Source organism: Scyliorhinus torazame, chromosome 18, assembly GCF_047496885.1.
Source record: "Scyliorhinus torazame isolate Kashiwa2021f chromosome 18, sScyTor2.1, whole genome shotgun sequence".
NCBI classification, from domain to species: domain Eukaryota; kingdom Metazoa; phylum Chordata; class Chondrichthyes; order Carcharhiniformes; family Scyliorhinidae; genus Scyliorhinus; species Scyliorhinus torazame.
This window is the reverse complement of record NC_092724.1, coordinates 151,000,040-151,072,128: the sequence shown is the minus strand read 5'-3', so window position 1 is coordinate 151,072,128 and position 72,089 is coordinate 151,000,040. Positions and strand designations below refer to the sequence as shown.

The 72,089-nt window shown below is 48.6% G+C and overlaps 1 protein-coding gene across 1 annotated transcript; it reads left to right on the top strand.

Moving 5' to 3' along the window:
• Positions 1–19,279: 19,279 nt before the first annotated feature.
• On the top strand, positions 19,280–47,332 carry gpr142 (G protein-coupled receptor 142). The gene is made up of 3 exons (XM_072482019.1): positions 19,280–19,561; positions 31,154–31,314; positions 45,822–47,332. The coding sequence occupies exons 2-3, from the start codon at positions 31,179–31,181 to the stop codon at positions 46,604–46,606; spliced, it is 921 nt and encodes a 306-aa protein (XP_072338120.1). The 5' UTR covers positions 19,280–19,561; positions 31,154–31,178; the 3' UTR covers positions 46,607–47,332.
• The last annotated feature ends 24,757 nt before the right edge of the window (positions 47,333–72,089 follow it).

The following is a 72,089-nucleotide window of genomic DNA, read 5'->3' as shown; positions in this document are numbered from 1 at the left end:
CGGGGGTTCGGAGAATCCCGCCCCGTATCACAACTCACTGGGAATATTCTTTCCACTCACGTTGCCTCTGGCTCTTTTTCCACTGACCTTAAATCGTGTCCTCGGTTCATCAATACATCCACGGAAACTGTTTCTCCTTATTCGTTCTATCAAAATCCTTCCTCATTTGGAGTACCCTGGAAAATCTCCCCTTATCCGCCACCCACCACTAGATCTGGCTGGACTGCTGACAACACTATTGAGTTCCACTCTGCTAGAACAGCTCAGTGTTTTAGGATCAATTTGGAGTGCAAAGGCAACTCCAGCTTTTTTTCTCAACTATAAGCTATCTTTTAAAGCCCAATTCCCTGTCCCCTCCACCCTCACTCCCCCAAATACATCTGATTGGCTGCATTTGCCATGTCCCGCCCTTCCATTCGGCCACTTGCTCAAACTTCTTTAATTCTCCCCCCCCACTCCACTCCACCCCCCCCCCCCCCAACCCCCCACTCCCCCCCACCCCAGTCCTGAATTTACATCTTTCTCTAGTTTCTCTCCCATCTCCTCTCATGACTGTTCCGAGATCATCTTGTCCATGATATCCACCTCCTGTTTCCGTGGTCCTATTCCCTCTAAGCTGATCACTCAACCTCCCCTCGTGGTTCCCACCTTAGTCGATATTGTTAATGGCTCTCTTGCTCTTCAGGTGTTGTCCCTCTCTCCTCTAAATATGCCAATTCACCTCAAAGATAAACCCCGTGACCTCTCCGTCCTTGCAAATTACTGTCCCGAGCTCCAATTCCCCTTTCCTCTCCAAACCTGTTGTCACCTCCCAAATCCCTAAGATGTATCACTTCATATTTTCTGCATTTAATGTATCTTTTTCCTCTTCACCTATCTCTCCATGTTCTCCTGGAGTCTGTTGTTATCCTCCCCACTGCTTAGCACATTTCTAAGTGTTGTGCTATCCACAAACATTGAAGCTATGCCCTTTATACCCAGGTACAGGTCCCGAATAGATGTTGGAAACTTTTATTTAAAAAATGTTTTTAAAAAATTCTTAATTCAGAGTACCCAATTCATTTTTTCCAATTAAGGGGCAATTTAGCGTGGCCAATCCACCTACCCTGCACATCTGTGGGTCGTGGGGGCGAAACCCATGCAAACAGGGGGAGAATGTGCAAACCCCACATAGACAGTGACCCAGGGCCGGGATCGAACCTGGGACCTCGGCGCTGTGAGGCAGCAGGGCTAACCCACTGCGCCACCATGCTGCCCATAGATGTTGAAAAGAGCAGTGGTCCTTAAAGCAACCCCTGGGCTGCTGTTTACCTCGCTGAAAATCAACTGTTTTCTCCTTTCTTGTGCCTTTAGTTACAATTGCAGCCATTTCCCCAATAATCCCACAGAGTTCAATTTTATTAACAAATTTATTGGGGTGGATTTTTCGCCCCCCCCCCCCCCCCCCCCGTCGTCCATTCCTGTTCAACTGCGTGAATCGTGACAGGTCCCCCACAAAGTGCATCTGGCGTACCCGTCGGAGGCACCCAGAAATACTGGGTAGTGCCGAGGGTCTTCCAGGGTGGGTGGGTGGGTGGGGGGGGTTGCTTGGGGCGAACGGGATCGGTGCGTCTATTTTTACTTCTTTAAATCGGGGCGCCCTTTAAAAATGATGCCCCAAACTTTTAAAAACCTGTGTTGCTGGCAGGGTGGGCTCAGTCAGAGCTCACCCCGCAGCCCTGACATTGTGGGACCTGCCCCTTAGTTTCTTCTCACGGAGACTCAGAATACGATGGAGAAAGTCACTTTTGGGACCGACGGCTCCCATTCTGTTTTCCGCCCTCTGCCAAATAATGAGAAAATTCCAGGACAGCACGGTGGCACAGTGGGTTAGCCCTGCTGCCTCACGGCGCCGAGGTCCCAGGTTCGATCCCGGCTCGGGGGACTGTCCGTGTGGAGTTTGCACATTCTTCCCGTGTTTGCGTGGGTTTCGCCCCCACAACCCAAAAATGTGCAGGCTGTAATGATATGCAGGCATGTAACCAATGGGTCATCAGAACAAGACACAACCAATGGGTAATCAGAACACCCAGTGGTGGCATCACCACAAGAGGGCACCACACGACCACCATAAAAAGAACAAGGCACACAGGCCCTGCTCCTTCCACCGGCAGAAACCTAGAGAGCAAGACGTGTGTGGTTAGCAGCACCGTCACACCATAGCACGTGGTCTGGAGCAAGTTCATATCGTTAGTAGAGTAGACTGTGTTACTGGAGTCAGATTAGTAGAGTGTAGAACTCATTTAGGAGCTTTGTTAATCGCTCAATAAATACGTTCAACTTACCGCAAGGACTGGAGTATCCTTCAGCAACGCCTACACCAAGTCGCGGCTTATGTTACTCAAGTAACATAAAATACACAGGCTAGGTGGATTGGCCACGCTAAATTGCCCCTTAATTGGAAAAAAAAGTGAATTGGGTAGATTTATGTAAAAAGAAATCATGAGAAAATTCCAACCATTATGTGGTGGTTTATCAAAAGTCTTTACAAAGTCCATGTACATAAATAACATCATCTATACTGCCATGAGAACTAAAATCACTTTACAAACATCTTTCAGTGCATATCGATGATACGATACCGATATGGGTTAGTTCTGGTTTGTCACACTGAGGTGGGCAGTGTTTGGGGGGGGGTGCTGCTGCTGGAACTCAATGTGGGATGGTATATTTGAGTGAGGTGACGAGGGTGGCCATGCCTTTACAATCCTGTTTTACGTGAATAATCTGGAATTGCGATAATACCTGTTAAAATTGAAAAGAACTCATCGAACTTGACCTACTCTCTTTGGGACCAATAGTCACCGTGCAACAGAAACAGAAGGTTATTGTGTAAACTGGATGATGTCAACCTCAGCCCAGTTCCTGGCACCTATCACAAGGGAAAATCAGACCGATAGGGGTTCCCTTCCAAGCTGGAGCCTGGGCAGCGAGTGGAAATTGATCAGACTGGATCTAGTGTAAGGGTTAGAAGAGGAAACATTTTTTCCCCCAAAACTATAGGCTGGAAACTTCCGACCGATCACACTGGTGGAATCTTCCGGTTTCGCCAATGGTGGGTTTCACGGCGGCAGCAAGGGGTGCATTCCACCACGGGACTGGAAGATCCCACCACCGGCCAATGGCGCCCCGCCTCCTGCCGCCGTGAAGCACACAGCGGGTTGCTCGGTGGATCCGCCCACATACTTTACTCATAACATTTGTCAAAGTACATTGCAAAACATTTCAAACTTGAATGTTACAGAAAGTGCAATAAAATTTAACTTTTCTCCACACAGATGTTCTACTCTGGGGGCGCCTCAGTATTCCATTCCTTCACACCAACACCCCTCACAATGTCGAGCATCATTTAATTACAAGTGCTCTTAAGGCTGAAAGTGAGAGTGTCCAATCAACATATCGCCGGTCACTCCATTGCCAGCGAATGGAGTTTATTTCGCTTCTAGTTATCCCGCTATGATTGAAACGGTGTCGTCCCGTATTGAATCGACCACATCACTGAACAAAGTATCAGTGTGCCGATGAAGACACTGCCTGCTGCAGGGAAGGTCCGAATGTTAAAGCTCTGCTGTTTGGCCCAGGAGGTGATGGAGGATATGATTCAACGTTAATGAGAATGGTGGGGCCAGCGAGTGAGCACTTAACACCGTTTGCTCACTGACTGAGTTCGGAATTGACACCTTTTGAAAGCCTGCGGTCCAAAACAGGAAGTCATGTCACAAATACAGTGGTGACAGCTTGCCTGAGAAAAGCTGATTTCACCCGAAATGGTCTTCACGCTGTAACTGGAGGTTAGATAATGGGAAGAGGTTACATTTTCAGAGGCACTTCACCGCATGCTTCGTAATGCAATTTGAATAGCTTGTGCTCTGCAATGTATCATTCCTGATACACCTAGCATTATTCTTCTTTTATAATCAATTTAGAGTACCCAATTATTTTTTTCCAATTAAGGGGCAATTTAGCATGGCCAATCCACCTACCCTGCACATCTTTGGGTAGTGGGGGTGAAACCCACGCAAACACGGGGAGAATGTCCACACGGGCAGTGACCCAGAGCCAAGATCGAACCTGGGACCTCAGCGCCGTGAGACCGTGGTGCTAACCACTGTGCCACCGTGCTGCCCTCCTGGGATTATACTTAACAGAGAATGTAGGGCAGCATGGTCACTGGAGCGAAGAAGAAAGAGAGGTGGCCTGATACAAGGAGATGAGAGGTATGGATAGAGTGGATAGCCAGAGACTTTTCCCAGGGCGGAAATGGCTGTTACGAGGGGATATAATTTTCAGGTGATTGGAGGAACGTATAGGACACAGAGTGGTGGGTGCGTGGAATGTGCTGCCAGTGGAGGTGGTGAAGTCAAAGTCATTAGGGACATTTAAGCGACTCTTAGACAGGCACATGGACAGCAGTAAATTGAAGGGTGCAGGTTAGGTCGATCTTAGATTAGGATAAGTGGTCGGCACAACATGGTGGGCCGAAGGGCCTGTTCTGTGCAGTATTGTTCTATGTTCATGGTGGCACAGTGGTTACCACTGCTGCCTCACGGGGCCGAGGACCCGGGTTTGATCACGGCCCCGGGTCACTGTCCCTGTCGAGTTTGCACATTCTCCCTGTGTCTGCGTGGGTCTCAGCCCCACAACCCAAAGGTGTGCAGGGTAGGTGGATTGGCCACGCTAAATTGCCCCTTAATTGGAAAAAATTAATTGGGTACTCTAAATTTATTTTTAAGAAAATATAGAATGTCCCATATTAAATGGTCAACCTTTATTATTAAGCACAGTATAGTCTGAGTTCCAATTTCTTATAGTTGGTGCATTTTCTTATAGGTGTGAATGTGTTTGTAGGGTATAAAGTGATGACAACTCAGTTTCCTCTAACAATGGTAAGGAGGAACCACCAGTTAGCTCTCTCTCCAAAGGGGCGAGCAGCCTATGATTATTGCGGACTATGGTGACTCTCATTTTGTTTTAAAAACAAAAAAATTTTGAGTACCCAATACTTTTTTTTTCCCATAAGAAGTCTTACAACACCAGGTTAAAGTCCAACAGGTTTCTTTTGATGTCACTAACTTTCGGAGCGCTGCTCCTTCCTCAGGAATTTTTTTTTCTCCCAATTCAGGGGCAATTTAGTGTGGCCAATTCACCTACCCTGCACATCTTTGGGATTGTGGGGGTGAGACCCACGCGAACACGGGGAGAATGTGCTTACGCTACACGAACGGCAGTACTAACCACTGCGCCAGCGCGCTTTCCGGCTTTCGTTTTCATGATGTATCGTACACTATCTGATGTTGTAACGTGTCAGCTTTTAGCACTCTCATCAAAAGACTAAAAGGTCACTTATGGGCAGGAGTCATCCATGCTTATCCCAATCTTTTTCAAATAAAATCAATTATTTACTCAGAGCTATTCTAATAGGTACACAAAAAACCTTTCAGAAATGCTGTGTTTTAAATAATTACGTGCAGGTGTAACCAGATGTACGAACGTATCCAGGTAGCTTGAGTTTTGTATTGCACCATAACGTTGTGCTGTCACTGTTGTTGCATTTGCACCAGTACCTCTGTGGCACCATTTATCCAGCAGTTCTTAAACCTTCATACTGGGCACAATTCTCCCCAAAAATGACAAGTGTCATTTTGGGTGGGTTTTGCAGGGATGATTCCCGCCAGGAGTTTGAGCGCGATGTCAGATCACTCACACCTGGTCATTTTACTTGGAGCTTGGGGAGCTTCTCACTGAAATATCCCATGGGAGCCGGGAGACTGCGGCCTTGAACGGGCTGCACATACTTAAGTGAGCCCAATGACTCATTCAAATATGCTCATCTGAAACACGCCCAGCGAAGGCATGATCCAGATCGCGTCCGGCGCAGCTGGTCAGGTGCCTCACACGGGGCTCAGCGACGGGCGTGAAACCCATTTTTGGCCCCTCCCGCTATGCACCCAGTGAAACCTTTTACATATATATTGGAGGAGGTTAATGTCTTGAAGCATAATAATTACCTCTTCAAAACCAGTTACCTATGAAATAATATTAGACATGCCAATTACTTCAAGTAAAGAGAGATTGTCTGCATATTGAAATAAATAATGCCGTGAAATGGTCTTCAGTGGAAGGAAAAAGCAGCATTGAACCAACAGCCCCAATGGCAGTCCTGGGGCTGGGCAGTGCCAGAGCAGTTCCTGGGTAGGGTAGTGCCAGGGTAGTGTCACGGGGTAGTGTCTGGGCAGCGCCAGGGTAGTGTTGGGGGTAGTGCCAAGGAACAGTGCTAGGGGATAGTGCCAGGGTAATGCCAGTGGGTAGTGCCAGGGCAGTGCCAGGGCAGTGCTAGGGGATAGTGCCAGGGCAGTGCCAGTCAGTAGTGCCAAAGGGTGGCGCCAGTGGGTAGTATCAAGGGGCAGTGCCTGGGCAGTGCCAGGGGTGGTTCCCAGGAAGTGTCAGGGAGAGGTACCAGGGCAATGCCTAGCGGCTGTACCTGGGGGCAATGCCAGCACTGCGCAGGCACGGTTCTCCATCCCAGCTCAAACAGGGGTCGAACCCTCTGCTGTTGGTACCAATCTTATCTATACCAGCCAACCAAAGTGTCTGAGTTGCCATGGTAACTTAAAACATTTTTTTTAGTGTACCCAATTCATTTTTTCCAATTAAGGGGCAATTTAGCGTGGCCAATCCACCTAACCTGCACATCTTTGGGTTGTGGGGGCTAAACCCACGCAAACGGTTAGGGCAGCACGGTAGCACAAGTGGATAGCACTGTGGCTTCACAGCGCCAGGATCCCAGGTTCGATTCCCGGCTTGGGTCACTGTCTGTGCGGAGTCTGCACGTCCTCCCCGTGTGTGCGTGGGTTTCCTCCGGGTGCTCCGGTTTCCTCCCACAGTCCAAAGACGTGCAGGTTAGGTGGATTGGCCAGGGTAAATTGCCCTTAGTGTCCAAAAAGGTTAGGAGGGGTTATTGGGTTACGGGGATAGGGTGGAAGTGAGGGCTTAAGTGGGTCGGTGCAGACTCGATGGGCTGAATGGCCTCCTTCTGCACTGTATGTTCTATATTCTATAACACGGGGAGAATGTGCAAAGTCCACACGGACAGTGACTCAGAGCCGGGATCGAACCTGGGACCTCGGTGTCGTGAGGCAGCAGGGCTAACCCTCTGCGCCACCGTGCTGCCCATTGCCATGGTAACTTAAACATTTCCATGCCTGTTGTAGTCTGGAGTATGGACAGTGATGGTAGGAGCTCCAACTTTCTTTCCATCACATGACTGACCAGGAATCTCTCCCACTCTTATCACTCACCATTGGCATGTGTTGGAAGAATTTACAAGTTTGTACCTGTCTGCCACAATATAGTCACACCTTCCTTGGCTGTGGAGTTCAGTCTGGAGTGAGACTTGAACCTAAAGCTTCAGGCTCAGAGACAGGGACAGGTTTAGAAATAAGAATGCATAATGAGGCTTGGTTGAGAATCCATTATCCATTCGTCTTTTTAAACAGATGCACCCAGGGGATTGACAACTGTTTCTCTATGATCCACTCTGTCACTTGCATAATGTTTATTACACAAGATAAAGACATTTTACATGTTTGTAGTTTTTACTATTGATACGTTAAAGGGTCTGGATGATTGACACTTCTGTGGGTTTGCAGCAAAAGCAATTTTTAAGAAAGAAGAAAGTAGGGAAATGAATAACTTTTTAAACCATTCCCACACATGCTGTTGCTACTATAGGGTTTATTGGTTCTGTACCGAGGGTAAAGTAGGTGAATGGGCATAGTACTGCCATAGCTAGGCATGGATGGTATCAGGGACTTTGGGGGCAAGGGGGAGAGGCATAGGTTGGCGTGGAGGGTATGAGAGGCCATGTGGGGTGGGTGGAATAGCATGGTTGGCAAGATGTCATGGGTAAGACCTTTTGAGTGTACCTTTCAAAAGGTTTCTCATCAAATTGTTTTTTTATTGTTTTAAAAAAAATTTAGAGTACCCAATTCATTTCTTTTTCCAATTAAGGGGCAATTTAGCCTGGCCAATCCACCTAACCTGCACATCTTTGGGCTGTGGGGGCGAAACCCACGCAAACACGGAGAGAATGTGCAAACTCCACACGGACAGTGACCCAGAGCCAGGATCGAACCTGGGACCTCGGTGCCGTGAGGCAGCAGTGCTAACCCACTGCCCCACCGTGCTGCCCATTTCTCATCAAAATTAAGGAGGGGCCGTGAGCAATGAATATTTGAAGAACTGCCCTGATTTCATAGAAACTATGGGGAGGAGGGTGACAATGAGATGGTCATCCAGCCCGCACCATTATCCCATGCTGGTGAAAATTGTGGGCTCTGGGAACGGGGCCTGGAATCCTGGAATCATTTTTAAAGGTCTGTGGAGTTTCCCAATTCTGTCAAAATCCAGACAGTCTTTTGATGAACTTTGAGACCTATCGCTGTGTTAAAGTTACTATATAAATGCATATTGCTTTTGTTTTGGATCAAAATATCATCGGAAAGTTTTGCAGTTAGTAGACAAAGCAACTCGGCAAAGAACACATGAAATGATAAATGCATATTATTGTGAGGTCTTCATCACAATGTTATAGGATTTGAAATGCATCCTTTCCTTTATGAGGCGTTATTCATCCATTTGCACATGACCGTAGGTCTATTCTACATCCATCATTATGGAGCAAAGATGAAAGCCTTATTGTGTTAAGTAAGGAAAGCTGCTGGGTGAACCATGCTTGGAGCCAAAGTTGACATTTCCGGGTTTAATTTGGGTCATCCATCTTGGCAGTTTAACTAATGGAGGGAAAGGGAGATCATTCTTGGAGCTGAGTTCAAATCAGAACGCTTCACTTGTAAATTACTTTAAATGTTAGTCATTCTTTTTACTTCCCCTGAACTCCCTCCACTGGTCCCTAGGTAAGTTGACCAGAAATCTGCTCCGTATTCAGTATAGTCCTGGACAATCTAATCTCAATATTGAGTGTGTCGTTCACAGCCCAATGACTTCTTCATTTTGAATGAGGTATTTGCATGACGCACATCAGAATACACAGTGTACATGGGACTCATTTTATAATGAAATACAATATCCTTCATCAAATCAGCTCAGACAGTGACAGGGTGGTTCTACTTTAGTGGAATTGTATTAAAACTGCAATTGGTTTGCACAACGCTGGCCTGTCGCTAGCAATGTCTAAGTCCACAAATTGTCCTTTAACTTCCAGCAGTAATTTCTCCAAACTTCATAAGACACTATTAAGGGGGCGCTAATCCCTGAATATTTCAAGGACTAAAGAGCCTCTGAGGTGCCCAAGGTGGTGTCTTAAGCGTCAGTGCCAGTTTAACCCATGTTTACAACCAGCCATCACCATGTAAAGTAGTTGAAGCATAATAATAATCTTTATTGTTGTCACAAGTAGGCTTACATTAACACTGCAATCAGGTTACTGTGAAAATTCCCCAGTCGCCACATTCTGGTTCTAAGAGGGAGAATTCAGAATTTTCAGCTGCTACGGGAATTGAGTCCACGCTGCTGGCCTTGTTCTGCATCACAAACCAGCTGTCTAGCCCACTGAGCTAAACCAGCCCCTCATGCATTAGGAGTAGCCATTTGGAAATAAATTGATTTGGAAACAAAGAAAATAACCTTACAATACCTATGGCTAAAGCAGTGAGATTCAAAAGAAGCTTTTCGCTCTGGTGATTAGGCAGTTCAGGTGGTTTGGTATTGCGATAATAGTAACAGACTCAAACGGAACAATTTCAAATGGGCTAGATTCTCCGTCCGTTTCACCGGCAGCGCACTCACGCCCGGAGAATTCCCGACAGCGTGGGGGTGGCCACAATGGGAAACCCCATTGGTCGGCTGCCGGGATGCGGAATCCCGCTGCTGGCAGGGGCGCACCGCATCAGAAAACGGGTGCGGCGGTATGGAAAGTCCCGCCCCCTGTTATTAACATTTCATGTGGTGCTGTCATCTTCCACAGGTATGCATCTTACAGAGAATTATTTTTGGAAAGAAATGTGTTATTCAGAAACGGTTTTCATCGTAACAAGGTAAAGCGAAACAATAACGTACAACAAACAGCATTGCAAAATAGACCCACCCACATCAACCCCACCCACCAACTCCAACCCTCCATGAACAAATTAAGACCAATCTTCCCCTTCCACCCGCCCCCGCCCCCCCCCCCCCCCCCCCCCCCCCCCCCAACTTCAGATTGGCTGGTCACTCCCAGCGTCTCTGCGTGGAAGGCCCCAGGGTGTGGGCCAGTTGATCTTTCTCCCTCCGGGTGCACTTGGGCCCCCGGGTTACTCCATGGGTCAGAGGGGCAGCTGCAGTGAGCTCCAGAAGCCTCAAAAGTCATCTGGTGCTGCCAGACCTAGCGGCCTACATTGTCTGAACCATGCTGTTGAAACCTTCAGTCATGGTGGTCAGGGACTGAGTCATATTTTGCGAGTTCTCCGGTCATGGGTCTGACGTCTTGCCTCAGGTTTTACGCTGTGGACTCCACGCTTGCTGTGTTGGCCTGGGTGCCACGCAGTGTTGGCACCATCTTTGGGATTCCTCCATTGACCATACAGTCACCGGATTGCTGCTGATTGTCGCTGACTCCAGCTCCTGGTATTCCCAACTCTGCCTTTGCACCTCAAGCAGCTGAGGGACAAACGTGTCCAGAGGCACAGTATCTGGCTATGGTACAACTGAGTCCCCGGATCCAGCAGACCTCCGACTGTCTAATCCCTGGGACATTCCTGCCTCAATCTGATGTGGATCAGAAGCAGTGTGGTGCTCACCAGATAGTGACCCACAAGCTTGCCTGCTAAGATCATCTACCAAGGTGTGTGTCCCTGCGCTGGTGGATGGTGCGGCTGATAGCCATGACGAATCTACAATGTCCTCCTCCGACATGTCCTCTGAGGTTGCGTTGAGGGTTGGCGGTGGGACCCTTCTGGTGGACGGGCCAGGCTGACCAGGTGATGCTTATGCAAGGAAAGGAACATGGTATTAGTACACGGCCAGGGCAATGGCCAGGGATATGCAGAACCCACGAGTTTGGACATAAACATGTAGTGGTTCTTCACGTTTCTCTCGCAGGCCCACCTCGTTCTCAAAACAGGCGCATCCCTGCTCCTCCCCAGCAAGATCAATGGTAGTTAGGATCTTCAGCTCTGGCATTCCACCGCATGTCTTCACTCACTTGCAGCAGTTGTGAGCAAGCTTATCTTGCAGGAACACAAATGGGAATGATAATAGCAGGCCGTCTGGGGGAATCAGATGTTGGTGAAACCTGGCATTTGTGGGTGCAGGTGGCGAGCAGGGAGGGGTCCCAGAGGGTATGAGGAAGCTTGTGGGAGGTTGGGCGCTGGGGCCCTGCTTGGTGGCAGTATGTGGAGTAGAGGTTACAGTCCGAGGGGTGAGGGCAAGGTGGAGGGCAGAGATTACTGGCACACTTACTCTGGCACAACAGAGTAGGTTGTTCATCGTCTTGTGGCATTGCAGCCCCGTCCTCTTGCGCTGGCTGCCGGCACTGACCACTGCTGCCGCCGTCTCCCAGGCGAGGTCGCCGATCTTTCTGGAGAGGCTCTTGCCAGCCTGAGGGTAAATTGTTCCCCTTCTCTCCGCTGTGGCATCAAGCATACGGGTGAAGGCCTGCTCCGTGGAGCAGGGAGCGGAAGCATCTTCGCTGCCATCCCCCTGGCTTGACTGTGAGCAAGTGCCTGACAATTCCACTGGGGCAGGTGGAACTCGCAGCGGGTTACTGGGAACATTCTACCAAAACAGTTTATTTTTTTTTCCTTTTTAAATTTAGAGTATCCAATTATTTTGTTTTCCAATTAAGGGGCAACTTTAGTGTGCCCAATCCACTTAACCTGCACATCTTTGGGTTGTGGGGGTGAAACCCACGCAGACACGGGGAGAATGTGCAAACTCCACACGGACAGTGACCCAGAGCCGGGATTCGAACCCGGGTCGTCAGTGCCGTAGTCCCAGTGGTAACCACTGCGCCACCGTGCCGCCCCCACCCGAACTGTTTAAAGCGTGTTCTGTCAGGGCAGCACGGTGGCGCAGTGGTTAGCACTGCTGTCTCACGGCGCTGAGGTCCCAGGGTTGATCCTGGCTCTGGGTCACTGTCCGTGTGGAGTTTGCACATTCTCCCCGTGTCTGCGTGGGTTTCGCCCCCACAACCCAAAGATGTGCAGGGTAGGTGGATTGGCCGCGCTAAATTGCCCCTTAATTGAAAAAAATGAAATGGATACTCTAAATTTATTTTTTTTAAAGTGTGTTCTGTCTTGGAAATGCTGGGATTGTGAGAGCTCCTGCAGGCTCTCTGGTGTTAACTATATTCAATTTTAATATATTTAAATTTAAAAAAATAAATCACAAAACCAGCACGAACACACACGCACGCAGTCAGCCTGCATCTTAATAAATCATAATAAATGAATAAAAATACAGCTGATAAATTTTGGCAGCATGTTGCTAATGGAAATCGAGGATGTTGAACGAGTTTTTGCAGCTGCCTCTGATTAGAACCAACCCCGGTTTAAGGGCAGCTTTCTGAGTACATCCTTCTTCTTAGTCTTTTTTTCCTTAACCCTCGGTGAACCTGTGAGCATTACCTCTCCGTACAAGTGATGTCCTTTTATAGGTCGATTTGTTTCTTTTTTATTCGTTCTTGCGATGTGGGCATCGCTGGATGGGTCATCCCTAATTGCCCTTGAGGGTATTTAAGAGTGAACCGCATCACTGTGAGGGTCGGGAGTCAGCTGTAGGCCAGGCCAGGTAAGGACGACAGATTTCCTTCCCTGACGGACGTGAATAATAATAATCACTTATTGTCACAAGTAGGCTTCGATGAAGTTACTGTGTAAAGCCCCAATTCGCCACATTCCAGCACCTGTTCGGGGAGGCTGGTACGGGAATTGAACCCGCGCTGCTGGCCTTCTTCTGCATTGCAAGCCAGCTGTTTAGCCCACTGTGCTAAACCAGGCCCTTTATTTGTGAACCAGATGGGTTTTTACGACAATCGATTCATGGTCATCATTAGACTTTTTATTCCAGATATTTATTGAATTCAAATTCCATCACCTGCAGTGCCGGGATTCAAACCTGAAACCCCAGCGTATTACGCTGGGTCTCTGGAATGCTAGTCCAGTGACAATACCACTATGCCACTCCGAGAGTTCTCTTTGCTTGTTTTTTGGCTTTCTTTGTGCTGCTCCCTAATCTCCTCCACCTCTTCCAATAACCCAATGGACACTCACAATCTGACCATCTCAGGACATGAGAAAGTTTATCTGGGAATATGGGGGTAAGATTTTGCGTAACCATAAACACATGATTCATAAACTGAGCAAAACGTCTGACCACCGGACACCAGCTAAACGAATAATTAAGCGAAAGAACATTTATATGTCGGCAAAGATTTATGGAGTTACATTTACCAAAATGCACTAGACTTTGGGGTGGTCCCGGCGGATTGGAAATGAGCAAACGTGACACCACTGTTTAAAAAGGAGGTAGGCAGAAAGCGGGTAATTATAGGCCAGTGAGCATAACTTCAGTAGTAGGGAAGATGCTGGATTCTATCATCAAGGAAGAAATAGCGAGGCACCTGGATGGAAATTGTCCCATTGGGCAGACGCAGCATGGGTTCATAAAGGGCAGGTCGTGCCTAACTAATTTAGTGGAATTTTTTGAGGACATTACCAGTGCGGTAGATAACGGGGAGCCAATGGATGTGGTATATCTGGATTTCCAGAAAGCTTTTAACAAGGTGACACACAGAAGGTTGCTGCATAAGGTAAAGATGCATGGCATTAAGGGGAAAGTAGTAGCATGGATAGAGGTTTGGTTAATTAATAGGAAGCAAAGATTGGGGATTAATGGGTGTTTCTCTAGTTGGCAATAAGTAGCTAGTGGTGTCCCTCAGGAATCAGTGTTGGGCCCACAATTGTTCACAATTTACATAGATGATTTGGAGTTGGGGACCAAGGGCAATGTGTCCAAGTTTGCAGACGACACTAAGATGAGTGGTAAAGCAAAAAGTGCAGAGGATACCAGAAGTCTGCAGAGGGATTTGGATAAGTTAAGTAAATGGGCTAGGGTCTGGCAGGTGGAATACAATGTTGACAAATGTGAGGTTATCCATTTTGGTAGGAATAACAGCAAAAGGGATTATTATTTAAATGATAAAATAGTAAAACATACCGCTGTGCAGAGAGACCTGGGTGTGCCAGTGCATGAGTTGTAAAAAGTTGGTTTACAGGTGCAACAGGTGATTAAGAAGGCAAATGGAATTTTGTCCTTCATTGCTAGAGGGATGGAGTTTAAGACTAGGGAGGTTATGCTGCAATTGTATAAGGCGTTACTGAGGCCACACCTGGAGTATTGTGTTCAGTTTTGGTCTCCTTACCTGAGAAAGGACGTACTGGCGCTGGAGGGTGTGCAGAGGAGATTCACTAGGTTAGTCCCAGAGCTGAAGGGGTTGGATTACGAGGAGAGGTTGAATAGACTGGGACTGTACTCGTTGGAATTTAGAAGGATGAGGGGGGATCTTATAGAAACATATAAAATTCTGAAGGGAATAGATAGATGTGGGCAGGTTGTTTCCACTGGCGGGTGAAAGCAGAACTAGGGGGCATAGCCTCAAAATAACGGGAAGTAGATTTAGGACTGAGTTTAGGAGGAACTTCTTCACCCAAAGGGTTGTGAATCTATGGAATTCCTTGCCCAGTGAAGCAGTAGAGGCTCCTTCATTAAATGTTTTTAAGATAAAGATAGATAGTTTTTTGAAGAATAAAGGGATTAAGAGTTATGGTGTTCGGGCTGGAAAGTGGAGCTGAGTCCACAAAAGATCAGCCATGATCTCATTGAATGGTGGAGCAGGCTCGAGGGGCCAGATGGCCTATTCCTGCTCCTAGTTCTTATGTTCTTAAAACTTCTGACCCCCGGACACCAGCTAAACAAATAAATAAGCGAAAGAACATTTATATGTCGGCAAAGATTTATGGAGCTACATATAATTATAGCAATGTATGGTTTGCAATTTAATCTGAAATTTGCATGTTAGAAATAATGTAATGATTTGATAAAACATGTGGTGCTTACCAGTATCAGTGAAGGCAGAGTGCTTGTGTTAAGTTCCTCTTCCATGTAGCTATTGTAGCTTCAGTGAAACATCTTGATATAGGCCACGGCAGTTAATGTTTATTTCACTTAAATACAGTGGAGGTTTGAGTCTTCGACTTGCGCATCCCCGTGAAGACCTGCTGGTACCTCTTGTAACTCCACCAGTCTGACAAAGATAAATAAAGTCATAAAGGTGATCCCTAATAATTTCAAAGAGTCGGAGAATACCTTTGCTGATACTATTCATGTTATTTCGACTTCATTCCATGTCAGTGGAACACCAATGATGTCAGTTGTACACTTTTGACCGTTTTGCGGACTAGCAACTGATGTGGTTGGAGTGTTGTGTGACTCCGTTCGAGGTCAGTGATCTTGGTCGACCGCCATTTCGGTGTCAAATGATGCCTGAAAGATTGCCTTTGAATGAGATCATCACAAATGAGCGCAAATGAGCACTGCTACATGCATAATGACATCAGAATTTTCGGGAAGGGAACGAGTGCCCACGTTGAGCTGAGGGCAGCACGGTAGCACACGTGGCTAGCACAGCGCCAGGGTCCCATGTTCGATTCCCCGCTGGGTCACTGTCTGTGCGGAGTCTGCACGTTCTCCCCGTGTCTGCGTGGGTTTCCTCCGGGTGCTCTGGTTTCCTCCCACAGTCCAAAGACGTGCAGGTTAGGTGGATTGGCCATGCAAAATTTCCCTTAGTGTCCAAAAAAGGTTAGGAGGGGTTATTGGGTTATGAGGATAGGGTGGAAGTGAGGGCTTAAGTGGGTCGGTGCAGACTTGATGGGTTGAATGGCCTCCTTCTGCATTGTATGTTCTATGTATCTATGTATCAATGCTGGAAACATGACTCGTCACCCGCACCATTAAAGTGTCCCAATGCGCCTTTTAGCCAATGAAGAACTTTTCAAATCTGTTCCTCAAAGTAGAACTCTCTTTAAATTCCCTCCAAATTTGAAAATCTGTTTTAATACACTGAGATTTTACAGCTTGTACGGTACTGAACCCAACACCGCAAATCTATTAGTGTTTCCTGGAGGCAGTAAATGGAGGCGTGAGGGAGATTGTTATGGATCTCTTCGGAGGTGAAGTTTCATAAGGGAAGCTATCAATCTGGGCGGCACGGTGGCGCAGTGGTTAGCACCGCTGCCTACGGAGCTGAGGACACGGGTTCGATCCCGGACACGGGTCACTGTCTGTGTGGAGTTTGCACATTCTCCCCGTGTCTGCGTGGGTCTCACACCCACAAGCCAAAGATGTGCAGGATAGGTGGATTGGCCACGCTAAATTGCCCATTAATTGGAAAAAAAATAATTGGGTACTGTAAATTTTTAAAAAAGGAAAGCTAGCAATTTTCATTGCCAGGCTGCGCCTAGACCACTGAGAACCAAATAGTTTTATCAAGAAAGATCTCGGCTTTGATGTGTTTTTTGACAGTCTTCAGCTGCGTTACGATCTTCAGCACTGTGTTCACTTTTTCTTCAGCAACAATTTGCCATTCTTCCTAATAACCTTGCACTGTCAAAAAAGCAAAAGTCAGAGGCAGCACGGTGGCGCAGTGGGTTAGCCCTGTTGCCTCACGGCGCCGAGGTCCCAGGTTCGATCCCGGCTCGGGGTCACTGTCCGTGTGGAGTTTGCACATTCTCCCCGTGTTTGCGTGGGTGTCGCCCCCACAACCCAAAAAAAAAAAAGATGTGCAAGGTAGGTGAATTGAACACGCAAAATTGCCCCTTAATTGGAAAAAAATGAATTGGGTGCTCTAAATTTATTAAAGAAAAAGTATTGCATTAATATGGTGTCTTTCACAACTGACATCCCAAAGCATTATACAGCCAATGAAGAACTTTCAGAGTGTGGTCACTGTTGTAAAGAGAAAAACAGCAAACTGTCATAAACAGCAATGTGATCATTACCAGATCGGACCTGTTCTTGTGATGCTCCTTGATAAATATTGGCCAGGACACTGGGGTTAACTCTCCTCTTCTTCTTTGAAATAGCCCTATGGGATCTTTAAGATCTGTCTGAAAGGTCAGATGAGGTTCAACATCAGATCCGAAAGGTAGCACTTCCAAGAGTGCAACTTCAAACAATAATCCTATGGCTAAGAGGCAAGAGAGCTACCAGCTGAGCCGTGGCTAGTACATAACATTTATTTTATCACCAAAAGTTTCTTGGTGTGGCAAAATATATTGGCAAATTATTTCAAAAGAATTTGCTAGAAGAATGTTTCAGCACCATCTCCCCAGCATGAGTTGGGTATCAAAACCATTGTCCTCCAACTGGGGAGAATGGAGAAGAAATGCCGCTTTCTTGGGTCAAGTGGTTTAAGGAACGTAAAAGAGTTATTTTCAAAAAACCAATTCATGGAGTACCCAATTCATTTTTTCCAATTAAGGGGCAATTTAGCGTGGCCAATCCACCTACCCTGCGCATCTTTGGGTTGTGGAGACAAAACCCACGGAAACACAGGGAGAATGTGCAAGCTCCCAACACAGACAGTGACCTAGAGCCGGGATCGAACCTGGGGCATCGGCGCTGTGAGGCAGCAGTGCTAACCACTGTGCTACTGTGCCTCACCTTATATAACAAGAACTATAATGAAATATGCAGTAAAGACAACCAGTTAACTATAAACTAATTCCGAACTCTCCACTTTAAATTGCTCCCCCACCCTCTACACGCACACACAAGACAGACAAACACAGAGGGGTGGAAAGGGGTAAAAATCATAAGTGAAAGGAAAAAGAGTCCCGGTTTCAGATGATGGGGTTTGAGCACACTTTCCTTCACAGCAAGTTTGCAGGTCCTGCTCTTTGTTTTGCAGCCTGTGATGGTCTCTCTGCAAGTTCAGGAATGCAGTGCTCACAGCAACCTTCCTGGAGAGGCATTTTATTTCTCTTCAAAAATTGCTTTCAGTTTAAGGTTAGTATTCAGGCCTCTGTAGTTTCAGTAACACAGTACTCACAGCAGGCTTTCTGGAGAGAGAAAGTAGCAGGACCTTTTTCCGTGTTGCCAGGATCAAAACTGAAACTCCTTGGGACTCTGAAAAGCATTCCACTGGATACAACCCAATCACCACCTGTTACCAGGCAGACTACAGCCTTTTAGGCCAGTTCATTAACCACCAGCCAATCAATCAAACCGAGTCCTAATCCATCTCTCTCACTGGTGCCGGGAAGTCTGTCGTCTCCTGTTCAAACCAGCACACGCTGGCAAAGTGATCTCTTCTTTATTGTCTGGATTCTTCAGCTTGAATTAAAGGTACAGACTGCCTTAAAGGGATATGTCCATTAATCATTTGTGGATCAAATTAAGAACAGCAAGATAAAAGAAAGGGGAAATAAGGGGAAGAAACAGGAAGGACCCTTGCACTACGTTGCTCTCATTAGAATTCAGTGAAGAACTTTGGCTGGACAATTGGCTCTACCTGTGCCTAAAATTGTGCTTAAGAGGAAAGTAGAAAATAATTGGAAGAGGTAAAACGTAAAGAGTTCAGCCCAACAAAATGCGATTTGGATATGTAGCTCTTCTGTGTGGGATAATATGAGGGGCCGAACGGTTCCGTTCCGAGATGATACAAAGGACCTTTCCAGCAAGAAACAAAACAATTTGGCCCAGTTCTGCAGAACAGTGATCACGTATAATGTAAAATCATGATTTGAGAAGTATATAAAAAACACCAATAAATCTCAACACTCAACGTACAATTTAAATATCGACGATGCCATGTGGCTGAATGCACTAACAAATTGCACACAATTTAAGTTGCAAATTTACAGACATTCTAAATGTGAGATACATGTTCATTTTCCATTCATTTCTTTTATTTTTGGTGTCAAGTTCTAATTGTCACATAATGGGCAGCTATGAAAACCTCCTCTGATTTATGATATTTCAGCTTGTTTCACATTTGCTGATCAGGGCTAAACCAACAAGAACAGTCTGCTTGATTGACTTGTCCCTTGGTGACAACATGTACTCATGCTGCAAATTGCATTCAGCCTCATTTGTGGTACTGTGTGGACTCTCACCTTTTTAACGTTTAATTGCCTGCATCTCTGCACCCTCCTTTTTCTTATCATCATTACAGGCTGGCGACGAAGGCAGCAGAGAGGGAGCTGTTGTGCTAAATTAGCTCAGTGTCTCCGGCACCCGACCAGTCAATCTCACGTGCCAGCTACATTTGCAGTCGCGATCGATCTGCTCCAGGACGGAAACCTTGCCATGGTTTTTATTTCTTCAGGACCCGGCGAGCGATCAACTTTTCCTTCTGTCTCAGATGCACTGCTTCTTAAAAAGATTACTGCAGCGAGATTGGTACTTGATGGAAAGAAATGAGCCATAGAACTTGACAAAGGATTGCAGCCGGCAAGCAGCAGAGGTGAGTGCCTTCGAAGTCTTTTGAAGATTATTTTTTTTTAGAGAGTGCGTGTTTTATACACTGGTGCTGGTGAAATAATAAAGGGAGGCCACTGGGGAAATAGTGGGGGCGTGTACCGTACCATCAGCTCCTGGTTAACGTTACAAAAATCAGTCTTTATTATAGCGATACAAAGGTGTGAATGTGAAACATCAAACATGTCACCACACGTCCCCTCTTTTTTCCAGCTATTTTGGGTGAAATGTTACATTTCTTGGAAAATTCCGGCCTACGCATTGTAATCAGAATTCAAAATTAGTGTCTCTCTCCCAACTTGCTGGCAGAGCGGAGCAGAAAATGTACCTGTTGTATTTGTGTGTGATGCACAGGCACAGCAGCTCATATAACATTCCAGATAAATTCAATACTTACCAGCAGATTTTATTACAGTTTAACATTACAATTGGAGGCAGGTGAATATTGAACAAAGAGGATTGAAACACTGCCATCAAGCCCCTGAAGATAGCTCAAGTATTATTTTTCACAGTACAGAATGAACTCGAAGAGCTCATTGGTGAACTCTGCAGACACCTTGCGAGGCCGAGAGTTTAATCTTACTTGGCCGTGTCAAACCCTCTCTCGCTATGCTGCACCTACTCTTCACACTGTCTATACTTCTCTCAAAATCCACTGTGTCCCTCTCAACATGCTGTCTCCATCTTTCCTCCTCACCTCGTTATTTTTCAACTTCCCGCTCTGTAAGTCAGGTATCCCACAATATTGATCTGTATTTCTTTCTCATCATGTTTACACTTCCTTCAGGTTGTATTGTGTTACCTAACTGTGTTTTGATCTCTCAGCATGCCATCTACAATCCCGTCTCAGAGAGATAGGCTTTCATGTGTTACTATTTCCATTTTGTTACAAAGAAGATGACGAGGGAAGTTTTCTCCTCACTGTGTAACACTGTTGTCTGGCCGTGTAACTCTCATTGTGTTAAAATGATGATTCATCTCCTGTCTTCATCAAGACTCCATTTGAGCGAAGATTTAGCTCTTTGTTTCTACAAGTATTTTTTTTTAAAATATATTTTATTGAAAATTTTTTCCAAACAACAATTTTTTCCCTCTTACAAAGTAAACGTACCAGTAAAGAAATTTTAACAATAAACAAATAACTAAACCCCATAATCGTTTAACATAAACTAAAACCCCCAACCCCCCCCCCTCCCCCCCCCCCCCCCCCCGGGTTGCTGCTGCAGGTCATCTGTCTTCCCTCTAACGTTCCCCTAAGTAGTCGAGAAATGGCTGCCACCGCCTGGTGAACCCTTGAGCCGATCCTCTCAGGGCAAACTTTATCTGCTCCAGTTTAATGAACCCCGCCATATCGTTTACCCAGGCCTCCAGTCCGGGGGGTTTCGCCTCCTTCCACATGAGTAGGATCCTGTGCCGGGCTACTAGGGACGCAAAGGCCACAACGTCGGCCTCTTTCGCCTCCTGCACTCCCGGCTCATCCGCAACTCCAAATAGAGCTAACCCCCAGCCTGGTTTGACCCGGGCCTTCACCACCCGCGAAATCACTCCTGTCACTCCCTTCCAATACCCTTCCAGTGCTGGGCACGCCCAAAACATATGTGCGTGGTTTGCCGGGCTTCCGCCGCACCTCCCACATTTGTCCTCCACTCCAAAGAACCTGCTCAATCTTGCTCCCGTTATGTGTGCTCTATGTAGCACCTTGAATTGAATCAGGCTAAGCCTGGCGCATGAGGAAGAGGCGTTTACTCTGCTTAGGGCATCAGCCCACATACTTTCCTCAATCTCCTCCCCTAGCTCTTCTTCCCACTTTCCTTTTAGTTCGCCCACCAACTCCTCCCCCTCTTCCCTCATCTCTCGGTATATCTCTGACACCTTGCCCTCTCCGACCCACACCCCCGAAAGCACTCTGTCCTGAGTCCCCTGTGTCGGGAGCAGCGGAAATTCCCTCACCTGTTGTCTAGTAAACGCCCTCACCTGCATATATCTCAGGAAGTTTCCCCGGGGCAACTTATACTTTTCCTCCAATGCTCCCAAGCTCGCAAAAGTCCCATCTATAAATAAATCTCCCACCCTCCTAATTCCCAACTGGTGCCAGCTCTGAAATCCTCCATCCATTCTTCCTGGGGCAAATCTATGGTTGTTCCTGATTGGGAATCACCAGGGCTCCCTGCACACCTCTCTGTCGCCTCCACTGTCCCCAGATATTCAATGTTGCCGCCACCACCGGGTTCATGGTAAACTCTTTTGGTGAGAACGGTAGCGGCGCCGTCACCAGCGCCTCTAAACTCGTCCCTTTACAGGACTTTCGCTCCAGTCTTTTCCACGCCGCTCCCTCACCCTCCATCATCCATTTACGTATCATTGCCACATTGGCGGCCCAATAGTAATCGCCCAAGTTCGGTAGTGCCAATCCTCCTCTGTCCCTGCTACGCTGAAGGAACCTCCTCCTTACTCTCGGAACTTTCCCTGCCCACACGAAGCTCGTGATGCTCCTGTCTATTTTATTGAAAAAGGTCTGAGTGATTAGTATAGGGAGACATTGAAATACAAATAAGAACCTCGGGAGGACCATCATCTTAATTGCCTGCACTCTGCCCGCCAACGACAGAGGCTGCATGTCCCACCTCTTGAAGTCCTCCTCCATTTGTTCTACCAGCCGTGTCAGATTAAGTCTGTGCAAGGTTCCCCAGCTCCTAGCGATCTGAATCCCCAGGTATCGGAAGTTTCTTTCCACTTTCCTTAGAGGCAGGCCTTCTATCTCTCTGCTCTGGTCCCCTGGATGTATCACAAATAATTCACTCTTCCCCATGTTTAGCCTATACCCCGAGAAATCCCCGAACTCCCTCAACATTCGCATAACCTCTATCATCCCCCCGCTGGGTCCGACACGTATAACAATAGGTCATCTGCGTATAGCGAGACTCGGTGTTCTTCTCCCCCTCTAATCACCCCTCTCCATTTCCTGGAGTCTCTCAACGCCATGGCCAAAGGTTTGATTGCCAACGCGAACAACAATGGAGACAGCGGGCATCCCTGTCTTGTTCCCCTATATAGTCGGAAATACTCCGATCTTTGTCGACCCGTAACTACACTTGCCGTTGGGGCCCCATAAAGAAGTTTGACCCAGCTAATAAACCCGTTCCCGAACCCAAACCTCCTTAACACCTCCCATAAATACTCCCACTCCACCCTATCAAATGCCTTCTCTGCATCCATTGCCGCCACTATCTCTGCCTCCCCCTCCACTGGGGGCATCATTATCACCCCTAATAGTCGTCGCACGTTAACATTCAGTTGTCTCCCTTTTACGAACCCTGTCTGGTCTTCGTGCACCACCCCCGGGACACAGTCCTCTATCCTCGATGCCAGTACCTTTGCCAGCAATTTGGCGTCCACGTTCAATAATGAAATAGGTCTATAGGACCCGCACTGCAACGGATCTTTATCCCTCTTCAAAATTAGCGATATCGTCGCCTCCGACATTGTCGGGGGTAAAGTCCCTCCTTCCCTGGCCTCATTGAACGTCCTCACTATCAACGGGGCCAACAAGTCCACATATTTTCTGTAAAATTCCACCGGGAACCCGTCTGGTCCCGGAGCCTTCCCTGCTTGCATGCTCCCCAGTCCCTTAATAACCTCGTCCACCCCAATCGGTGCCCCCAGGCCTACCACCTCCTGCTCCTCCACCCTCGGGAACCTCAATTGATCCAGGAACTGCCGCATCCCCTCCTCTCCCTCTGGGGGTTGAGACCTATACAGTCCCTCATAAAAGGTCTTGAACACTTCATTTATCTTTCCTGCTCTTCGCACCGTGTCTCCCTTTTCGTCTCTAATTCCTCCTATCTCCCTCGCTGCTGTCCTCTTTCGCAACTGATGAGCCAGCAGGCGACTAGCCTTTTCCCCATATTCATACCTCCTCCCCTGTGCCTTCCTCCACAGCACCTCTGCCTTTCTGGTGGTCAGGAGGTCAAACTCCGTCTGGAGTCGTCTCCTCTCCCTGTACAGTCCCTCCTCCGGGGTCTCTGCAAATTCCCTATCCACCCTTAAAATCTCCCCCAGTAATCTTTCCCTTTCCTTGGCCTCTGTTTTCCCTTTGTGGGCCCCAATGGAGATCAGCTCTCCTCTGACCACCGCTTTTAGTGCTTCCCATACCACTCCCACAGGGACCTCGCCGTCGTCATTGACCTCCAGGTATCTCTCAATACACCCCCGCACTCTTGCACACACTCCCTCATCCGCCATCAATCCCACATCTAATCGCCAGAGTGCTCTCTGCTCCCTTTCCTCTCCTAGTTCCAGGTCCACCCAGTGTGGGGCATGGTCCGAAACCGCTATGGCTGAATACTCAGCTTCTTCCACCCTAGAGATCAACGACCTTCCCAAAACAAAGAAATCTATCCGGGAGTACACTTTATGGACATGGGAGAAGAAGGAGAACTCCCTAGCCCTAGGTCTAAGAAATCGCCATGGATCCACTCCCCCCATTTGGTCCATAAACCCCTTAAGCACCTTGGCCGCTGCCGGCCTTCTTCCGGTCTTTGAGCTGGATCTATCTAGCCCCGGGTCCAGCACAGTATTAAAGTCCCCTCCTAAAATCAAGTTTCCTACCTCCAGGTCCGGTATACGCCCCAGCATCCGTCTCATAAATCCCGCATTGTCCCAGTTCGGGGCATATACATTAACCAACACGACCTCCATTCCCTCCAGCCTGCCACTCACCATTACATATCTACCTCCGCTATCTGCTACGATGTTCTTTGCTTCAAATGCTACCCGTTTCCCCACCAATATGGCCACCCCTCTATTCTTTGCGTCTAGTCCTGAGTGGAACACCTGTCCCACCCATCCTTTCCTTAACCTAACTTGGTCCGCCACCTTCAGGTGCGTCTCTTGGAGCATAACCACGTCTGCCCTTAGTCCTTTCAAATGCGCGAGCACTCGGGCCCTTTTAATCGGTCCGTTCAGGCCTCTCACGTTCCACGTGATCAGCCTCACTAGGGGGCTACCTGCCCCCCTCCCGTGTCGACTAGCCATTACCTTCTCTAGGCCAGTCCCATATCCCGCCTCCGCGCTCCCACTCGCTCCCCCAGCGTCGCACACCAGCCCCGTCCACCCACTCTTTAGCCATTTCCTTTTGGATTTCCGCAGCAGCAACCCAGTTGTCCCCCCCTCCCCCTTCCCCCCCCCCAGATCTCTTTCTAGCGTGATTGCTCCCCCATATTACTTCCGTAAGTCAGCTGACTTCAACTGACCCCAGCTACTCCTGCTCACTCCTCGACCCCGCCGTGTGGGGAACTCCCATCCGCCTTGCGCCTGTCTTCCCGCCATATTCTTTCTGGCGCGGGAACATCCCTTTACCTGACCCGCCTCTTGTGGCGCAGCTCCCTTTCCCCTCCCCCTCCCCTTCCTCATTCTCCATCTATGTCACGTCTTTCCCCCCTCACCGGCGCGGCGCGATTCCCGCCCCCGCCAAATCCCGGCGCCGGAGAACTCGGCAGCCGGCGGGGGCGGAATTCATGCCGGTCCTCCGGCGATTCTCTGGCCCGGCAGGGGGGTCGGAGAATCCCGCCCAGAGTCTCTGGAACCCCTTATAGGTGCTATAGAAATGCAAGTTGTTAAAATGAGCATGTTGTTGTGGGCCACGGTAACATTTGTCCTCACTTAATGTGGTACAGCTGTAAGTCTGGTCAGCAGGTTCTGCACAGGGACACCTGGTTAATGTTAAAAAAAATAGACACTAACTGTTGGTTTGTGCAGGTGTGGGAACTTAAAAAAAACTGAGATCTCGGTGTCCAGGTAAGATTTGAATGAAAGGAAAATATTCCAAAATGGGCGGGAAGCTTAATTGTCATCACAGAGCTGATGATATCAGCTGGATAAATGGAATTGAGATACCAGGGGCTGAATGGCCTCCTCCTATTCCTGATGTTCCGATATTCCTATATTATCCGGAATTGTCAGTAATGATGGTGAGGTGGAATTGTCACCCAACGCCCAGTGGGGATGAGCGAGCATTTCTGCTTGCATTTCATGTCTAGTGATTCGGGGGGAAATGGCCTATCGGTGTAATTACTGTCTGCTCATTTTAACCAGCATCTGTTGCCGTGTCCGAGTTCCATTCCTGCAGGGCGGACGGAGCTCATTTTCATAGTAATTGCCTTGGCTTTCTGAAAGGCAGCGAGAGCGTTTCATGGCCGACATTGAAATGGGCTACTTCCACGGCTGTTATGTTGATGAATGGCTGCTTCAGGGTATTTTTGTGTCGGAATAACTCACACGTTTCATTGCGCACGGCCACTTCTGTAGTTCTGGAGAGTTCGCAGACAGCAGCTGATCTGTGATCAGCACCACTAGCTTGTTCTGCATTTTATATCATGCAATAAAAGGTTATTCGGATTACAAGAGAAAAAGTTCTCCTGTGTGAAGGTTTCGAAAGAACATGTGGTTTTCAATTTTGTTGCACACAGAGAAACACTTCCTTGTTATTCTTCAAAGTGTCTCCATTTCAGAAGTGCTTCTTTCAAAGATCTTCTGTGATGTACTGTCAGGTTGGACCCAATGTGCTGGATTCTCCATTTCAGTGGTTAAGTGCCGGCTCGAATGGAGAATTTGCGGCAGGTATACGACCAAAAAATCGGCGCTGACCCCTCACCGATTCTGGGACCGGTGAGGGGCTAGCAGCGGGGCTGGGTGGAAACCCCCGGCTCCCGCGCCAAAAATGGCCGGTCCCTGGCCGCACATGCGCACGGCTGATGACCTGCAGCGGTTGCGCCATGCGCAGACCCAACCCGCCATCTGCGACCCCACAGCCCACACCCTGGCCACCCCCCCACCGGTCCCCCAGCCCTCGCGAAAAGCCGCCCCAGCCAGCGGCACGGATCCCGGCCAAGTGTGCGCCGCTGGACACAGCCCGCAGCCACCATGCCGGGTTCCGGACCTGATGTGAGACCACCCGTGCCCCGCGCTGTCGGGAACTCAGCCCAACGGGGACGGAGCATCGCGGGAGGTCCTGCCGATGACGGACCAATGCCGTTGCAAAGGCGCGCGGCGCCGATTATGCCAATTCCGAGGGGGAAGAGCATGGCTGAATGGGTGCCGGCTCCATTCGGGCGTCGGAGCCAATTCTCCACCCGATCGCCAATTACAATATCGGCATTGGGCAGCAGAGAATCCAGCCCAATATTTTCGCACTGGTTTCTTTGCAAAATGGAGAACAGGTTGAAACAGCCAAACAAAGGGTGGGATATTACATCCTCACCCAGTCCCGCCGATAGTCAGTGGACCTTTGACTGGGCCGCAGAAACTCTCGCGGCAAATGCCACCATGGCGGGGCTGGAAATTTTCCCATCCCGACCACGAGGACTCGTGCCACTGGCGGGACTGGAACATCCCGCTCCAAGGTTGGCAGCCAACTGCAATCGAAGATTTGTTTATACCGAGGATTGGTTTCCACTGACTCTTTCAAATCCTGACCAATTTGTGAAGAAGAATGTTTTCACGACATCAGCAACTATACTTATCAGGAGAGCAGTTTTTTACTGTTGCTAGTTGATCTCAGAACTGATGTGTGGGGCGAGACCAGCTTCTCATCCCTGAAACTTTGAAAGAGTCCCTGGTCTTTCTGTAAAATTGGGTTTTCATTTGTTTCTGAACACGCGACGCAGTGATATAAATAATGTATTCCTATGTCACTAAACCCCAAAGTGCCCTGTCCCCTCCAAACACCACTCCCTGTCTCCTTATCCTTATCTCTCCTCTTCATTTGTCAGAGACCCCTCCCACCCAGGCTTTGCCCTCTTCCAGACCCGTCCATCAGGCAGAAGGTACAGAAGTCTGAAGACCCGCACATCCAGACATAGGAACAGCTTCTTCCCCACAGCTATAAGACTCCTCAACGACTCCCCCTCGGACTGATCTGTTCTCTGTAAGAACACTATTCACAGCGCCCTATGCTGCTCTTGTTTGGCCCTTGTTCCGCACAGTAACCAATCTCTATTTGTTGATGTACCATTGTTAGTGTACTCTGTCGATTATTCTTTTGCCTACTATGTACGTATTGTGTACATTCCCTTGGCCGCAGAAAAATACGTTTCACTGTACTTCGATACATGTGACAATAAATATCAATCAATCAGTCAATCAATCCATTTGCCTCTCCCCGCTCCTTTTCATTTCCAATCATTACCCTTTCTTCATTACCATTTTTCCCGCCCCCACCCTCCCTTCGCACAAGCTACCTGAGTTCGCCCTTTGCAAACTGTCGATGGTGGGGAGCCCCGTTTCCCTGACAACACCCACCTCGTAGCAGTGGGGATCATCTCAATTAGCAACAGGAACCTCTCATACAAGCAGCCCTGAGGGGAACAGAAGGTGCTGATTTTGTTAGCGCACACTGAAATGCAGATTCAGAAATGCTGATGGTTAGCAAGTTTGAATGCATTAGTGTGTTTGTAAGCTCGTACTGAGTAACCAGTGTTTGCGCTAAATTGAGGGTTGAGAAACCTGCAAAGTAATAACATGGGGCCTAATTTTAACTCCTTATAAGTGAATGAGTAAGTTAAAATTGGGTCCAATATACATTTTTAATAAACATTTTGATTTAGTTTGTATGAACAGAAGCCAATTTCAAGAGTTACTTTATTCAGCTTACTGCGTAGCAGGAAAGTCACAGGGCCCGATCTTCCCAAAAGGGGACAAAGTCCCCGAGCGGGCATGTTCACCGAGTGTTTCCTGGCACTCGCAGTGCCGGGAAACACGTGGCTATTCAACACGACTCGTTTTGAATAAGGGACCTGAACTGGGGACGGGCGGCCACGGCTGCACATAGCCCCCTTTTTCTACAATGGGGAGCTCCGCTTGCCAGAACGTCCCACGGTAGCGAGAGATCGAGGCCCTCAAAAGGAACCCCGATATCCCTCCCCAGACGGGAACATAATATGGGAGAGTCCCGCGGCCCCCTCCTCCCCCCCACATCGGGCATCCCCAGCCCGATCACGCACATGCAGAAAATGCCAGCTTGACACCTGGGTAATGCCCCTGTCAGCTGGCAGTGCCACCTGAGCACCTTCGGCACCCAAGGAGGACCATCACTTGGATTCCTTACAGATATAAAGCATATTCTTGCTTTTATGGTTGAGTTTGGTTAATTGATAATGTTACGCGATTAGAAAATGAATCTGCACAAAGTAAATTATAGCTTGAAATAAGTGTGGAATTTAGTTGAGCACATTTGGAACAATACCCACATAAACAAAGGCCAGTGTTAGCTTCGAGAGCTTTAGCCATTCAATTGGCATTACGTCATGTAATGATGTAAGCAGAAACAGGAGGGTGTTTCCTGATGCACAATGTTCACTGTGCAAAGTGCCAATTTTTCATTCAGCGTGCTACAATTTAAGAAATGCCCCTGCCCCTGGATTAGGTAATAAAGCTCCCTGCAGAATTAAGGACTTTTAAAATAATAATAATAATAATCTTTATTGTCACAAGTAGGCTGACATTAACACTGCAATGAAGTTACTGTGAAAAGCCCCTCGTCGCCACACTCCGACACCTGTTTCATAGATTATCATAGAATTTACAGTGCAGAAGGAGGCCATTCGGCCCATCGAGTCTGCACTGGCTCTTGGAAAGAGCACCCTATCCAAGGTCAACACCTCCACCCTATCCCCATAACCCAGTAACCCCACCCAACACTAAGGGCAATTTTGGACACTAAGGGCAATTTAGCATGGCCAATCCACCTAAACTGCACATCTTTGGACTGTGGGAGGAAACCGGAGCACCCGGAGGAAACCCACGCACACACGGGGAGGATGTGCAGACTCCGCACAGACAGTGACCCAAGCTGGAATCGAACCTGGGACCCTGGAGCTGTGAAGCAATTGTGCTATCCACAAGGCTACCGTGCTGCCCGTTCAGGTACACACAGGGAGAATTCAGAGTGTCCAATTCACCCAACAAGCACGTCTTTCGGGACGTGTGGGGAGAAACCGGAGCACCCGGAGGAAACCCACGCAGACACGGGGAGAACGTGCAGACTCCGTACATACAGTGACCCAAGCCGGGAATTGAACCTGGGACCCTGGCGCTGTGAAGCAACAGTGTCATCTAATCGCAGTAGGCAGAATAACAACTGCTCTGTAGAAGAGTCAGATTCGAAATGTTAACTTTTGTTTCGCTCTCCACAGATGTTGCCAGACCTGTTGAGTTTTTCCAGCATTTTCTGTTTTTATAACAACAACTTGCATTGATATAGCACCTTTAACATAATGAAACATCATAAGGTTCTTCCCAGAAGTGTTTGAGAGCAAACTTTAACACCCAGCCTGATAAGGAGGTACTACGGAAAGTGACAATAAGCTGGGTCAAGGAGGTGACTTTTCAGGAATACCTTATTGGTGGAAAGAGAGTGGTGGAGAGGTTTAGAGAGGGGTGTCTCCAGAGCCTAGGGCCTCAGTACCTGATGGTACAGCCCATTGGCGGAGTGATTCAAATCTGGGGGCGCACACCAGGAATCAAGGGGCAGCACGGCAGCACAGTGGTTAGCACTGGGACTACGGCACTGAGGACCCGGGTTCGTATCCCGGTCCTGGATCACTGTCCGTGTGGAGTTTCCACATTCCCCCTGTGTCTGCGTGGGTTTCACCCCCACAACCCAAAAAGATGTGCAGGCGAGGAGGATTGGCCACGCTAAATTACTCCTTAATTGGAAAAAAAATAATTGGGTATTCTAAATTTTTTTTTAAAAGGAATATCACATCAAGAGAACAGATTTAGAGAAACAAGGATATCGCAAAGGCTTGGGGGACCTGAGGAGATTTGTGAGCTAAGAAGTGGTGAGACCATGAAAAGATCTCAACACAGAATTTTAAAATCAAGGCGTTTCTTTTTTCAATTAAGGGGCAATTTAGCATGGCCAATCCACCTACCCTGCACATAGAACATAGAATGCAGAAGGAGGCCATTCGGCCCATCGAGTCTGCACCGACTCATTTAAGCCCTCACTTCCACCCTATCCCCGTAACCCAATAACCCCTTCTATGGTCACTAAGGGTAATTTAGCATGGCCAATCCACATAACCTGCACATCTTTGGACTGTGGGAGGAAACCGGAACACCCGGAGGAAACCCACGCAGACACGGGGAGAACGTGCAGACTCCGCACAGACAGTGACCCAGCGGGGAATCGAACCTGGGACCCTGGCGCTGTGAAACCACAGTGCTATCCACTTGTGCTACCATGCTACCGTGGGGGCAAAACCCACACAAACACGGGGAGAATGTGCAAACTCCACACGGACAGTGACCCAGAGCTGGGATCAAACCTGGGACAACAACGCCGTGAGGCAGCAGTGCTAACCACTGTGCCACCGTGCTGCCGTCAGGCGTTTTCTTAACAAGGCCCCAATGTCGGTCAGCAAGGGCAGGAGTGATGGGTGAACGGGAATTGGTGCGAGTTAGTATAGGGGCAACAGAGATTTGGATGGTTTCATGTTTCTGGATTGGAACAGTCATTCTCTTCCATTTCCACATGTCTAGCACGGAACGATGTTACCAAATATTTTTTATTTTGCAGGTAATCTAATGCGCTTCCTGACAATATGATCGAAGAACACAATAGCACATTTCCAGATTACTGGCAGGAATTGGGTGAATCACGTTTCGAGAGATCACCGTGTGTTTTGGGAGTTGTTCCAATCATTTACTACAGTGTTCTGCTCTGTCTGGGTTTACCAGGTGAGTGCAAAGATCATCCTTACACATCAGGCTGGTTAAAGCCATTACTCTGGCACGAAGAAGTTCAATCTGGTTCACGTCAATATTCGCAAGTTAGTGCAGTTTAGCAATGTCACTTGCTCCATCACGAAGCGAGAGCGCAGCCGGTTCAGTAACAAGAACTTGCATTTATGTAGCACCCTGCAATGTGAAACATCTCCCAAGGTACTTCACAGAAGCGAATTCAGCTTTTTAAAATGGACAACAAACATTCAAGACTGAGGCAGACAGATTTTTGATTGACGAGGGGAGTCAAGGATTATGAGTTAGGTGGGGTTACTGGGTTACGGGGATAGGTTGGAAGTGTGGGCTTAAATGGGGTGCTCTTTCCAAGGATCGGTGCAGACTCGATGGGCCGAATAGCCTCCTTCTGCACTGTAAATTCTATGAGGGGCAGACAACCGCTATCAGATCAGCCATGATCTCATTGAACGGCGGCACAGACTCGGGGGTCCCAATGCCTTCTGCTTTTCTGTAGGAAGAATGACGGGAAGTTTGGTTTTAAGAAGGGTTTTAAAGGAAGTGAGCGTAAGCGACAGAGGAGTTTGGTGATGCAATTCAGAAGCATTGGGCTCAGACACCTGAAGGTAAGGCTGCCAATGGTGGGGAAACATAGAAGGCCAGGCTCAGGGAATAGGAGCATTCAAAGATTGGGTTGCATGGCTGGAGGAAGTTACAGAGGGAGCGAGGGACAAGGGCATGAATGCATTTAAAGACAAGAATCTGAATTATTTTTAATTTGCGGTTATAGGGGAGCTATCTCTTCACCTTGCCATTGCAGCCTCGCCTTCAGGCGTTTGGGCCTGATTTGTTTTAAAATTTATGAGTATCCAATTTTTCTTTTCCAATTAAGGGACAATTTAGCAGTGGCCAATCCACCTTTGAGATCCAGTGGGAATAGGAAAAGGAAATTTGATCCAAAAAGCCTACTTTGTTTAAGGGCGGCACAATGGTTAGCACTGCTGCCTTACAGCGTCGAGGACCCGGGTAAGACCCCAGCCCCGGGTCACTGTCCGTGTGGAGTTTGCACATTCCTTTTTATTTCTTTTTCGTAAAATAAATTTAGAGTATCCAATTCTTTTTTTTCCAATTAAGGGGTAATTTAGCGAGGCCAGTCCCCCTATTCTGCACAGCATTTTGGGTTGTGGGGGTGAGAGCCATCCAGACACGGGGAGAATGTGAAAACTCTACACGGACAGTGACCCGGAGCTGAATGGCCTCCTTCCATGATGCATTCTGATTCTGACTTCATGGCTATCCCAGATAGCCTAATTATCCTTCCGGAGCAGTCCAATCTCCATATCACATTAGGTGAAGTTGGACACTTTCAAACTATGAATAGAAGATGTTGCAGAAGGGTTAGCTTCATTAAGTATAAGATTGTTTCTCGTTATTGGTAAGATGAGAGCACAAGTTCAGACAATCACAAAGAGCATTAAAGGGGAGAATGGGAAAAAACTACTTCACACGGCCGTGATTAGCACTTGGAATTTTCTGCCGGGGACGGATTTATAATGATAGAGTTTATGGTTTATTTTAATTGATGAATCTGCAACATTCTTATTAAGAGTATCGCATCGGGGACGGCATGTGGCTCAGTGGTTAGCACTGGGACTGCGGCGCTGAGGACCCGGGATCAAATCCCGGCCCTGGGTCATTGTCCGTGTAGAGTTTGCACATTCTCCCCGTGTCTGCGTGGGTTTCACCCCCACAACCCCAAGATGTGCAGGTTAGGTGGATTGGCCACGTTAAATTGGCTCTAAATTGGAAAAACAAATTGGGTACTCAAATTTTTTTTTTAAAGTTTATCTCATCGGTACTTCAAAGCACAGGCAAAGATGTTTCAGGTTCTGCTAAGGAACAGCAGCATTTGTTTGCAGGTGACTTTTTAAACCTTTGGAACTTAACGCATCCCTTAAGTACCGGTACTCACATGGACTAGAATATTAAATTTGGATTCTGTAAATCCAATTTATCGCAATGTTCCTCTGAGCCAGCAGCATCACATGGATTGAAAGCCAAATCGATAGCTTGCTAAATATCAGCCATTTGAAATAGGTCACAGAAAATGCGAGGTAATAAAATGAATCAAGGGAGAAATCTCATCGCCCTGATGGATCGGTGCAAGAATGAGCGCTGCAACTCTTCCTTAAAACTTTGTTTTCCTTCAGGGCTTTAGAAACATGTTGAGGCCAAATTACCAATAAACGTTTTGCTGGAATAACTCAAACAATCATCATGCTCATCAAATTAGATTCGAGCCGACATCAGTGAGTTGGTTTTGACACAGTGAATGAATGCGATGTGCCCCATAGCACGGGTCACACATAATGGATTCGAAGGTCACATTCTGTTCCAGGTCCTGATGTTTACACCGATATTTCCTCTTCTAAATCTGTAACTGGATGTACATTTTGCTGCTCACTGGTGTAAGGCCTCACTCCTACCTGAGATTTCTGACAGACGACGCACGCGGGGCTTGGATTTTCACAGAGTCGGGTTGACTCGAGAGCCCTTGAAAAATGCTGATTCTGGAATTCCTGACTCCATTCCCAGGATGTGCGATTTTCGTGGGGTGCCGTTTAAAGTTGTGGGCTGCTTCCTAGCAGAAGCTCATGTCTGGCGCTCCCATCCTGGCCGGCTCTATTGCAGAGATAAACATCTCCTCCTCTGTAGATTTCATGGAGTTGGGCCAGGTTTTTAAAGAGTCGTGGTTTACAGCTCTTTGGGGGATTCATGAACCCTAGTGAGCGTGAGGTGACCTGTTGAATGGTAAGTTCAAAAGGACCCCTTCATTACTTGTGATTGGCTGAGAACCAGACATTTATTAGAATAACAGAATACCTGCACTCCAGAGGGACCATTGTTTGATTGGCAGCTCAGGATCTCTGATCTCTGCAGTCAATTTCTCAATGTTTGTTGACAGACGTCAAGTGGTTTCAATTGGTTGTGGCTTGTGGATTTTGAAACCTCAGAGTGTCTGGATGATTGACACTTTTATTAGATTGTCATCCAGACTTTTTTCTCATACTAAAAAGTTCTCAATGGATTACGTTATTTCAAAGCTTTTTTCTACCCATCCTACTTTGCACTGTGGTGTTCATTGGTTCTAGAAGGTTTATAGTGGGTCAATGGTCATGGAAACGACAGAGCCTGGCAAAGGGGGCATGAGTAATTTGAGGGCAATGATGGAAAGGCAGAGCCTGGCATGGGGACATAATGGGCCTGAGGGGGTGGGTGGATGGACAGAGGCTGGCACAGAGGGCATGAAGGGACATGTAGGGTGGGTGGGGGGTTATGAAGTGGCTGGATAGGGAGTGTTTGGAGGGTGAAAGGGGTGTCTGTGGTGAGGGCGGGAGGGTCTATGTGTATTTCTTTTCACCAGGACAGAGTCAAAGTTTCATTGCACTGAGATGGGCTTCTTAAACACGCCACCTTGGCATCCAGCAGTCTTTGTGGTTACCTGCACACTTCTTCCCAGATCCGCGGGCCCAGCTCCAGCTCACACCCACCCCCAACAATGAAGATCCCGCCTCTGCGGGCACTTTCTCCCGAGGCAGAAGGGCCAAGCCGTAAATTTTCCCAAACACCCTTACCCGCCTTGAGGAAGAAAATCCAGGAACTCTACGGAAACATTCACTTTTTGATATGTAGGTTCAAAACTACAACCTGAACAGAACAACAAAATGTTCCAATTCAAGACTACAACTTGATCAGTACACCAATAACATTATGAGAGAGAGAGTATATATATTACTACCGGAATGATCAGATCAGCATCAATTTAGTTCCTCCTTGGCAAGATGATTGGCCAAGTCACCTTCTTTTGTCTGAAGCAATGGCAGCTTTATTTGCATCATCTTTTATACCCATTTCCAAGGGTGGAGCTAGTTTGTTATGTTGGCAAAGCCTTTTTGCCCTCTAAAGGCTTTCCTTAAACCAAAATATCCAATGAAACTTTTTTGTTTGTTTTTCTAAACCCGTCAATTGTCTACCTTAATTTCTGCGGCCATAACCAATCAGGCCATTCCTCAGCCTACACCATCTCCCATGTTGTTATGACCTTCTTTGTGACATCCCATTTCAAACATTTAAAGCAATGTTCATATTGGCTTGTTATCAGTTGTTTGTATTCAGGGCTGTTCAGAATGTTCATTTAATCCAGCAATTCTCATTTCCTATTACACTTTCAAACATAAGAGTTTCATTTAAGGCCAACACGCAATGTTTTGCATTCCAGCAATAAATACATACATATATTTAAGGTAAAGTCGACATAGTCCCAGATGGCCATAGGCTGCTTTCCCCTTTGAGGGGGAGAACAGACTGGTGGTGATTTAACCTGAGGATCACCACACCTCAGGTGAGGGGCCAAGTTGAGAAGGCCTTCATGAATAACCTCAGCCAGAACAGGAATTGAACCCACGCTGATGGCATTGCTCTGCGGCACAAACCTGCTGTCTAGCCAACTGAGCTAAACCCCATAGATATATATAAATGTAAAATACGTACACACATAAATACATAAACACACACCAATGTTTTCCCATTTATCTTTCTCTCCCATTCAATTTTTAAATAAATTTAGAGTACCCAATTTTTTTCCCAATTAAGGGGCAATTTAGCGTGGCCAATCCACCTACTCTGCACATCTTTGGGTTGCGGGGGCGAAACCCATGCAGACACGGGGAAAATGTGCAAACTCCACATGGACAGTGACCCAGAGCCGGGATCGAACCTGGGACCTCGGCGGCGTGAGGCAGCAGTGCTAACCCACTGCGCCACCGTGCTGCCCTTTCTCTCCCATTCATGAAATGGAATTCACATTGGCTCCAATGAGTGTCTTCTTCGCAATGTTTCTGCACCTTGCATTATTGTAGTCAGTACAAAAAAAATGACATTGCAGCTTAACTGAGAATCACCAGAGAATCTACAGACTGTTTATGACATCGAGGATTAAATGACCATTCCAAAGGATGCACTACCTTCAATATCTCTCCAATAAATTCAGATCTATTGTCTTTATATTTAAACAACTGAGCTGTTATTTGTTCAAACCTGCACTCTGGACCAGTGCAAGTTATGACTAAAAGCAACAGGAGATTTCTAAATGACCCTTCCAGGGTGACATATATTCCACTGGTTAACGTTATATTGCAGCCAACACAGAGGAAGCTGTTTCTAATCTAACCCAGTTAAAAAGGGTAATAGGATTTCCAAAGCGTCCTTAACTACCTGCACAATCACGGAAAATAATCTTGACAAGGTGGCTAGCCTTTCACAGAAACAGAGTGTATTAAACTGCAGCTAACTTTAATCAATCATATAGTGGGAGACATTGTTTCCGAGTAACAATTATTATCCCAGAATTACATTTCCAGTGAGGAGCTAAAGGTGTCTGTCTGCCAAATTGTATTCTCACTGGATTCACATTTAACCATTGGAAACTCAATTTTGGGCTTGTAGGTGTCGTGTTCTTTGTGTTACTTAATTCTGGATGGTTGGCAAAGACCACAAAATAGCTTGAACTTGAACAAAGCTATGAATTTATTCACACTACTAATTTGGATTCGACACGACCTCCTATTACTCCTAATTATTGATTTTTTATAAATTTAGTGTACCCAATTAATTTTTTCCAATTAAGGGGCAATTTAGCGTGGCCAATCCACCTACTCTGCACATCTTTGGGTTGTGGGGGCGAAACCCACGCAAACACGGGGAGAATGTGCAAACTCCACGCGGACAGTGACCCAGAGCCGGGATCGAACCTGGGACCTCGGCGCCGTGAGGCTGCAGGGCTAACCTACTGCGCCACCGTGCTGCCCTTACTCCTAATTATTAACATTTAAACTGCACTCATCTACAACTAATCTCTGTACTATTATAAACTATGATCTGCTCTTACTGACACTATCGTTACTTCAGTCTGTCTCCAGCTAACTCCTTTACTTCTCGCCCCCACCAGGCTTAGCATCAATGTCTTATATACTTGTAACTCCAATTCCCTCTAGTGGCTATTCTAGTCATTTCATTAACCCTTGCAGTTCTTACATTTATGATAATGCCACAGTAGGGTGTGTGTATACACGTAGCAGACCTTCATTCTTTGCTTTCCAACTCCTAGAGCCAGAAATCAGAGACAAAGGTCAGGCATCACTTGTGTCGAACACACATGGCCAAAACTCATCAAACTCAGCTTCTGCCGCAACATGTACAATATCTGCGGGGTACACGTCGGAAGGAGTTTTATTCATAGGAGAAAGTAATTATCCACATTCCTGCTTTCTCTGCTGAGAAATGTTTAGTTTTATGTTCCAGTTCTATTCTGGTATCTCAGTGTCTCAGTGGGTAACTGCAGTGTGTAATGCTTCTCTGAGACACACAGGCCACAAATACTCATGCTAATTCCACAGTCTGTGCCATTAGCTGATGTCAAATGGGGCTGGGGCAGCACAGTTGGCTTCAGTGCCTCCTGCCTTGGAGGAGAAGTCAGTCAACGTTTCCAATCTTCAGGATGATTTGAAAAGTATATGCTTGTCACCACCAGCTGAGGATGGGCTTGTGTTTGACTGCAAAAGATGTAAGGGTTGTCAAGCTTGCAAACACTTGGTGCTGGATTTTGTGGAGTCACGCCAACCCCAGAGGACATCGGAAATGGCTGTCAGGATGCAGATGCAGAGGTCCATTGGTATTGAGTTACAACAGACCTCATTTTTACACTTCCAAGGGCTTTAACCTGCAGTGTGGAAGTTACAAGTTGCAGATTTAAATGCTCTTGAAGGGCGATAAGGTTTGTTTAACTGTCATGATCTGCAGTTTTTAAAAAAAAAATCCCTTGCTCTTTAAACATGAAAAAAGCTTCAGTTCTCAATGAGAATTTAAAAAAAACTATCTGCTGGACTACTTTGATTGACAGACCACCTGGTGAGAGAGAATGAGGGATGCTGGCTGGAGAGCCATATTGCCTCTAGAACAACTGTGAGGAAGTCCAAGTGAACCAAAGCAGGCTTCTAATCACTCATTCATGGAATGTAGGCTTCACTGGCTAGGCCCGAATTCGTTGTCCATCCCTAATTGCCACTGAGTAGGTACCTTCTTGAATTGCTGCAGTCCTTGTAGTGAAGGTACACCCACAGTGGTGTTAGGAAGGGAGGTCCAGGACTTTGACCCAACGACTGTGAAGGGACAGTGATATGGTTCCAAGTCAGGATGGTGAGTGACTTGGAGGGGAATCTGCAGGTGGTGGGGTTCCCAGGTACTTCTGCCCTTGTCCTTCTAGATGGTAGTGGCCGTGGGTTTGGAAGGTGCTGTTTAAGGAGCCTTGGTGAGTAGCTGCAGTGCATCTTGTAGATGATACACACGGCTGCCACTGCTCACTAGTGGTGGAGGGAGTGAATGTTTGTGAAAAGGGTGCCAATCAAGTGGGCTTCTTTGTCCTGGATAGTGCCAAGCTTCTTGAGTGTTGTTGGAGCTGCACTCATCCAGGTTAGGGGAGGGTTTTCCTTCACACTCTTGACTTGTGCTAGGTAGATTGTGGATAGGCTCTGGGGAGTCAGGAAGTGAGCTACTCGCCGCAGGATTCCTAGCCTCTGACCTGCTCTGGTAGCCACAGTATTTTTATGGCTAGTCCTGTTCAGTTTCTGGTCAATGATAACCCCCTGGATGTTGATTGTGCGGATTCAGCAATGGTAATGCCATTGAATGTCAAGGGGCAGTGGTTAGATCCTCTCTTGTTGGAGATGGGCATTGCCTGGCATTTGTGTGGCATGAATGTAACTTGCCACTTGTCAGAACCAAGCCTGGATTTTCTGCATTTGGATTTGGACTGCTTCATTATCTGAGGAGTCACATTGGCGAACATCTCCACTTCTGACCTTATGGTAGAAGGCAGATGAAGTAGCTGAAGCTGGTTGCGCCTAGGACACTGTCCTGAGGATCTCCTGTGGTGATGTCCTGGAGCTGAGATGATTGACCTCCAACCACCACAACCATCTTCCTTTGTGCCGGGTATGACTCCAACCAGCGGGCAGCTTTCCCCAATTCCCACTGACTCCAGTTTTGCTTGGACTCCTTGATGTCATACTCGGTCAAATGCCGCCTTGATGTCAGGGGCAGTCACTCCCACTTCACCTCTGGCATTTAGCTCTTTTGTGAAGTTTGAACCAAGGCTGTAATGAGGTCAGGAGCTGAGTGGTTCTGGAGGAACTCAAACTGAGCGTCAGTAAATTGGTTACTGCGAAGCAAGTGCCATTTGATTGACTGAAATTGATCTCTTCCGTCATTTTACTGATGATTGAGAGGTAATTGGCCAGGTTGTATTTGTCCTGCTTTTTGTGTACAGGACATACCCGGGCAATTATCCACATTGCTGGATGGATGCCAGTGTTGTCGCTACACTGGAACAGCTTGGCGAGGGGCGCGGAAAGTTCTGGAACACAAGTCTTCAGTACTAGTGCAGGAATATTTGCAGTATCCAATGTCTTCAGCCTCTGATCTGCTCTTGCAGCCACAGTGTTTATATGGCCAGTGCAGTTCAGTTTCTGGTCAATGGTAGCTCCCCCCAGGGTGTTGATAGCTGAAGTGTGACTTTAAAGGTTTGACGGGGTCACTAGATTTTTAGACATGTATATATGTATGTGGATCAGGCAATTCTAGCTGTAAACAAACTCACAATTGACACAGTGTAAATAAAATTCTGTCTAATGTCATTATCAACAACAATGACTCCCATTTATATGACACCTTCAACATAGTAAGATATTGGACAGCACGGTGGCGCAGTGGGTTAGCCCTGCTGCCTCACGGCGTTGAGGTCCCAGGTTCGATCGCGGCTCTGGGTCACTGTCCGTGTGGAGTTTGCACATTCTCCCCGTGTTTGCGTGGGTTTCACCCCCACAACCCAAAGATGTGCAGGGTAGGTGGATTGGCCGCGCTAAATTGCCCCTTAATTGGAAAAAATTAATTGGGTACTCTGAAGTAAAAAAAAAATAGTAAGATGTCCCACAGTGTTCCACAGAAACTATACGAGACAAAATTTGACAGCGAACAGATAAGGATGTTAGGACGGGTTACCAAAGGTTTGTTCAAAGTGCAGGAGCTGGATTCTCCACCAGCAGGATTTTCCGTCGCGCCGGCGGCGCACCCACGCCCGTGGATTTCCCGGTGCGTTGGGGTGGCCACAAGGGGAAATCCCATTGGCGAGGGCGCGCGTTCAGGAAACTGCAGCTGGCGGACCGGAGGAACCCGCCCTAGAGTTTTAAGGAGTGTCTTAAAAGAGGAGAATGAGATGGTGATACTTAGAGACGTAATTCCTGAGTTTCAGGCCGAGGTTATATTGGAGAGACAATGGAAAGCGGGAATGCGCAAGAGGCCAGACCCCAGGAATACAGAGTTGTCAATTTCTATAATTCACATTACGGCAGGTTGAGGGAGCAAAAGGGGCGGCTCGGCGGCACAGTGGTTAGCACTGCTGCCTCACAGCGCCAGGGACCCAGGTTCAATTCCGGCCTCGGGTCACTGTCTGTATGGAGTTTGCACTTTCTCCCTGTGTCTGCGTGGGCTTCCTCCGGGTATTCCAGTTTCCTCCCACAGTCCAAAGATGTGCTAAATTGCCTTTTAATGTTCAGGGATGTGCAGGTTAGGTTATGGGATTACAGGGATAGGGCAGGGCATATAAATGGGCAGAGTTCTCATTTGAAGGGTCTGTGGTAAACACCCCTGGTAACACATTGCATGTATTACGGTACTGCCACTGTATTACAGGTACCACAGTAAATCCCAGCCTGCTGGCTCCTCCCAGCAGGCGACGTATAAAAGTGTATGCTCTCCTGCACTGCTCCCATTCTGGTTCCAGCTACAGGAGGCACAACATCTTGTGCAATAAAACCTCGATTGTTTCACCATTCTCGTCTCATGGTAATTGACGGTACATCAGGGTCCTTGCAGACTCGATGGGCCGAATAGCCTCCTTCTGCACTGTCGGGATGCTATGCTAAGTGGCAGAACAGACTCACAGCTGACCTCTCACCAGTTTGCATTTTCCTTTGACATGGCAAATATTGTCACAATCTTTCATTTCAAACCACGTTCAAGAGACAGTGAGACAAGGCAACAGGTCTCCTAAAAGAGATTAAAATATTGTTTTGGTGAATTTCAGTGGCAAGAAGATTGGGGAAGTGAGAAACTGGCTGCCAATTTGACTCAAATCCATTTTAAAAAATAAATTTAGAGTATCCAATTGTTATTTTTTTTCCAATTCAGGGAATTTAGCGTGGTCAATCCACCTACCCTGCACATCTTTGGCATGTTGTGGTGAGACGCAGCCTCGGACCATTTTACCCTCCCTGCCAGCATGAATCAATTTCACCCTCTATGTGATAAAGTCTGGTGACATCGGCAACTTGAGAAGCTTCTGTTGCAGCTGTTCAATGTCCTTTATCCCTGTGTCGATCTCTTCTTGTTCACTGATTTACCTAAATCCACGAGGGGGCAGGTCTGCGAGGTCTGTCACGCAACAAGGAGTCACATTTTTTTTTACAGTCTCATTCTCTGGCTGAAATGCTCATCTCTCCTGATTATAATCTTTTCTTATGAAAAATATAGGAGAATTGGGTGATTTTAACTGAAATTTATCACAATTTGTTAAATGTGTTATTGTTAGCAGGAACGAGGAGAGCAATTAATCACAACAGCCCTGCCAGAATGATGCTTTAGCAAGCCGCTTGGATTGGTGTCATCAATTAAACCCTGGTTTGCCAAGAATCATAAACTATAAATTCAACTTCACTATGTCGAATGCCAGCTCATTGAAAGTGCTGCCCAATGTTAGTCTTAATCACTTGCTCTTGCGCATTTTCCTTTTCAAATACATGTATATTTACACGAGCATTCACACAAAGCCCTGCATGCAAACATCTCCATTATTTCTTCGCCATAAACAGTAAAGTTGCCATAGTCCCTCTGAGGGGGGCGAGCTGACTGGTGGTGATTTAACCTGAGGGTCACCACACCTCTGCTGAGGTGCATGTTGTGTTATGCTTCTTCGTGTAGCATAAGCTGCTTCCTTGATGTATACTCTGACAAAGGAAGGTCCAGACTTTGTAATGAGTTCAATATGTTTATTGAACTATTAAATGAGTTTGACTCTCCTGCTAATCTAACTGTAGTAACTCAGTCTAACTAAACCAGTCTGCTCTAAGCCACGTGCTGGGTGTGATGCTGTTGATCAACCCTGATGTACTCTCTAGATGTCTGTCTGTGGAAAGAGGCAGAGCATGTCCTTTTATATGGGTTGTGTAATGCCCCCTTGTGGTCATGCCACCTCTGGGTGTCTTGACTGCTCATTGGTTGCGTCCTATTCTAAGTGTTCATTAGCTGCATGTTTGCATCATTACATGCTCTCTCTAGTGTTTACTTAGTTGTAGTGTATTTACATTAACGCCTTGTGTATATACAGTGATGCATATCCCACAGTGCAAGGTTGAAAAGGCGGGGCCTTTAGAATAACCTCAGCTGGTACGGGAATTGAACCCACGCTGCTGGCCTCACTCTGCATCACGAACCAGCTGTCCAGCCAACTGAGCCACGCCTATAACCATCCAAGGTGGGGGTGCAGGGAGGAGGGGAAGAGGAATTAACAGGTGGAGAAGTGAGATAGGCGGCCTGCTCATTATCCTTGAGGGTTGACAAGCATTCATAAGGAAAGTCCCCACTCCCCGTGTCTGCGTGGGTTCCAACCCCACAATTCAAAGATGTGCAGGGTAGGTGGATTGGCCACGCTAAATTGCCCCTTCATTGGAAAAAATAATTGGGTACTGTAAAAAAAAAATTTTTATAAGTCCCTTTGCTGATAAAATGATGGGGATAAAACCGGGAATGCTATTCATGGATTACAGAAGGAGCAGATCCGGTGGGATAAATTGCTTTTCTTATTGTTTGCATTTCTGTCTTCTCGTATATCATAAATACTGTTGTAAACTTCCAGTAGATGTCCCAAAAATATTACACAGAATGAGATTCAGATAACAGATGTGCATTGTAACTGAGACATGCGGCATTCTTGACAGGAGAAAGTGACCTACTTTCTCCCAACAGATACTTTGGATTTGTTTTGCAATGATGAGAATTCTTGTATTTAAAGCTGTAACACCAAGACATTAACCGCGAGGTAATTATTCCAGAGTAGTAACTCACTCAAGCAGCTGTGCTTGGAGGAGTAGAATTAATCCTCAGACAGACATTGATAATGGGTTTTAGGAGCACTTTCACTCAGGAGACATTTATCAGATGCCCAGTGACAGTCAGTGACTGGATTGATTGCTCACCTCAGCACAGCAGATGTAATAGATGACCTGAACGATATTGGTGCAGGGTGTAAATTATGGAGAATGAACACTGGAAAGGGCAAAAGGTGACTGCAAGAGAAGAAAAATATATTAGCAGTGAGGTTGGAAGTAGGTTCAGGGCAGGATAAAAGCATAGCAGCCTGCGAATGTAGTTTTTAAAAATAAATTTAGAGTACCCAATTAATTTTTTTCCAATTAAGGGGCAATTTAGCGTGGCCAATCCACCTTGCCTGCACATCTTTGGGTTGTGGGGGCGAAACCCACGCAAACACGGGGAGTGTGTGCAAACTCCACACGGACAGTGACCCAGAGCCGGGATCGAACCTGGGACCTCGGCACCGTGAATACAGTTTTAAATGAGAATGGCAATCCCTCGTCACTGAGAGCATTTGCTAAAGGCACATTTAGATTAGCAGTAGGCCATTCGGCCCCTCGAACCTGCTCTGCCATTCGATAAGATCATTACTTTAAAAAAATAAATTTAGAGTACCCAATTAATTTTTTTCCAATTAAGGGGCAATTTAGCGTGGCCAATCCACCTTGCCTGCACATCTTTGGGTTGTGGGGGCGAAATCCACGCAAACACGGGGAGAATGTGGAAACTCCACATAGACAGTGACCCAGAGCCGGGATCGAACCTGGGACGTGCTGCCCCGTGAATACAATTTTAAATGAGAATGGCAATCCCTCGTCACTGAGAGCATTTGCTAAAGGCACATTTAGATTAGCAGTAGACCATTCGGCCCCTCGAACCTGCTCTGCCATTCGATAAGATCATTACTTTAAAAAAATAAATTTAGAGTACCCAATAATTTTCTTTTTCCAATTAGGGGCAATTTAGCGTGGCCAATCCACCTAATCTGCACATCTTTGGGTTGTGGGGGTGAAACCCACTCAGACCAGGAAGAATGTGCAAACTCCACACAGACAGTGACCCGGGGCCGAGATCGAACCTGGGACCTCAGCGCCATAGGCAGTAGTGCTAACCACCACGCCACACGATAAGATCTAATTCTGACCTCCTGCCTCCCTCCCCCATAAGCCTTGACGCCTTGTCAATCAAAAACTGATTGATAGGGCGGCACGGTGGCGCAGTGGTTATCACTGCTGCCTCTTGACGCCAAGGACCCAGGTTCAATCTCAGCTGTCCATATGGAGTTTGCAGTCTCCCCGTGTAATAATAATAACTTTTATTCTTGTCACAAGTAGGCTTACATTAACACTGCAATGCATTACGGTGAAAATCCCCCAGTCGCCACACTCCGGCGCCTGTTCGGGTACACAGGGGGAGAATTCAGAATGTCCAATTCACCTAACAAGCACATCTTTGGGGACGTGTGGGAGGAAACCGGAGCACCCGGAGGAAACCCATGCAGACACGGGGAGAACGTGCAGACTCCGCACAGTGGCCCAAGCAGGAATCGAAACCGGGACCCTGGGGCTGTGAAGCTGTGTCTGTGTGGGTCTCACCCCCACAACCCAAAAATGCTCAGGCTAGGTGGATTGGCCACGCTAAATTGCCCCTTAATTGGGAAAAAAAGAATTGGGTACTCTAAATCTTTTTAAAAACTGATCTTATTGAATAGAACATAGAGTGCAGAAGGAGGCCATTCGGCCCATCGAGTCTGCACCGACCCACTTAAGCCCTCACTTCCACCCTATCCTCGTAACCCAATAACCCCTCTTATTCTTTTTGGGCACTAAAGGCAATTTCTGATGACCAATCCACCTAACTTGCACGTCTTAGGACTGTGGGAGGAAACCGGAGCACCCGGAGGAAACCCACGCAGACACGGGGAGGATGTGCATAGACAGTGACCCAGCAAGGAATCGAACCTGGGTCCCTGGTGCTGTGAAGCCACAGTGCTAACCACTATGCTACCGTGTTGCATATTCTTTGCAGGAAATATTTAGAGGGAGACTGTTGCCTCTTATAATCCTGCTGTTCCCTGCATTCTTCTGAAGCATCCTGTGTAGTTGGCCATGTTCCTTTAACTTATCTTTCAAAATAACATAATGCCATCAGGTAACAATTTTATTGCATCATCTGCCCTATTATCCCAATAGGCAGAATTTAACTGCTGACATTAAATTTACTAACACACTCTTTTTCTCTTACAGTAAATATCCTGAATGTAATTGTCCTCTCGCGCCTAGCCATTAAGACACAGAAATCATCCTATTGCTACCTCCTAGCCCTCTCGGCTTCAGACATCCTCACTCAGTTTTTCATCATATTCGTCGGCTTTATACTGGAGACAGCCATTCTTCACCGAAAGATTCCTGCTTCAATGGTGCACACGGTCAGTGTCCTGGAGTTTGCAGCCAATCACGCCTCCATCTGGATTACGGTGTCAATGACCATTGACCGATATTATGCTCTTTGCCACCCGCTGAAATATCGCATGGTGTCATATCCTGAACGCACTCATAAAATAATAGCAACCGTCTTTATAACGTCTTTAGTCACGGGTGTCCCATTTTACTGGTGGTCTGACCTTTGGCGCGTAAATAACCCACCCACCGTGTTCGACCAGGTGCTAATATGGACGCATTGTTTCATCATTTATTTTGTACCATGCACGGTGTTTCTGATTGTCAACTCAATGATCATCTACAAACTCAAAAAGAAGAAAGCACCGACAACCCGTTCCGGAAAGACCACAGCTATCCTCCTGGCAGTCACAACTATCTTTGTTATTCTTTGGGCCCCTCGGACCATAGTCATTATATACCATTTGTACGTCTCGTCAGTTAACAAGAACTGGAAGGTTCACCTGATGCTCGATTTGGCCAACATGCTTGCACTGATGAGCACTGCAGTCAATTTCTTTCTGTACTGCTTTGTGAGCAAACAATTTCGCACCACTGTGAAGGAAGTTATCCAGTCATTTCGCAAACAGTGAGAGGCACACAACTCTTTTGTCACAGTGCTGATCCATGTGCACATTCGGGAAGGGTGACCTGCCTTGATGTTTAAGGCATGAGCAAAGATGATTAAAGAAAGACAATTAAACCAACAAACTATGCTTTAGAATAACACATTGTTGTAACTTGTCAAATGAATGCCTTCCTACAACGGTTGCATATTAATCGAAGCTAAAACTATTATTATTTTAAGATTGTTCAAGCGCGATGCTCATTGGAGCAGCTGATAGTGGTGAGATTGAAATAGGATGGATTTGCAACTTTGAATTAAGAAAAGAGAGATGGGGAAGCCTGGATAATTTATTCCTATCCATTTTACAGCTGAGATTGCAAGCAATTAATACTTTCCAGCAAAGGTTTAAATAATGAAATTATATAATTCCAATCAGAATCTTGGCAGTGTGCAATTTATTTAACTACGATTAAATTTTTTTTTTGAGAAATCCAGATTCTCACACACAACAAAAACATTCTGCATTTGTATAGTGCCTTTTGTGAATTAAGCCATCCGGGGACATGTAATTAAAAATAATCACTAATGATGGTTTCATGGCTGGAAAGATACATTGATCACTGCACTGACCTACATTTAACAAGCAGATTGGCGGCAACATTCAATGGTGCATTTAAAAGGAAGCTAAGTAAACTCATGAGGGACAGAGGAATAGAAGGTTATGCTGGTAGGATTGGATAGAGAAGGATGGGAGGAGGCTTGTAGTGGAGCATAAACACACTGGCATGGACCAGCTGGGCCGAATGGCCTGATTTTGTGCTGTATATTCTGTGTAAGTTATGCAACATTTCTTCCAGAGTCCTGGTCATGGAAAATGATTAAATGTCAGACGATCGAAAGACTAATTGAGTGTCTTTTACTTGGTGTGGAACTCTTCATGATTTGAAGCACTTACCTGAGCACTTACACCACTGTGATTAACATTCTGAATGCGTATGTGAACATCACCCTATGCAGGGAATCTGCTCATGATTTCTCCGCCCCCTCATTGGGGAAGCTCATACTCCCTAAGGATTGTGGGATTGCCATTAGTCCCCAGACAGTGGTAAGCAGGCAGGTTATAACACCCCTAGTCACCACGTTCTGGCACCTGTTTGGGTACACAGAGGAAGAATTCAGAATTCTCAGCTGGTATGGGAATTGAACCCCCGCTGCTGGCCTTGTTCTGCAACACAAACCAGCTATCTAGCCCACTGAGCTAAACCAGCCCTATTATTACCTTGGCTCGGTTCCACTTCTGCTTCCACAGCGTTAAAGGAAGGGGAATAAAATCAGAAAATTCTGGAACACAGAAAAGTGGGCACGATCTGCAGAGAGAGAGAGAAAAAAACAACGTTTCAGGTTGATGACCCTCGTCAAAATTTGATGAAAGGTCATAAAACTGAAATACTGGGCATAATTCTGTTGAGGAAGACATTCAGCCAATCATGACTGCCCCACAGCCATTGGGCACTCTGAGGAGCGCTAATTGGAAGTCCCGCCTCAGAAAGCTGCTGGTCAATCTCACTGGCCAGCAGCTCAGCCTCAGCAGCGCCACCAGGAGTGGTGGCCACTGTTGGAACTACAAGTCTCCCGCAGTCAAGGTTCCGGAGGTAATAGGACACAAGTAAGACGGGCGTCTTGTGGCGGGCAGGGGAGGGCAGTCCCTGGGGAGGGGAAAAGAGGCTGGGGATCATAATTTGAAGTGCAATTGGGGAGGGTGCACCCTGGGGGTGGGGGGAGGGGGAGCAGAACGTGGGGAGGATATCACCAATGGAGGTGCTGTCCCACCCTTCTCACCCAAGGCCTAAACAAACTTACCTGCCACACTTTGTCCTTGTGTCTGAATCTCTCCTGCTGGCCTCAAGATTGAGACCGGGTCAGGAAGCAGCCTTTAGGCGGACATTAACTGCCCACTCATGGACCTTAATTGGAACAGGGGTGAACAAGCTGCCCAAAACTCGTCCACCCTCATTAAAGTGTAGACATAGAGGAGGGTGAGCAGGTAGACACCTTGGGAAGGCCACCCAGATGTACAAGAGGTGTTAACTGAGCTCAAAGTTGACACCGCTGCTGTCAGGTCAGCATTGAACACTGACTGGTGTCACGATCTTCCTGCTCTGCATATTTCACTGGATGCCCACTGAGACCCTCAGGAATGTGGCGTCCAGTACGATGTATCCCACAGTGCCACAGTCGGCATTTTGGATCCTTAAGGGCACTTGCAGCATCCACCAATATGGCCGCATTTGACAGAATTTCTCATCACCCCCAACTTCATCTGTGTTAATTGAATTTCCCCAGGGCAGGAGCAGGAGTACTGCGACCGGCCTTCGTGTTCGAGGCCTGTGATGGATAAAAACACCAGACAACATTCCTGCTCTAGATTACTACGTAAAGAATGGCGTGTGGGGCTGGAATGAGAACTGGAGCCCACCTCCGCAGTCAAATAACCTCCCAACATCCCCCGCTCCTGCCCCGTGTGAGACCGAGGGGGCTTGCCGTCTCTTGTGGAAATTTTCCAGCCTGTTTTGTCACCTTCAGCCTGAGGAGAGGAGGACGGGGGAAATAATGGGAAAAGGAACCTTAAAAAGGGGCAGCATGTTAGCACAGTGGTTATCACAATTGCTTCACAGCTCCAGGGCCCCAGGTTCGATTCCTGGCTTAGGTCACTGTCTGTGCGGAGTCTGCACGTTCTCCCCGTGTCTGCGTGGGTTTCCTCCGGGTGCTCCGGTTTCCTCCCACAGTCCAAAGATGTGCAGGTTAGGTGGATTGGCCATGATAAATTGCCCTTGGTGTCCAAAATTGCCCTTAGTGTTGGGTGGGGTTACTGGGTTATGGGGATAGGGTGGAGGTGTGGGCTTGGGTCGGGTGCTCTTTCCAAGAGCCGGTGCAGATTCGATGGGCCGAATGGCCTCCTTCTGCACTGTAAATTCTATGAATGTCATGAGGAGGCTATTTGTAAACCTGCAAAAGTGGCTGCAAACAGATTTTTCCGGCACTGTCAGTTCTCTCACCTTTGATCAAATGTACAACACAGCCTTAAGCACTGAACCATACGCAAGACATATACTTTAGAACAATGAAACCCAGCTGTCACAAATATCACAGACTTTTATTGAAGTTGCCTTTTTCAGTCCACCAACTAATCTATCAATTACTGGACCAATTAATTAAATGGACTGAAAGACTGATAGTTCCTGCTCACTGGCTGTTTGGCTGTCTAGTTTGTCCATTGCTCAGAGCCTCCTCCATCCCTCAGTTTGCGTACTAATGTATTATTAGCCACTCAATCTGAGCCTTCACTTACTTTTACATTTTGACACCATTAGGCAGAAGCAGAGTGCACATGCACACACCGCAAAGCAATATGAAGATCTCAGGATTTGCTTTCAAATCTGATACTTTGCTTCCATCAGAATATTATGGTCGGTCAGAAAAAAACATGCCAGGGAGGTGCAGGAGAGGACCATCTCAGATGCAGAGGTAGGCGTGTGACAACTAAGTGAGGTCCCAATGCAAATTAATGTCCCTATAGCGAGTGAGTCAGCCCCCTCCCCCCTCCCCCAGTCCTTCCCTAGATCTCACCATTTCTCCCAGTGTTTTGTCTTGCAGGATCACCAACAGACACACACCCCGGTTGACCAGTCCAGGAAGGCATCCAATTTTTGTCACTGCTGTCACCTGCACCCTCCAGCATTGCAGAGATTCTCACTTCGGTAGGGCATTTTAGTGACGAGGCTCCTGGGTCACCTTCTGGTGCGCACGTCACACATGCTGCAACACATCAGGTGGAGATAGGGACTCCCGAGGGAGCCAACAGTCGGAGGGCTGCCCAATCCCACGAACCAGATGTAATCCGGGCAGGTATTGTGGTTCTGGAAGGTATGATCCCATCACTGGTGCAGGATCTACTGAAGGGGGTGTCAGCAACTTTCCAGTACCTGCAAGTACAGCTGGAGGAGTCCATTCACCTTCAGGTGCAGGAGACGGTGGCGACAATGCGTGGTACCCAGGCCAACACTGAAGGTGTGCTGTCCGCGGTGGAAGCCTTGCGGCAAGAAGTCACAGCCATGGGTCATGATGTCCATGGCTTAGGGCAAATTGCGGTTGATGGCTGAGGCTCACAACAAGGGAGCCCATTCAAGGCAGACATGTCCCGGGCCCATATGGACATTGCTGCAGCACTCCAGAGCTTGGCCCATTCACAATGATCATGGCCGAGGGCATCGCGTGTATTGGCCAGGCGCTGACTGACCTGAGCCAGTCACAGAGGGACATTGTACAGTCCCAGAGGGACATTGCACAGCACCAGAGGGACATTGCACAGCACCAGAGGGACATTGCACAGTCCCAGAGGGACATTGCGCTGTGTCAGAGGGACATGGCACATTCCCAGAGGGACATTGTACAGCACCAGAGAGACATTGCACAGTCCCAGAGGGACATTGCGCTGTGCCAGAGGGACATTGCACAGTCCCAGAGGGATATTGCACAGCACCAGAGGGACATGGCACAGTCCCAGAGGGACATTGCACAGCACCAGAGGGACATTGCACAGCACCAGAGGGACATTGCACAGCCCCAGAGGGACATTGCGCTGTGCCAGAGGGACATGGCACAGTCCCAGAGGGACATTGCACAGCACCAGAGGGACATGGCACATTCACAGAGGGACATTGTACAGCACCAGAGAGACATTGCACAGTCCCAGAGGGACATTGCGCTGTGCCAGAGGGACATTGCACAGTCCCAGAGGGACATTGCGCTGTGCCAGAGGGACATTGCACAGTCCCAGAGGGACATTGCACAGCACCAGAGGGACATGGCACAGTCCCAGAGGGACATTGCACAGCACCAGAGGGACATGGCACAGTCCCAGAGGGACATTGTCCAGTCCCAGAGGGACATTGCACAGTGCCAGAGGGACATTGCACAGTGCCAGAGGGGCATTGCACAGTGCCAGAGGGACATTGCACAGTGCCAGAGGGACATTGCACAGTGCCAGAGGGACATTGCACAGTGCCAGAGCGACATTGCACAGTGCCAGAAGGACATTGCTCAGTGCCAGAGGGACATTGCACAGTGCCAGAGGGACATGGCACAGTCCCAGAGGGACATTGCACAGTGCCAGAGGGATATTGTGCATTGCCAGAGGGACATTGTACAGTCCCAGAGGGACATTGTACTGTCCCAGAGGGACATTGCACAGTGCCAGAGGGACATTGCACAGTGCCAGAGGGACATTGCACAGTCCCAGAGGGACATGGCACAGTCCTGAGGGACATTGCGCTGTGCCAGAGGGACATTGTACAGTGCCAGAGGGACATTGCACAGTCCCAGAGGGACATTGTACAGTGCCAGAGGGACATTGCACAGTGCCAGAGGGACATGGCACAGTGCCAGAGGGACATGGCACAATCCCAGAGGGCCATTGCGCTGTGCCAGAGGGACATTGCACAGTCCCAGAGGGACATTGCGCTGTGCCAGAGGACATTGCACAGTCCCAGAGGGTCGTTGCACAGTGCCAGAGGGACATTGCACAGTGCCAGAGGGACATGGCACAGTCCCAGAGGGACATGGCACAGTCCCAGAAGGACATGGCACAGTCCCAGAGGGACATGGCACAGTCCCAGAGGGACATGGCACAGTTCCAGAGGGACATTGTGCAGTGCCAGGGGGACATTGCACAGTGCCAGAGGGACATGGCACAGTGCCAGAGGGACATTGTACAGCGCCAGAGGGACATGGCACAGTCCCAGAGGGACATGGCACAGTCCCAGAGGGACATTGCACAGTTCCAGAGGGACATTGTGCAGTGCCAGGGGAACATTGCACAGTGCCAGAGGGACATTGTACAGTGCCAGAGGGACATAGCACAGTGCCAGAGGGACATTGTACAGTGCCAGAGGGACATGGCACAGTGCCAGAGGGATATGACTGAGGCAGTGAGGGACGACTCACTGAAGGGGTGTGGGCCAGTTTCAGTGCTCCATGGTTGAGGGCATCGAGATCCTGGTTGAGATGAGGGTGGGCCACCAGGATTGGCAGAGCCAGGGGACAGTGGAGCTTCTGGAGTTCACTCCGGACTCACCTCCAACCCATGCAGTAGCCCAGGGGCCATCGAGCACCCTAAGGGAGGGTCAAGTGAAGGGGTCCATTTCGGTGCCTCCCGCAGGGGAGGCACTGGAACACCTCAGCGCTCTGAATTCTCTCCACCAGACACTGAAACGCTGATGGGCAACAGGCAGACAGGGTGGTACCTCGTGACCTGTGACACCCAAACATTGACAGGGCCCATCCAGATCCAGGCCGTCCAGAGAACGATCGCCAAAGGTATCTCAGGTCAGAGGGTGTGATAGGCAGCAGGCCACCCCCATGTCTGATATGCTCTCTGGGGTCACAACTAGAAGGAGCAGTAGGCCACATTAAATAAGGAAGGTGGCACCAGTTATGTTGGCATGGGTGCCGCACAAAGGTTACAGGTAGGGTGTCAGGATACAACAATGTGTACAGTCACCATTAAACACCTTTTCATCAACATTCCGACCTTCCTCAATCCTCTGTCTGAAGGGTGTGAGGGATAGGCTGGGTGTGAGGGATGGGCTGGGTGGGGGGAATGGGCTGGGTGTGAGGGATGGGCTGGGTGTGAGGGATGGGCTGGGTGGGGGGAATGGGCTGGGTGTGAGGGATGGGCTGGGTGGGGGGAATGGGCTGGGTGTGAGGGATGGGCTGGGTGTGAGGGATGGGCTGGGTGGGGGGAATGGGCTGGGTGTGAGGGATGGGCTGGGTGTGAGGGATGGGCTGGGTGGGGGGAATGGGCTGGGTGTGAGGGATGGGCTGGGTGGGGGGATGGGCTGGGTGTGAGGGATGGGTTGGGTGTGAGGGATGGGCTGGGTGGGGGGATGGGCTGGATGTGAGGGATGGGCTGGGTGGGGGGGGATGGGCTGGGTGGGGGGGATGGGCTGTATGGGGGGGATGGGATGGGTGTGAGGGATGGGCTGGGTGGGGGGGATGGGCTGGGTGGGAGGGATGGGTTGGGTGGGGGGGATGGGCTGGGTGGGGGGGATGGGCTGGGTGTGAGGGATGGGCTGGGTGGGGGGGATGGGCTGGGTGGGGGGGATGGGCTGGGTGTGAGGGATGGGCTGGGTGGGGGGGATGGGCTGGGTGTGAGGGATGGGTTGGGTGTGAGGGATGGGCTGGGTGGGGGGGATGGGCTGGATGTGAGGGGTGGGCTGGGTGGGGGGGATGGGCTGGGTGGGAGGGATGGGCTGGGTGTGAGGGATGGGCTGGGTGGGGGGGATGGGCTGGGTGGGGGGGATGGGCTGGGTGTGAGGGATGGGCTGGGTGTAGAGGGATGGGCTGGGTGGGAGGGATGGGCTGGGTGGGGGGGATGGGCTGGGTGTAGAGGGATGGGCTGGGTGGGGGGGATGGGCTGGGTGTGAGGGATGGGCTGGGTGGGGGTGATGGGCTGGGTGTGAGGGATGGGCTGGGTGGGGGGGATGGGCTGGGTGGGGGGATGGGCTGGGTGGGGGGATGGGCTGGGTGTGAGGGATGGGCTGCGTGGGGGGGATGGGCTGGGTGGGGGGATGGGCTGGGTGGGGGGATGGGTTGGGTGTGAGGGATGGGCTGGGTGTAGAGGGATGGGCTGGGTGGGGGGTTGGGCTGGGTGGGGGGATGGGCTGGGTGGGGGGGATGGGCTGGGTGTGAGGGATGGGCTGGGTGGGGGTGATGGGCTGGGTGTGAGGGATGGGCTGGGTGGGGGTGATGGGCTGGGTGGGGGGATGGGCTGGGTGTGAGGGATGGGCTGGGTGGGGGGGGATGGGCTGGGTGGGGGGATGGGTTGGGTGTGAGGGATGGGCTGGGTGTAGAGGGATGGGCTGGGTGGGGGGTTGGGCTGGGTGGGGGGATGGGCTGGGTGGGGGGGATGGGCTGGGTGGGGGTGATGGGCTGGGTGTGAGGGATGGGCTGGGTGGGGGTGATGGGCTGGGTGGGGGTGATGGGCTGGGTGGGGGTGATGGGCTGGGTGTGAGGGATGGGCTGGGTGGGGGTGATGGGCTGGGTGTGGGTGATGGGCTGGGTTTAGAGGGTGTGCTGGGTGGGGGGGGGGAGGTTGATGGTGTGGGGTGTGGGTGTTGGAAGGCGACTTGCGCAGCGCCCCCAGGACACTTGAATGTTCCACCTGGGGCCGCCCTCAGAAGTGGCAATGAGCGGAGCCAAAAGTGTAGCGCTGCCTTGTCAGGCACTTTACCCAATGAGTGACCCATCATTGCTCACCATCTCCATAACCGCCCCTCCTCCACCCCCACCCCGCCAAAAGGACATATGGACCCTTGTGATGGAATGGCCAGCACACCTACAGGGACCACCCGGGCGGACAGTGGAATGTGACCCCGAAGGCAGGAGTCAGACATTGTCAAACAATAAGGAACACCAGAGCTCATCTCAAAGTGAGTCGTTATCTTCCTCCATCCCGTGGACAAGGCCCACTGATATTATCTGCCCACGGCCAGCACTCTGTAGTGATGTTGGTAGCACCCTCGGAGGGGGGGAGAGGGAGCTGGGATGTGGGATGGAGTAAAGGGAGGAGGGGCAGGGGTGGTGGATGAAGAGAGGAGGGACAGCGAAGGTGTAAGCGGCGATAGGGAAGGGGCAACACTTGGAAGGGGGGGGTGAGTATGTAGAGGTGGGACAGGGTGGCAGAGCTGCTGGTGGCCAGGTTTCATAGTTGGCAAATCAGATGGTAATGAGGTTATCCCTTGTGCGGAAGCCCTGGAGCACACGTTGGCGGCCTGCAGTGCCGGCCCGGACTCCATGCCTGGTACTCCCTGGCCATCCTCCTCGTCAGATGAGGCCTGGTGTTCTTCCTCCTCCTCCAGCATGTCCCCCCTCTGCTGTACGATGTTGTGCAGGGCGCAGCAGGCCAGCATGTTGTTAGAGAGCCTCCTGGGACTATATTGGAGGGCCCCACCTGAGCAGTCCAGAAATCAGAAACGCATCTTGAGGATGTGGACGCACCGCACACTGGCATTCCTGGTTGTTGCCTTGGCGTCATTATGACAGGTCTCCACGTCAGTCTGGGGCCTCCGGCAACCGTCATTAGCCAAGATCTCAGTGGGTAACCCTTGTCACCCAAGAGCCAACCCCTCACCCAAGGGAGCGCGTTGAAGGTGCCAGGAACTGCTGAGTTCACGAGGTTGTAACGCTGTCTGGGTATCAGGCGCAGACATGCATGATGTGCAGCTGGACGTCACACACCAACTGCACATTCAGGGAGTGGAACCACTTCTGCTTGATGAAGAGCACCCCCTGATGAGCCGGTGCTCAGAGGGGGACATGGGGGACATCGAACACCCCCGAAACTTTGCCTTTATTATTCACCTTTCAGTCGTTTGTTCTTGTCCTTGATTTCCCTTCTCTGACTCCGTGGAAAGGTCCCCACCCCCCAGCCATTTTAGTTGGGCTGGGCCACCCAGGCAGTGCGAGGGTGGCACCTCCAGGGTACCCAGATGGCAGTGCCAAGGTGTCCAGGTGCCAGCGGGAGTGCCAGGATACCACCCTGCCCAGAGTCGGACCACCTGGGAGCCTCTCATAACTGCAATCTCCACGCAGGAGTGACCCAGAGCCGGGATCGAACCTGGGACCGCGGCGCCGTGAGGCAGCAGTGCTAACCCACTGCGCCACCATGCTGCCTTCGCGCAGACATATCTAAACAAACCTATTGGCTCATTTAAGTATGTTAATCTGGATTTTGTCCAGCGAGAGCGAGATCCAATCACGACATCTCGCGAGATCCTCATAAATCTTGCAAGGCGTTTCGAGCGTCGCCAATCCCGTGCGAGGCCTCTCGCGAGATTCAACGGCCTCTTCCCGTCACTAAGTCGGGTGCGACGCAGCCGTCAAATCATGCCCTTTGTTTTATTTTATTTTCAAATGAATACTTTCCAGCCCCGAATTCACCTGAACGGGGTTTTGTAGGGCGAGGTGGCCATGACATGAATCCTGCTGCACAGTTTACATCATTGATAAGTATTTACAATACGTTACTCGGTTGAATTTCTACAGAAGGTGTTAATCATTGACTGTGAAATCCTATTAGCCTCTCAGTTGTACGATTTTCAGCCTAAGCTCACAGAACAGGATAGCCTGGGCTGCATTAGCGGCTGCACTTCAAACATAATTAATTGAATGAGAAATGAGGCCTCCTGGCCGTATGATTTGCTATGATTTAAATGCCAGAACGCCCTTTCATATTTCATATCAATAAAATGATAATCCCCGGGACTGCCATGATTTCTTCCATTCCAAAAACTGAAATGTCATAATCACAATTAGCCTCTCGACATCGGACAGTACATTCTTCAGTTGTTGAAAACCGAATGGGTCAGTTTTAAAGGGACTTTGGCTCTGCCTCCGCGGACCTTAATGAGACAAAACCCTACACCTGACAGCAGTTATATCTTTTCTGTCGATGGGTTGTAATGATGTCACATTCCCTTGCGTTCACTAGACTCTGGGGTGGTCCCGGCGGATTGGAAATTAGCAAATGTGATACCACTGTTTAAAAAATGAGGTAGGCAGAAAGGGGGTAATTATAGGCCAGTGGGCTTAACTTCGATACTAGGGAAGATGCTGGAATCTATCATCAAGGAAGAAACAGCGAGGCACCTGGATGGAAATTGTCCCATTGGGCAGACACAGCATGGGTTCATAAAGGGCAGGTCGTGCCGAACTAATTTAGTGGAATATTTTGAGGACATTACCAGTGCGGTAGATAACAGGGGAGCCAATGGATGTGGTATATCTGGATTTCCAGAAAGCCTTTGACAAGGTGCCACACAAAAGGTTGCTGCATAAGATAAAGATGCATGGCATTAAGTGGAAAGTAGTAGCATGGATAGAGGATTGGTTAATTAATAGAAAGCAAAGAGTGGGGATTAATGGGTGTTTCTCTGGTTGGCAATCAGTAGCTAGTGGTGTAGCTCAGGGATCAGTGTTGGGCCCACAACTGTTCACAATTTACATAGATGATTTGGAGTTGGGGACCAAGGGCGATGTGTCCAAGTTTGCAGACGACACTAAGATAAGTGGTAAAGCAAATAGTGCAGAGGATACTGGAAGTCTGCAGAGGGATTTGGATTGGCTAAGTGAATGGGCTAGGGTCTGGCAGATGGAATACAATGTTGACAAATGTGAGGTTATCCATTTTGGTAGGAATAACAGCAAAAGGGATTATTATTTAAATGATAAAATATTAGAACATGCTGCTGTGCAGAGAGACCTGGGTGTGCTAGTGCATGAGTCGCAAAAAGTTGGTGCATGAGTCGCAAAATGTTGGTTTACAGGTGCAACAGGTGATTAAGAAGGCAAATGGAATTTTGTCCTTCATTGCTAGAGGGATGGAGTTTAAGACTAGGGAGGTTATGCTGCAATTGTACACGGTGTTAGTGAGGCCACACCTGGAGTATTGTGTTCAGTTTTGGTCTCCTTACTTGAGAAAGGACGTACTGGCACTGGAGGGTGTGCAGAGGAGATTCACTAGGTTAACCCCAGAGCTGAAGGGGTTGGATTACGAGAAGAGGTTGAGTAGACTGGGACTGTACTCATTGGAATTTAGAAGAATCAGGGGGGATCTTATAGAAACATATAAAATTCTGAAGGGAATAGATAGGATAGATGTGGGCAGGTTGTTTCCACTGGCGGGTGAAAGCAGAACTAGGGGGCATAGCCTCAGAATAAGGGGAAGTAGATTTAGGACTGAGTTTAGGAGGAACTTCTTCACCCAAAGGGTTGTGAATCTATGGAATTTCTTGCCCAGTTAAGCAGTAGAGGCTCCTTCATTAAATGTTTTTAAGATAAAGATAGATAGTTTTTTGAAGAATAAAGGGATTAAGGGTTATGGTGTTCGGGCCGGAAAGTGGAGCTGAGTCCACAAAAGATCAGCCATGATCTCATTGAATGGTGGAGCAGGCTCGAGGGGCCAGATGGCCTACTCCTGCTCCTAGTTCTTATGTTCTTATGTTCTCCAGAATTTTTAATGTATGGATGTGAACTGCAGGCTGCCGTGTATGCTCCTGTGCACAAGTCAACATGATGTAAATCAAATGGCCAGTCGCCAAATGTCACAGGAGCCCATTCTATCGTTAGGCAGTTCTACTGAATCAAAAACCAGAAATGCTGGAAAAACGCAGCAAGTCCGGAAACATCTGTGGAGAGGGAAACAGAGGGTGGAATTCTCCCATGCCCCAGCCAGCGGATTCAATGGCAGTGGGGGAGGGGGTCGGCGGGAGACTATGTGGTAGTGCAGCTCCTTTCAGGGCGCGGGCTTTGCAGTCCATGTGACCGGCTCGGGACCAATCGCGCAGGAGCTCGTGAACCCTGCCCAATAGAGAGAAAACGTGGGGCCCTGGGAGCAGGGGCCTGGGCAGTGTGGACTCCAGAACGGGAGAGCCAAGATCTATCCAGCATTGCTCTGGGCCTGTATACAGTTGCCTTTGCCGACTGTTAATAAGCCCCCTTTGGTTTTTACTGGGAGTCTCCAGAGCGCTGTCTCGAGCCACCAGACTGGCAACGAGGTAAACGGTTCGATTGATAGTCTTCAGCAGTTTGGGATTTGAGGGGAGAAGGAAGGAGCCTCCAACGATGAGAATCAGGAACCTTCGACAGTAGCACCTAAAAAGTGAGTAAAATGCCAATGATCGGAAAGTTAGGACCATTCAACCAGGAGGCTGAAGACTGGAACCAGTACATCAAAGGTCTCCGCTATCTTCATGGTGAATGTGATAGCAGGGGAAGACAAGCAGAAGGTGATACCTTTGATGGTTTGTTGACCTCAAACCTACAACCTACATTCCTGGAGGCTCCCAACTTCAAAGCCTTCAACCAGTTTGTCATGTTGGTCAAGGAACATTTCAACCCAGGCCTTGATCATCCTGCAGTGGTACAAACTCAACTCTGCTGTTAGGGACACAGAAGAGTTCATCTCCGCCTTCGTAGCCAGGCCCCACCAAATGGACGAGCATTGTGAGTTCGGTGCAGCGCTCAGTATGCAGAACTAACAACCTCAGCATCCAGAAAAAACTGCTGGCTGAAACTAAAATGACATTAGACAAAGCGATCGAGATAGTTCTACCTGGGACTACTCTGAGGAAACCTGCCATTGTCGCAAGTTTGTCTGTTTTCGTTGCAACCGAAGAGGCCATTTCCAGGCCTGTTATCATGCGAAGCAGAGAGCGTCAATGTAATAATAAACAGTAGCACCAACAGCAATCCATTACACCACTGAACCAGGATGAGCTCCGAGCAGGCGCACAAAATGTACCATTTGAATGTTGCCAGAGTAAATAAGACAGCCCCAATCGAAATAATTCTGGTGAATGGAGGTCGATACCGGGGCATCAGTTAAGGCCGTCGGGGGGGCAGCACGGTGGCGCACTGGGTTAGCCCTGCTGCCTCACGGCGCTGAGGTCCCGGGTTCGATCCCGGGTCACTGTCCGTGTGGAGTTTGCACATTCTCCCCGTGTTTGCGTGGGTTTCACCCCCACAACCCAAAAAAATGAACAGGGTAGGTGGATTGGCCACGCTAAATTGCCCCTTAATTGGTCATTTAAAAATTAAATAATTGAGTACTCTAAATTTATTTTTAAAAAGGTTGTCGGGCAGCAGACGTTTGATCATATTCGAGGAGGGGCTCAGACCCTGTATTTGGGCAGCATGACAGCCAAGTTGGGAACCAAGATGGAGGAAATCCTAAGGGCGCGATCTTCCCAAAAGGGAACAATGTCCCCGAGTGAGCGCATTTAGTCGCAGTGCCGAAAAACACATGGCTATTCAATGTGACTCGTGTTGAATAAGAGACCTGAATGGGGAACGCACGGCCAAGGCCGCACGTAGCCCCGTTTTGTACAACAGGGAGCTCTGCTCGCCGAAACACCCCAGTGTAGCGAGATGCCCTCTTTAAATGGCAGCCCGATCGCCGAGGCCCCCAAAAGAAGCCCTGACATCCCCAGCCCCCCAGCCCGAATGCAATATGCCCCCCCCCCCGCCGTCGTCATCCCCCCCCCCCCCCCCCGCACCCCCCAACACCCATGCCGGGCAATCTTGGCCCGATTGCGCGCGCACACAAGGTGCCAGCTTGGCACCTTGGCAGTGCCAACCTAACATTTGACTCAGAGCTGTGAAGAAGAGGGAAGCATTGGAAAGGGTGCAGAGGAGATTTACCAGGATGTTGCCTGGTATGGAGGGAAGGTCTTATGAGGAAAGGCTGAGGGACTTGGGGCTGTTTTCGTTAGAGAGAAGAAGGTTAAGAGGTGACTTAATTGAGGCATACAAGATGATCAGAGGATTGGATAGGGTGGACAGTGAGAGCCTTTTTCCGCGGATGGTGATGTCTAGCACGAGGGGACATAGCTTTAAATTGAGAGGAGATAGATATAGGACAGATGTCAGAGGTAGGTTCTTTACTCAGAGAGTAGTAAGGGTGTGGAATGCCCTGCCTGCAACAGTAGTGGACTCGCCAACACTAAGGGCATTCAAATGGTCAATCGATAGACATATGGACGATAAGGGAATAGTGAAGATGGGCTTTAGAGTATTTTCACAGGTCGGCGCACCATCGAGGACCGAAGGGCCTGTACTGTGCTGTAATGTTCTATGTTCTATGACGCTGCCTGACCTGCTCACTCTTCCAGCAGAAAGCATACACGGTCGCCTCAGCCTGCCCACCCAGCATTGCGACTGCAATGATTGAATTTACTGATATTTAATCTTCCCCCAGCAGATGCAGCATCCACAGGAGCCATCGGCAACCCCGAGGAATAAACTCTGAAGAAGACATTGCACCTGCTCCAGTGTCACACTGGCCGGAATTCTCTGGCCGTCGGGATTCTCTTTTCCCGCCGGCAGCACACTCCCGCCCACGGGTTGCCCGGTGGTGTAGGGCGGCTTCAATAGAAAATCCAATTGTCAAGCGGTGTGAAGAGACACTGCTGCCGGCAGCGGGTGGCGTGTCGCGGAGGAAGACCCAGCTGCTGGACCCGAGATTCCCGCCCACTGTCTCTTGCAACCAGATATTCACACATTGGTGGGCATTAGGTCTTCAACCCTATGGGTACTGCACAGTGGTGAGGGTGCATCACACTCGCGTGAGAAGCTGGCAGAGGCAGAGAGTATCCAGGGAGCCAACAGTGGAGAACAGACTATGCTGAACCCGAGGCAGAGTCCCTGGAGTCATCCATCAGGCTGGATGTCCAGCGGGGTGTGCAGAGGGACCTTGCAGGGATCCATGATGCTCTGCGTGCCATGGGCTCTGCCATAGAGGAGTCTATGTGGAGCATTGACCCTGAGCAATGAGCACACAGTCTCCTCCATTGAGAGAGTGGTGACCCTCATGGAAAGGGAGCTCCAGGAGTGGAATCCGGGGTTCCAAATCTGCAATCCAGATCACTCGCTGTGACCTCAGGAGCTCACTGCCAGTGGGAGTGAGCGATGGTCCACCGTGTCTCTCCACTGGGCACTCATCCAGCGATAGTGAGCAAGGAGATGCAAATTGACCTCATGCTGGCGGACGAGCTGCCTGTCGTCTCTGGGCCTCCCCTCAGGATCACCTGGATAAGGGCACCAGCTCCTCGGCCCCCCTCCCAGTGGCCACTGGTTGGCCATGTCCTCCCAGGTGAAAGCTGCTCAGGTGCCAGTGGCCAGAGGACAACCATCAAGGTAATCACGGCCACCAGAACGGCAAGGTCGGCAGGCTGTGTCCATGCCACGGCCAGCGAGGTGCATGGGGTGGGGGCACCAGGACACAGTACCCGGTGACAGGGGCTACACAGGAGCAACCTCCCCCTACCACTGAATGTTCAGGTCACACCCTTGCATCACCCCCCCCTCCCCAGCCGACACCACACAGGCATCAAGGCAACCCAATTCCTTACCCCATCCTTACCGGCATCTGTCCCCAACCCATCCTCGCTGGCATCAGTTTCTGCCCCCCCCCCCATCCTTTACATCATCAGACCTCCCCCAATGATTGCCATCAGTTTCTGCCCCCCCCCATTCTCAACACTATCAGGCCCCCCCCCCCAATCACCAACATCAGGCATCCGTCCCCCCATGAACGACACTCCGCTATGGGGCCGCCAAAGGCCCTGCCCCGTTCAGGCCCCTCTTTCAAGCCCACCCCTTGGAAGTGCCGAACTGGCAGTGCCAACCTGGCAATGCCGGGTTGGTACTGCCAGGTTGGCACTGCCAGGGTGACAGTTGTCTGCCCCATTCCCATCTAACCGGGGTTTACAATGACCCCCGGTGATACCATCGCGTCTGGTCTCTTGCTCACCGTGAACCTGATTACATCTGCTGGGAGGGCCCGGAAACTGTTGGGGGGATAGCAAACTGTTTGCCTCCCGGCAAAATCCTATTTCAGGGATCTCCCGGTATTTTCCCGACAGCAGGATGTGTGCCGGGCCTAATGTGGTTCTTTGTCTGTCCATGCCCCATAACATAAACACTTATTGGACTTTAATGGGTTGAGTTGACAGGATGGTTTGAATAGCAGCTGCCAAATGCAGGACAGGATTGTGACTGTGTGCCGTTAAGTGGTGCTGGCGGACTGTGTTGTGTTCCTATTTGGCAATTGTTTGTAAAAGGGCACTGCCATTGGCAGCAAGCTGACGGTTTGTAGTATCACAGCATACCTGGTGTCCATGCCTCCATGGTCCATGCTGTCGTTTGCCTTGACATCCTACGCTGTACCTCCCCGGGCTCCTCCTCAGATCAAGCACTGGAGTCAGCCTCCCTCGCCTGTGGGGCTGTCTCACTCTCCACAACCTCCACTAGGTACCCCCTTGCCAGATCCAGGTTGTGCAGGACACAGCACGAGGGAGACTTGCTCTGGAGAACAGTCCACCCTCGCATTGGTGCACCTATCAGAAATGCATCTTGAGCAGCCCAGTGGTCCACTCTACAACCGCCCTCGTGGAGGCATAACCCCTGTTGTATCTCTCTTGGTTTCTGTCCTTGGGTGGTGGAGTGGAGTCATGAGCTACCATTTCAAGGGCTAGCCCTTGTCACCAAGGAGCAATCCATCCAACCTCGCCAGTTTCACAAACAGCCTTAGTATGTGGGAGTGCTGCACGATTTGAGCATTGTGTGAGCTGCCAGGGTAACGGGCACAGACTTGGAGAATCTGTATCCTGTGATCACAGACGATCTGAACATTCGTTGAGTGGAAGCCCTTTCAGACCATCCATTTTGTCCATTGTGCACCGGGCTGAAAATCACACAAGCAGTGTAAAATTGTTGTTTAATGTCTTCTTCATGGCCTTGATTGGCCCTTCAATTGTTTACAGGCCTGAATCCAGTTCGCTAGCGCGCCCATCCACCTTGAAATTAAGAGCGTGTGTGGTGATATCATGAAGAGTACACAAGGTCATTTGATGACACTTTATGTTTGGGTAGAACAAACCCTCACAGAGCCGAGGACCCGGGTTCGATCCCGGCCCTGGGCCACTGCCCGTGTGGAGTTTGCACATTCTCCTCGTGTCTGCGTGGGGTCTCACCCCCACAACCCAAAAAGATGTGCAGGGAAGGTGGATTGGCCACGCTAAATTGCCCCTTAATTGGAAAAAAAAATTGGATACCCTAAATTTATTTTTAAAACAGAGATTGAATCTGATATTATTTAATTTCCAGCCCACCTGTCTGCAGCAGTAAATAATCATTAGGTCCCACGCAGCGATATTGCTGCCTTTTGATTAAACAGCAAAGACATGTCAGCACAATAATAAGACATGACGAATAACTTATTACTCGTCCCGCCAAATTTATTTTTTCATGCTTCATCCCTACACATTCCTTGGTTACATTATTCTCTTGCTTTATTATTCAATATTCTAAGGTGCGCAGCTTGTGAAAAAGCACAGTGACGTTAATTATTTTTGTTCAAACTCATTGAACACTGTTTCTCATGCTCACTGGAAAAGGTCTTTGTTGAAAACAAATTCCAGTCTATATTAATGATTTTATGCTACTGACCTTTTTTTTCCAGACCTCTTGCTATTTTTCTGCCTTCATTAATCATCTTGTCATTCCAGGATTCAGTTTAGGTTCGTCCTGTGGGCAATATACATTTTCAAAAATGTTAACAACGCAGAGTAGACTATCAAGGAAAGATTTGAGTTAAATGGCACCTTTAATGATTTCAGCAAAGAGCTAAACAGCCAACCCAGTACATCTCAAATGTAGCCATGTCGGACATGTGGCAGTTAATATGTGCACAGCAAGATCCCGTAAAGGTATGTGATAGGGACTAGATAATCCGATGAGTAATGGGGGTGGAGGGATTAACATTGGCCAGGGAAACAGGGAGAACTCCATTACTCTTTTAAAGAGTGGTATGGGGGCCGGGATGCTCCGTTGTCCGTCCGCCCCACTACCGCTAGTAGCGAGGATGGAGAATTTGGTGCTCAGCCACATTTCTCATTCACTGCAGCGGGTCCTGAGATTCCTGTTCCCGTGAACGGATGGGGAATCCTGCAAGGGATCCTCTTACACCTGCATAATAGGGCAGGGGGGCCTTAGCTTTAACATCTAATCTGAAAGGAGGCACATCCGGCAGTGCAGTGCTCCATCAGCACTGTACTGATTATGTGCCCAATTTGGAGTCGTTGGACAGCCTATCAAATCAACCACAGGTTGAAGAGGCAGTAAAATGATGCAGAACTGGGAGAGGAAGATACTGAAGAAAAGTCCACAGTCCAGGGGTTGGATTCTCCGCATCCCGACGCTGAAATCGTGGCCGGTGCGGGGGCGGAGAATCCATTCCCCGCACGGAATCGGGATCGGCGCCGGTTCCCCGATTCTGCGGGCCCCAAAAAGCGACTTACTCAGAGAGTACGCCGTCTGGCACCTACCGTGGGCCATTGCTGGAGGCCCGCTGCCCCATTCTCTGCCCCCGACTGGCCGAAATCCTGACAGCATGGATCTAACGTGGCCCAGCCAGTTGGGATACTAGCGTGACGGCTGCGGACTCAGTCCGCGGCAGCCCTGTTCGGGGGCGGGCCGATCGGAGGGCAAGGGGGGCTTTATATGCGGCCGGGCAATGTTTGTGCGGGCGGTCAGGGTCGGGCACGCGGCTGATCGGGGGGGGGGGGTTATTTTCAGGGTCCAGATCCGCGGTCCGAGTCCGCCATGGAGCACGGCGTGGCTGCTGGACGCGACTGCCATGCGCATGCGCATCCTCCGACCCGGATGTGCGGGGGCCCGTATCTGCAGCAAAAGCTGCTAGATTTATGCCGCATCCCTGCTAGCCCCCTGCAGGGCTAGGAATATTTGGCCCTTTCATGCCAGTTTTTCTGGCGTGAAACCCCACAGTTCTGACGCCGTCCTAGGGACATAGTCCCAATGACAGAGATGGTGTGAGACATCATTGTTTTTCTGATCACTAAAAGCAGGTAATTCAATGCTTAATCACATCTCAATGAATTTCAAAATAATTCATAAAATACTTCAAAGCCACACACCATTTTCCCCTTAGCTCACTTTAAAATGACAATAGCAATTGTTAGTAAAACTAATAATATTAATAAAATACTCTGGACTAATAGTAAGAGCACAGGTAACGCACTCATGGAAATAAAAGTGCTGGGAATATTTATCAAGTGTGTCAGCACCTATATAAACAAAAGCTCGATGAATGCTTTGTGTTTAGACCTTTCATCAAAACACTCTTGGTAAATTCTGATGAGAATTTAATTTCTCCGGATATGTACTAATGTTCTTGTTTTGTTTATTTCAACATTCCACGGAATGAAAGAAATGACACCCCCTGCACAAAGGGTCTCCGCCAGAACAGGACATGAATTACAGCATCTGCCTCTGCTAAACCTCCATTCAAAGCTCCACTTTACACTCAAATTGCCTCAGCTTTCTCTTTCTTGCAGGCAAAATGCTCCAGACTTTTCCTGCACAAGGGCTTTAATGATAAGCTCGTCGCTCTGTATGAGCAGGATGAACAAACTGCCAAACATTGTAACTGAGCTCTCAGTTACATTATTTATGCAGGGAAAATACAGAGATATTCCCGGGGGATTTTGCTGTGAAATATTACAAACTGTGTTAGGAATGTTGAATAGAGAATTTGAGAAAAGCTTCTCCACCAATATTAAAATAATTTTAAAAATAAATAAATTTAGAGCACCCAATTAATTTTTTCCAATTAAGGGGCAATTTAGCGTGGCCAATCCACCTAGCTTGCACATCTTTGGGTTGTGGGGGCGAAACCCACACAAACACGGGGAGAATGTGCAAACTCCACACGGACAGTGACCCAGAGCCAGGATCGAACCTGGGACCTCGGCGCCGTGAGGCAGCAGGGCTAACCACTGCGCCACCGTGCTGCCCAGGTAATCTGCTTTAGTGATGTTGGCTGCGGAATAAATATTGGTCAGATACCAAGAGTAAACGTCCCCGTTCTTCTTCAAAATAATGCCAGGGGAGTGGCGGGGTTACCATTTAGGGTGGTGACAACTCACTTTAGGTACTAGGGGCTGCAGGTAGGGCGGGACAGGGCGCGACTCCGTAAGCTAAATTTCACGAGCCTGGTAGGGAAGGTGAAGGAGGGTCTGGGGAGGTGGGCTACTCTCCCTTTGTCATTGGCTGGCCGGGTGCAGGCAGTCAAAATGACTATTTTACCACGCTTTCTGCTCCTGTTCCAGTGTTTGCCGGTCTTTTTGCCGAAGGAGCTTTTTCGGGAGGGTGGATAGGCTGGTTTTGTTGTTTGTGTTGGCAGGGAAGGTGGCGAGGATAAGGCAGGCGGTGCTGCAAAGGGGGCGGCAGTAGGGGGACTTGGCCTGTGTTCCGAATCTGTTGCTCTACCACTGGGCGGCGAATGCGGACGATGTGCGGGGTTGGAGGAAGGAGCCGGAAGCGTTGTGGGTGCGGATGGAGGCGAGGTTCTGTAAGGGGTTGGGGTTGCGGGCGCTGGCAACAGCGCCTCTGCTGCTGGCCCCAGGGAAGTACTCTAGGAATCTGGTAGTGTAACCATGTTGAGGATCTGGGGGCAATTCCCACAGCACTTCAAGTTGAGGACGGGATCGAGGGTGATGCCGATAAGAGGGAATCATGGGTTTGAGCCAGGGAGGATGGATGCGAGGTTCCAGGAATGGGAGGAGAACTTGGTGAAAGGGAGGGGAAATTCGCAAGTCTAGAGGAGTTTGGGGTGACATATGGGCTGCAGCGTGAGGAAGGCTTTCGGCAAATGCAGGTGCGGAATTTTGTGATAATGTCCTTTCCAGATTCCCTGTGGCGCCAACATCCTCATTGCTGGGGTGGAGGGAGGGTGTGGCTGGAGAGTGGGGCTGTCTCAGCGATGTATGGTAGGATTATGGAGGAGGATAAGGAGTCTATGGAAAGGATTAAGGCCAAGTGGGGGGGGGGGGAGAGTTGGGAATGGGTTGGAGGAAGGACTGTGTTGCGAAGTGCTGTGAAGGGTCAATGTCTCGACCTCGTGAGCGAGGCTGGGGTTGATTCAGTTAAAAGTTGTGCACAGAGCGCACTTAACGAAGGTGGGGATGAGCCGGCTGTTTGAGAGGGTGGAGGATAGTTGCGAGCAGTGTGGGAGAGGCCCAATTAACCATGTCCATATGTTCTGGTCCTGCCTGAAGTTAGAGAGATATTGGCGGTCATTTCTTATCATCACGTCTGAGGTTCAGCATGTGGAATTGGAGCAGGGTCCCCTAGAGGCCTAATTTAGGGTGTTGGGCCTGCCAGAGTTGCAGATGGCCTTCGCCTCATTGATCGCTCACAGGTGGGTCCTGTTGGGGTGGTGATCAGCTTCTCCGCCCGGTGCCTCAGTATGGCTGGGGAATCTGTCGGAGTTTTTGGTTTGAAAAAGGTCAAATGTGCTCTAAGCGGGGCAGATGATGAGTTTCACCAGAGATGGGGTTGTTCATTTTGCACTTTGGAGACCTGGTCGCTGCCAAGGGGTGGGGGAGCTGGTGGTGGTGGGGGAGGGGGTCTGGGTACTGTTTGTGGAAAAATTTTAAAATGTTGAATAAAAATATTTTCAAAACAAATGATGCCAAGGGATTGAGGAACACTCAATTTTACATCTCAATCGAAAGATGGCATTCTGACAGTGCAGCACTCCCTCAGTATTGTATTGAAGAATCAGCCAAAATTTTATGTGCATGTCTTTGGAGTGGAAATCAACTTTCTAACCCATTTTTATGTTTATAATTTCTGATGATTTATGTAAACAAAACAAAACAAACTGGAAGACATTCACCTGAAACAGACACTCTTACCCTTGTACTTTTTGTATTACTTTTACACCCCACTTCCCCCTCTGTGTTTGTCTGTCTTGTGTGTGTAGAGAGGGTGGGGTGAGTTAAAGAGAGGGAGTTAGAAATCAGATAATAATTAACCAGTTGCCTTTGCTGCCTATTTAATTATAGTTATCATTATTAATAAAAGTTAATCATGTTTAAATTTACAAACCTGATGATTGTAGTTATTGGGCAGCCAAGGGCCAGAAACTTTGGGTATTTCTAAAATTAAGAGTTACGTTCAGCTGTCTTCCGACGTTGGGTCAAGTGGGGCAGGAATTGACCACGCAGTGGCCCAGGGGGTCGTAACACAGATAATAGTATTTTTTGAAAATCAAAAATTAATTTTTTTTCCTGATTTTTGCTGTGTGACATGGATTGAAGAAAAGTGATTGGCCAATGTATGAAGTTCAAAGAGCACAACTGTTATCATTTCATTGAAGACTTAGTTATGATTTTATATGATTGAACATTTTCTGGAATAATGTATTCACATTGCCCATTTGATTTTGCAGTAGGTAAAGTATGAAGTGGGATTACCTGTTGGACAATAGGATCATTGCAATTGCAAAACAAAAAATTAAAAGGGAGGTAATCAATTGAAAAGTTATTGCTCAAACTACTTTCTTGTTTGGGAGAGAGGAGAGCTTAAAACATCCATTTACCATTTTTACTAGGTTCGAGCTCGGGTTCAGATTAATGTTGGGTGAGAGCCACATTAACAGGATCATTATGGCACAAATTACCAGCCTTAAATGGCTGTGGCAGAACTAATTTGTATTAAAGATCGTAAGTTCTAGATTTCGATAAGCTTAACTACAACAGAGTTTGGGGAAGGAGGAATTAGAGGACATGTATATACCACTGAGGGGCAAGAGTTGTACTTAGCAAAACTTAGTCAATGAAACTGGTGAGAGATAATAATAATCTTTATTGTCACAAGTAGGCTTACATTAGCGTTGCAGTGAAGTTACTGTGAAAATCCGCTAGTCGCGACATTCCGGCACCTGTTCGGGTTCACAGAGGAAGAATTCAGAATGTCCACATTACCTAACAAGCACGCCTTTCGGGACTTGTAGCAGGAAACCCACAGAGGCACGGGTAGAACATGCAGACTACGCTCAGACAGTGACCCAAGCGGAAATTGAACCCGGGACCCTGGCATGTGAAGCAACAGTGTTAACCACTGTGCCCCATAAACATTTTTTTAAAAAATTTACAGCACCCAATTCATTTTTTTTCCAATTAAGGGAACATTTAGCCAGGCCAATCCATCTACCCTGCACATCTTTCTGTTGTGGGGGCGAAACCCACGCAAACACGGGGAGAATGCGCAAACTCCACACGGACAGTGACCCAGAGCCGGGATCGAACCTGCGACCTTGGCGCCATGAGGCAGCAGGGCTAATCCACTGCGCCACCGTGCTGCCCTTGCCCCATAAACATAACATAAAATGATAAGAAAGAGCAGGCAAAGGCACAAGCAGTGAAGATGGGACTGGGATAGATATGTAGGACTGCGAAGGAATACACGAAAGGCTGGAAAAATTGCAAAAAGAACTTTTGCAAGAGATTGCAAAGTTAACTCAAAAATAAAGTTGCACCGTTATTTGAAAGAAATTATGGTTCGTTAAAAGCAGGTGCAGGCGGTTTTGCAAATGAAAATAAGGAAATGGGAGACTTGGCAACGAATTACTTACGTGATTCCTCTTAGAGGAAGTGGGTGAATTACCTGACATTTCAGGGAAACTAGTAAACTGCAATCAACCGGAACTCACTAAAATCAACTTTAGTGGGGGAAAGACAGCATTAGAAAAACTAACGGCACTCTAGACTGACAGATCCCCAGGACATTAATGGTTTCCATTCCTGGGTTTCAAAGGAAGAAGGTAGGGAAATTGCAGAAACATTTGACCTATTAGTCGAACATCTATTGTGAGTGAGCTTCTGTAATTTATAATTGAGGACAGTGTGACGAAGCATTTTGAGATGTTTGAGTTGATTAGAGAACACCGATATGGTTTGGGAAAGGGTGAGTTATGTCAAACAAACCTAATTGGACTTATGAGGAAATAACTAATGTAATAGATTGGAAAATGTCTGGGCGGCACGGTGGCACAGTGGTTAGCACTGCTGCCTCACGGCGCCGAGGACCCGGGTTTGATCCCGGCCCCGGGCCACCGTCCGTGTGGCGTTTACACATTCTCCCCGTGTCTGCGTGGGTCTCACCCCCACAATCTAAAATGATGTGCAGGGTAGTGTTGTGTTGGGTGCTCTGGATCCGTGGAACACATACAGGCCATCAACACTTAAAATAGTGCAACACTATTTTATTAAGTTAGAAACTGTTGAACATACTTTCACTGTGGGTTAACATAATGTTAGATTAAACTAAAGACTGTCCTAACTAGTCTGTGCACTCAGCACATGGTGAAGATCTGTGCTGTAAGCTGTAAGCTCTGTCCTTCTGAGAAGCTGCATCCCGAATGAGCGGGAACTCTGATGCCCCCTGTCTTTATAGTGAGTGTGCTCTAACTGGTGATTGGTTGCGGTGTTGTGTGTGTTGATTGGCCTTGCTGTGTGTCCATCAGTGTGTGTGTATCTGCACCATGATATACTGGTGTATATTATGACATCCCCCCTTTTATAAAGAAATGTATGTGTGTGGCAATAAATAATACGTGGTGAGAATGTTACTATCCGGTAGACGAACCAGGAACGAGCGGGGGGCCACCTGCCGAAGGACAACAGCGGTTGCAGACCAGCCCCCATCCGGAAGATGGATGCGGCCGTTGTCATCTGGAGCCAGAGCAGGGAGATCAGCTGCACGGGTGTCATGAGCCGCCTTGTGCTGTGCACGAGACAGCTGCATCCGGCGAAGGACCGGAACGTGGTCGAGCTCTGGGACATGGATGGACGGCACCGGCGTCCTCAGGGTACGACCCATGTGTAACTGGGCTGGTGACAGGCAAGGTAGAAATCGGACCCAACATCAGCAGCCTTGCATAGGAGCCGTTTGACTATATGTACTCCCTTCTCCGCTTTGCCGTTGGATTGGGGGTACAGGGGACTGGACGTCACATGGGCAAAATTGTACCGCCTGGCAAAGTTGGACCATTCTTGGCTGGCGAAGCAGGGGCCATTGTCCGA

Excerpts from the sequence above, each read along its gene's own strand:
- gpr142 (XM_072482019.1), top strand. The coding sequence starts at position 31,179 with ATGATCGAAGAACACAATAGCACATTTCCAGATTACTGGCAGGAATTG. Across the intron at positions 31,315-45,821 it reads GCTCTGTCTGGGTTTACCAG|TAAATATCCTGAATGTAATT; the intron begins GTGAGTGCAAAG and ends TTTCTCTTACAG.